We start from the raw sequence: 72089 nt of genomic DNA, 5'->3' as shown, positions 1-72089 counted from the left end.
GTCAGGCTGACACAGGAAAGAAAAGAAATGCTTTGAGATGGAAACTTAAATCCAAGCCCAAAGGAGACAGAGACCCTGTACACATAAGGTTAACACAGCAAGATGGGGCCAGGTGCCTCTGCCCATACGCAGCTTCTCTGTGGATGCAGACTCATTTATAACACCAGGTGAGGCAGTCCAGACCCATCTGCCAGGGACTACTCAGGAAACTGGAGTCCACCAGTGACCTAGCTGTCTCTGCATTTATGAGACTGTACACAATGTATAAGACTACAGCTGATTACAGTGCTTGAAATACGAAAAACAAGTCAAAATGCAAACTTACTGCAAGTGGCCTTTGTAGGATTTACTTGTTGTCCAGCAAGGAACTGTAGGAGCTTCCTAATGTCTATGTGCACTTCAGCCATTTCTTCTGAGTTTCTATCCTGAGAAGCATTTTCAGAAGCTAAAACGACAGGAACATTTTAAGACACAATTATCTTCCAGTCAAACAGGGAAGCGAGAGATTGCATGATGACTGTTTACATAAATAAATGGTTTACTTGACCACTGACTTGAGAACCTACAGAAACACTGCATAATATAAATGTGATCGCTCACCAAGCAAGCATTTACTAAGTATTGACTCTTCAAATTACTGTGCTATGGGAATTCCCTGGCAGTCCCGTGGTTAGGATTCAATGCTTTCACTGTTGACAGTCGGGGAACTAAGATCCCAAATGGATTGCAGTAGGGCCAAAAAACCATCCCCAAAACAAGACCATATACAGCTAAATCAAGCCCTCTCATTATAAAGTGGAATGAAAGGGAAGAAAACATCCTTTCAACTCTGGGAAGGTATCAAAGACCTTCTTTGTAATTTACTAAAATAAACAAAATGAGCAACACAAAAATAAGTCACTTCATATAACTACTGTCAAAGCCTTTATTAACATGGATTTCACTTTGCTCCAAGGCATGCCCTTCACTACAAAGTAAAATTCTCTAGCAATGCTAAGTTACAAAGTGTCTCTAATAAGCAAACTGGTAGTAAGTAATTTTAACTCTAAAAGTGGAAGGAGTCTTATCAGACCTACTTCAGAACACATGGGTGACTACATGGTTTTCACAGAGTGAGTACCTTCCCAGGGCCTCTGCATCGTTCCCTGTTGGACCTCCCTCCCACAGCCTGCCCACCACTGTGAGCTCTGCAGCAGATGACTCTAATCCCTGAGCCAAGCTACTCAACCAACCCAGTGTCCATTCCAGCACTGTTTACGACAGCCAAGACATGGAAGCAACCTAATGTCTAACAACAGAGGAGTGGATAAAGATGTGGTATGCTATTCAGCATAAAAAAGAATGAAACAATGTCATCTGTAATAACATGGATGGACCTAGAGATCATCAAACTAAGTCAGAGTAAGACAAATACCCTTGTATGTGGAGTCTAAAACACTGATACAAATGAGCTTATTTACAAAACAGAAACAGACTCACAGATTTAGAAAACAAACTTATGGTTATTGAAGAGGACAGGTGAGGGGGAAGGATAAATTAGAAGTTTAGGATCATTGTACAGAGATATATACACACACACACACATCACTATATATAAAATAAACAATGAGGACCTATTATACAAAACAGGGAACTATATTCAAGAGTCTGTAATAACTGATATGGAAAAGAATTTGAAAAAGAATAGATACATATATATGTATAATTGAATCACTGGGCCATACACCTGAAACCAACACAACATTGTAAAATCAACTATACTCCAATAATTTAAAAAAAAAAAATTACTTTTTTAACACACACACAAAAAAACAGGAGAAAATAAAAAGTGTCATCTATATTTCTGACTCCAACCAGGTGAGAAACTGTACTTTTTGGTAAAAGGCACAGCAAGTGAAGAGCTAGAAAGGCTTTTGGACCTTGTTGAGCCTAAGCCTAGGTTTTGCAGATGAGGAATAAGGAAGCCCTCAGGCCCACACTTCAGCTTCTCAAGTCCAGGAGGTTCACCTTCCCACCACACTGCAATAACAAGTTACCCAACCCCATTATGTGTTCCCTTCCTAAGCCTGAAACACAGTCAGCCGAAGTTCAATTCTTTTCCAACTAGAGACCTCAGTATGATATGTCATCTGAACAATTTATCACAGGCAAAATATAACCCACCAGGAAACTTACCTAATGGAGGATTTTCAAGATCTTTAAAGTGAGTTGTAACACACACTAGTTCAGTTTCTATTTTCAAGTTCAATTCTCCATTTAGGTTTGCTTCAATAATCTGCAAATTGAGTATTTTACAGTCTTAAGAAAAGTAAAAGGGAAAAAAAAAGTGGACATCAGCTTCCAAAGAACCAGGTGACAAAGTGATCCCACAAATCCCAGGACATTTCAGACAGCACCAAACCTCACATGGCATCAGCAATAGAGAGAAGACAAGGCTGAGCACAGGGCCTTAAAATTTCCAGAGATTTTAAGGATTTTAAGGCCTTAAAATCTCCACAGAGCGCAGCAGGAAGCTCTGCAAACGGGGGAGGCTGGGGGGCCTTGGCAGCAGCCCTGACAATGCAGACATTGTGCAACTCCTGTAAAACAGAGCAAGAATCAGAAGAGAATGTGAAGCGATAAGCTCGCTACCTGCCTTATTTCGACAAATGGACCAAACTATCTATTACAACTCAACATAACCAGAAAGGCCTCAGAATATAGGAGAATATAACCATTTATATAAAGAATAATCCCAGACATTGGGAAGTGAGATTTCCAAATTCAGAAAGACCCAGAGATGCCGTCAGGGCTCTGGACTCCACCAGGCTGTGGCGCCCTGTGGCTGCCGTGTTTTCTGCATTCAGAGGACAACTGGGCTTGGTGACTGGTCGCTGTGGCCCTCCCCACCCCAATAGTGCCCATGACTTCCCTCAGGTCAGAGGGGACCTTTCATTTTACGCTCTGCCCTCCACCAACCAACAGGGTCTCTAAACTACACAAAATCTAGAAATGAAGTTCAGAGAAAGAAACAGGTACCATGATACGGCTTAAGATTTTGGCCATTTGCCCAGGCACACTACATTTCGCCTTCTGACATTAATATCTGGCCATCTCTAAAGTCTGGCAGGTCTTTGGAAAGCCCAGGCAGCAGTGTGCAAGTCAACATTTTGTTCAACCAACAACACAAAACTGCCACCGAGCCACTGCAGACAAAGGTGGTCGCTTCACTAGGGAGCCACTGCAGAGGTACAGCAAAAGGGAAAAAGCCCCAGGATGAGTGGAGGACACCCTGTTCCACAGGGCTTGGCCACAACTAAACCTCAGATTTACTTAGGAGTACCACTTAGTATTTTTCATTCTTGCTCCTTAAAACTAGCGAACTCTATTTCTCATTCGAGCAACAAAACAAAAAAGATGTTTTCAACTTACTAAGGCTTTGACTTTACATAGGAAACAGCCTCTAAACATCCTTGTTGCATCATCCAGTATGCGTACCTCTGAATGGGAAGAATTCATCACCAACCTTATCCTTTCACTTCCCAGAAGTACATGATATTTCTAAGTCCACTCTATTATCTGGAAAAAATACCTGCCTAAAAAAAAATATGTAAAACAATCCTTGTGCATATTCTGGACTTGTGAATATACAGTGCACAGGGACTCTGTGAGGTTAACACATAACACAGATCCATCTATTTCAAATAAGCACACACTTAGTATCTGCCTGTAAAGGTTCACTGCTCTTGAAAAACGAGTTTTATTTCGAGAGAACAGCATGTATATTATCTATAGTGAAACAGATCACCAGCCTAGGTTGGATGCATGAGACAAGTGCTCGGGCCTGGTGCACTGGGCTGACCCAGAGGAATCAGGTGGAGAGGGAGGTGGGAGGGGGGATCGGGATGGGGAATACATGCAACTCCATGGCTGATTCATGTCAATGTATGACAAAACCCACTGCAATGATGTGAAGTAATTAGCCTCCAACTAATAAAAATAAAAAAAAATAAAAAAATAAAAATAAAAATAAACTTGTAAATGAAAAAAAAAATAAAGAACATAGATTAAAAAATTAGAACATTAAAAAAAAAAAAAAGGAGGTTTATAAAGGTTTATTCAGGAAAGCAGCTTGCAATGTCCTAGATTCACTCCAGACTTAAACACCTTTTTATGCTTTCTTCAAATTCCTAAAATCTGAGTAATCAAATGCTAGATCCATCTCTCCAAGCACAATGCCTGGTGCAGGGCAGCACTCAAACAAAATTTACTGAAGGAATTCACCAAGGACCCCCCAAACACGGCTCACCATGTTTATTTTGTGAGTGTCATCTATAGTATAACCCACATCAACATACTCTGCTGTCAAGGATATGGACGGGATCTGACTTCTCCCAGAGATTTCCTTAAAGATAACTACTGACCATTCATGGAATAGTGATGAGACACACTGGGAATCTAACATAAATTATCTCCACTGATAAAAAGTAACAGAGCCCCTGTGACTGTTATGCTGGATAACACTTCTCACCAGGGTGCACCACTTAGTGGGGGTCGGGGGTGGCTCCAAGCACTCAGCTCTGCCAGCGGATCATGATACCTCCTGCCCCAAGTCTGCTCCTGTGAAGCTGAGACAACATGTAAGGGGCAACACAGCACTGCTCTGACCACGGAGCACCACCACAGGAACAGCATCGCTGTGCGCTCGTCAGAAATCAGTCCCAGACCCCACTGCAGATCTCCTGGACCAGAACTTGCATTCTGTCTGAAGGAGATCCCAATGCTTAAAACCTGATGGAGACTCTTGGCAGTCAATGCCTGCTGCTTCTGCTCCTACCCGAGTCACACGCACGACCCACCCCCACTGGCCACGTCTCTCACTAAAGGAAGTAAGGAAGGTGCCTCAACAAGCGCTGCTGGGCCTCTGACTGGAGGAGATGCTTTCAATATGTTGAGTCGTACTCATTTTCCTTGATTCTCTCGCCTGTCATCTTCAGACACAGAGTTCTGGTTACTCAAGTTAATATTGTTATGCCCTTGGCTACTCCAGTTTTCCACACGCTTGATCACTTTCCATTTAGTATTTCATGGTGCAGTAGCCACTCCACAAAATCCTTGTTTTTAAACACTCCAGGGAAGAGAAAAACACACCTCTGATAAATTTTTTAAAAATTTCTGATGATTTAATCTAAGCTACTTTGACGACTGATTTCTACTGGACACAAAGAACAAATAACCGGGGCCTTGAATTAACTGTTCCGCCTTTTCTCTCCTGGGCCTCTCAAGGGCTCCAGGATATCCCCAAAAGAAGCCTCAGCCTGACAACTGGATCAACATCAGGACAGGCACAGGAGAACACTCATGTCTGCAAGGCACACACTGCTTCATGGGAAGTCACTGTAAATTAAAGTGAAATCTACAGAGTAAGTCATGAAAGGAAATTACTCCCAAGTGAGCACAACTTCAGAAATGAAACAGTCCATAAACATTTTCTAGGCTTCAGAAAACTTTGGTAATGCCAAAGATCTCCTGAAGCTAATTTCATTCCAGGTCTGTGCACTAATACCTATTATCCGCCTGCTGAGTGGCAACCCCACAGTGAGTGGCTGTCATGCAGGGATGGTTAAGACAGTTTCCCTTTTCAGGAAGCAGCCAGTTCAGGAGTGGTTCCCAGATGTTAGCAGGCGACTTATCACATAGCAGTGAACAGAACAGCTTGGCAGAGGAGGGGCTTACAATCCACGGCAGTGGGAGAGTCTAGAATTTCCATGAACAGTGAGAAGGGCTAAGTGCTTTCCAGGGGACGATGGGAAAGAAACAGCCAAGCGTGAAATGGCAGAGACAGGCTTGGAGAGCACCAGTGCTGTGGGACGGACAAGGGTCCAGAGCAGTTCTGCAGGCAGGGGACAGCCGTGTGGCAGGTAACCAGTCTGCAGACGCTAAAGAGCAAAAGTTTCATCAGGTGGACAGTCGTGTCTAAAACACTGAGGGACATAATCAAATGAGCTTTGGGGGTGACTGAAGAAGTCAGGAGAACCCCAGGAGTGAAGGACAATTCTTCAAAGCTTCCCACCACTGTCACTGGCACATTCAGCATTTCACTGACACTGAGTGTAAACGTCACAAAAGTAAACATGCCCCTCTACCTGGCCTAAAAGCTGCTTCTAGGAAGAGGAATGTGTCCTGGGGGATCGTTGTCTTGGACTCATAAAGACATCTGGCAAGTAGATAGGACATTCCACTCACTGCCAGCATCAGTGATCGTAAGAAAATATCTACACTATCGGATAAAATACATAATATGCTGTCCAAAACATATGCAAAGAAAGTTAGAACCACTGAACGTACTGTTAATATACTATAAATACTATAAATATGAAAGACTAAGCCAAATATCAGAGAGGAGATTTGAGAAGATCCAAAGCAGGTTTCACCTGTAAAACCACAGGCTATCAACAACAGGCCAAGCCCCCAGAGCCGGGAGGTGAAGGACACCCCACGCAGATACCACATGATGAATGGAGGGCATCAAGCCCCCACCAGACAAGGCTAGAGTGAGGACACGCAGCCAAAGTTACACACTTGGGAGCTCTTTTCAAAGAGGTCAGAACTTACAAGGTGATTGCTGATGTTTTTCATCTTCTCCACAACGCTCTTCATGGTCTTCAAGACTGGTAAATAAATACTAACCTAGAAAGCAAATGAGAAAGATCAGTAGTATTAACATATTAACATAGTCAAGTACTGACAAGTGCTCATTACCTATGTTTGGAATGTGTGTACTCTTAAAAGCTTTGCAATCTTATTTTTAAATTGCCTGAATAAAGTTCTTTCTTAAAAATATAAAAAACAAAAATAATTCTACAGTTTCACTAACTCACGCCTGCCTCCGGTGACCTCAGCGTCCATGTGGCCATTCTCTCATCCCAGGTCTGTAGCCCTGCTGCTGAGACGCTCCCACACACACCCAAGGGGAGTAAGACAGCACCAGTGAAGGCCATCCTCCAAAGGGGTTCACACCCACATTTGGGGCCAGTCTCTGTAACCATGCCCAGACTGGGTTACAACAGTGCTGGTACAATGCTGGCTTTTTCCCAGCGGAGACATCTACTCAAAGCCAAGTAAATATTCCTTATGCTATTTCATGGTCTCTTCTTCAATAAATATGAACAAGAGGCAAAGGACCCTTTGTCATCATCTTTCTTTCCAGTGGCTCTGGGATTCCTGTCAGGAGAACTAAAGCAGCCTCTCCTTCTGGCTATTACACACACCTTGGACATCACTCCCAATAAGACAAAGAAAAAAAACCACGTCTGTGAAACCCAAATTGGTGCCAGGGCCATTAGTTCTGACAGATGTGAAGGCCATCCAAAATGCTACTTCAGTTTTACTTAAGCGCCATTATAGGGCAAGACTTTCTCTCTCTTAATTGTAAAGAGTGTGGCCTTATATATAACACTACTTTAAGATGATTGATGCAAACAACTAAAAGAAAACATTCCAATTTTTTTGTTCCTGGGCTATCTTTTAAATATGATTATCTCTTTTCAGGTACTATACAACTTTCAAATAAAACCTACAGCAAGACTTTAAAGTCAGAGAATCCAAATCACACCATTTAAGACGTGGTGACGCCGGGCATCACTCACGTCAGCATCTGGGACCGTCGGCTCTTGTAAGTCCTTCCATAGTTTTCTAGGAATAACCTTCACAGGGATGTCATGTGTCACAACACGACTACTGTTTGACATGGATAACTGCCAAGAGAAGAATTAAAACACATCAATACTTAAAAAATAAAGAACTGAAAGACAAAAAATGTTGAAACCAAACCTAAGTGTTCTCAATTCAGTCACCAACGTCCATTCAATAAGTATTAACAGAGCTTAGACAAAGGAAGTTAAAGAAGCGAGTGATTAGGATGGTGGAGGAGTAGGACGTGGAGCTCACTCCTCCCACAAACACATCAAAAACATATCTAGACATGGAATGATTCTCACAAAACATCTACTGAAACATGGCAGAAGACCTCAGGCTTCAGAAAGGACAAGAACATCTTCATGTAACAAAAAAAAGACAAAAAGAACCAGAAAGGAATCAGGATGGGGCCTGCACCCCAGGGAGAGAGAGCTATGAAGGAAGAAAGGCTCCCACACTCTGAATGTCCCCTCACAGGAAGGCAGGGAGACCAGCAGGGACAGAGGGTGAGCTGTGGAGCCTTGGAGGAGAGTGCAGTTAAGCAGTTTACAGAGGGCAGAATGAAGAGAGCCCTGCAGACTGGTGATGCCACTTTCCCCACACTCCCAGCCTCAAGTACATGTCCAACCATCTGGGCAGAAACTGTGTGCTGATGCTCAAGTTTCGGAGATCAGACCTAAAGAGAGAACTGGAGGAGGCTGCCAGAAACCGCCTTCAGAGCTAGGAGTTTGAGATCAGCAGATGGAAACCATTACATGTAGAATGGATAAACAACAAGGTCCTACTGCATAGCACAGGGAACTATATTCAATATCCTGAGACAAACCAGAATGGAAAAGAATATTAAAATAAGAATGCTTATATATGTATAACTCAATCACTTTGCTGTACGGCATAAATTAACAATGCAACACTGTAAAACAACAATAAAAGTACAGTTGAGAATGCCTCCTCCATAAAAAGCATAAAACTGAATATAATACTCTCAGAAAAAATCAAGTACACAGAACGGATAAAGGAGAGGTTGCCAGGATAAGGGAAGGCTGGGAAGGAGGCAGCATTAGTGCTGGGCACTAGAGGAAGAAAAGGCTTCAACAAGGGAAAAGAACACAGACTCCAAGTAGAAGACCCAGCCTCACCAAAGCCTAGGAGTTGGTAAGAATGGGACACACATGGAGAACCACTCAGGGCAGATAAGTGGCTCTACAGTGGGTTGAGCCACACTTGAAGGGTTTTGGACAGCAGATGAAAAATGTCAACCTCATTCTGTAAGCAGTGAGACCCTGTGGGGTACATGTGTTCTGAAGAGACGCGAGCATTAAATTCAGTTGGTAGTAGGATGGAAGATAAATGTATTCCTTGAAAACCAAAGGTCATTTAAAGGTGTTAGCAGTAGAACTGAGGGGATAAGGGAGGGACACACAAACTTCGAAGGCAAAGATGGTTTTTAGACTAGATGACAATACCACTAAAAGAAATGGACATGCTGGGATATGCAGATCTGAGAAAAAAGATGCAGAAGTGTTATTTCATAGGAAGAGCAGCATCCTCGCTGAATATTATGAGATCACAATGCTATTTAAACATGAGGAGCACCCAACTCCAGTGAAAAAATAGTGATGTACCGATCTCTCATTTTAATAAAACCAATTAGCTTCTCCTGTAGAAAGCCAAGGCTTATATAAATACTTCTAATTCCTTCCGGGAAGTTTCAGAAATGGTAGCTTCCTACTCACCAGCTCTATAGAAATTGTAAGGCACGGAAAGTGTTTATTAGTCAACTTAATTTTCAAAGTTCTGGCATTCTGGGCAGTTTTCAAGGCTCGAGATAAATTTTCCGATGTGAGCTCTAAGTAAATCTCATTGTTTTCGGCGGAGACACCTTCCATTTGAAATTCGCTGAAGAAGTTCTCCTAAGGGAAGGAAAAGGGGGATGACATCTGTGCCCCTTCCAGTGGAATTCAGCGGGGGTGGGGGCAGAGGGGGCGGGCTGCAGGCCTCTCAGGAGCCTCCACTCACCTGTTCCAGCTCACACCACATGCTCACCCCTCCATTGGCAACTTTGTCAGAGAGGACGAAGTTCAACTTATCCGGGCTGATGCGCAGAGTGCAGGTTTTGGCAAGCTTGGCTATCATGTTACTAACTCCTATAGCGAAAGGTTCCAGTAAAGAATTAACTAAGAAGTACGTTAAGTATCCAAAACACCAATTTAGCGCGCAGAATTACCAGCTGCGCACAGTGAGCTTCCCAGTGGGAAAATCAACGTTTCTACTCCTACCTATCGGGAAACTTTTAATGCCGCTGGCGTCAAGCCGGCCTCCCAACAACCTGGAATAAGGAAACCGAGACTCGGAGGTTAAGTGGCGCCTACTGGCCGCTTTCTTCCCTCCCATGTCCACTCGGGGACGCCGAGTGCTGCAGGGGTCGAGGCAAGGAAAGACACGGCTGGGGCGGGGGGACGAGGGAGCCTGGCTGTAAAGGGCGGTCTGCGCCAGGTAAAGTTGTCCGTGAAGCCACTGGGCGGGTTAAGAAAAGTCACGCGAAAGTAATCAAAGTTCAGAAACAACCCTGGCACCTGCGCCCGCCTCAACCTTCTGCTCGCCAGTCTGTGCAGCGCGCCAGCCTCTTCGCGGGGCCCGGCCGCGCGCACCGCTCCGTGCAGGCCTCCCGCCCTGCTTTCTACCATCCTCCCAGCCGCCAGGGGTGACGCGGTCCCTACTCACGCGTGAAGTGGTTTAGACAGGCGGTATCCACGATCTTGGCCCGAAACTTCATGGCTGGACGTGACACGCGCGGGGAGCCCGCCCGCAGCGGACTCGGGAGAGTCCCGCCTTAATCAGCCCGGGGGAAACTCCACCGCGGTACTGGGTTCAGCCCCCTTGGGCCTGAGACGGCGCCCGCATAGAGTAGGCGGGCTTTTCGGGCGCACTCGAGATGACGCACTCTGCTGGAAGTGACGCGATTCTAAGCCGCAGGTACCGGAAGTGCCTCTGAGTTTTCACAGGTCGAGCTTTGTGTTAAGGAATTTCCAATTCTGTTTTAGAACATAGGAAATAAAATCAGTCTTGTTAGGTAGTTAGAATAGGAAAAAGGAGTCCAGAATGGCGGTGGCTAAAAGACAATGGTGGCTTAGAGGTTAAAGCGTCTGCCTGCAATGTGGGAGACTTGGGTTCGATCCCTGGGTCGGGAAGATCCCCTGGAAAAGGAAAGGGCAACCCGCCCCAGTGTTCTTGCCTGGAGAATCCCATGGACAGAGGAACCTGGTAGGCTACAGTCCACGGGGTCACAAAGAGTCGGACACGACTGAGCGACTTCACTTTCACAAGACAAGGAAGGGAAAAGCCTGGGAAAATAGAACCAAGGAAGGTCTGAGGACTTCGGGTAGAACAAACAGCACTCCTGGCTAGCCCAATTTACATCGGGAACTTCCCAGGGGAACGAAAAAACATATAAAAAGAGGAGCCAAAGGGCCTGGGGTCTCTCCCACGCACACGTGCTTGCTTGCTCTCTCTCTTCGCCTTTTGGGTTGGCATACCCTCACGCCTGGAGGATGTATTTTCCTTTTATTTTCTAAATAAAATTGATCTGTAACACTGACCTGTCTGAGAGCTATAACATGGTCTATATCTGAGAGCTGAGAGCTATAACATAGTCTGAGAGCTGTGGCACACTTTAACGTCTGTCGCTGCAAATTTTTGTTCTGACGAGACAGAACCGAGGAGATTACACTCCCCTGACAAGTCTCCTATTTATAAAGTGTTAAGTTATCACTTAAATACACACTGCTCTGTGGTAGGGGAGCTTTAGAACTGCCCATGGCTCAGATGTTCACACTGGTACCTCAGCACTGTAGCACCATGTTGGATTATGCTTTGAAAATTGTTTTAACAAACTGTGTTAAACACAGGATGTTTAAAGAACACTGTCAACTAAAAAAAGATGTACAACTTGAGAGTTGTGAGTTAAGTTTTATTTGGGGCAAAATGAGGACTGCAGCCCAGGAGGCAGCATCTCAGATACCTCTGAGAGACTACTCCAACGCAGCAGTGGGGGATATTAAGGTTTTGGTGAAGAGGGAGTTCAATACCATGAAGCACTCATCTTACAAAAGGTTTCTTGTTAGTCATGAGGATCTGCTATCACCATGAAGGGATTTAGTGCTTCTCTCGATATGAGGAGCTACAAGGATTGAGATCATAAAATCTGTTCCTAAAAACATCCAACTATCTAAAGACCTGTCCCATCAGTTTCCCTGGAGCACAGTGTGCCTCCCTCCACCCTGAACTCCCTCAGGGGTTCTTGAAGGTCAACAGCTATAGCAGCATGGGGTTCAATTTCCAGAGGCAGATGGCAAAAGCCTTTGTTGTTCAATGCTCTTAGTAAGTGCCAATTTGTAGCTGACAACATTGATAGTAATTCTGTAGTTTTTATTCAAAACGAACTTCACCAGAGTCTGTTAAGGTCTCCTAGCATAACTGATACAAATGGTGTAGCAGAATTCTGAAAAACAAAATGAGAAACAAAATAATTGTCTCCAAACTGATTTTTCAGAGACAAGATAATCCATGTTAAGAATGTTTTATTTTTTATGAGCTTTGCAAATAGAAACCTACAACCTTGTTTTTACCTTGACATGTAGAATCAAGAGATGAAAAATAATAACATTATTTTAAAAAGCACAAAATATAAAAACCACAAGCAGTTCTGCCTATTTTAAGACTATAACATAAAAGTAGGCTCCAATCTACATTGTTACAAGTATTTCCCAAACCAAATGTGATTAATGTCATATTTAAATTTTTTACTAAATAAACATGCTTTCTTTACTTCATAGGTTAATTTTAAAACAGATAAATCATTAAATGAGATTGTTGCTATGGATGTGCCATGTGCTTAGTAGCTCAGTAGTGTCCACCTCTGTGATGCCATGGACCTGCCAGACAAGAATACTGGAGTGGGTTGCCATGCCCTTCTCCAAGGGATCTTCCCAATCCAGGTATCGAACCCAGGTCTGCCTGCATTGCAGGTGGATTCTCTACCTACTGAGCCACCAGGGAAGCCCATGGAAGTCATGAATTATGATTAAATACTAAGTAAACTTTGTAATACGTTTCGCAGGTGGTGCTAGTAGTAAAGAATCCGCCAGCCAATGCAGGAGGTGTGAGAGGTACGGGTTGGATATCTGGGTGGGGAAGATCTCCTGGAGGAGGAAATGGCAACCCACTCCAGTGTTCTTGCCTGGAGAATCACATACAGAGAGGAGACTGGTGGGCTAGAGTCCATATAGGGTTGCAAAGAATGGGACACGACTGAAGCAACTTAGCACGCAGAACCACAAACTCTGTAAACAATATTTTATAATATACTGATACTTCAACATGCTTAATTTTTTGCCATTAGAAAGGTTTTTTAGGCGTAATAGCATCAATGGTGTTGGATGTTGCAGGGAAAACTGTCTAAGCATGGATGTATGAGTTTTTGTTCAAGAGGAAAAAAATTAAAGCTCTTTGGCAATATTAACCCCCCAAAACAAAGATTTTTATTTTAAACTTCCTAAGATACATGATTATACATTCTAAATAGGTAAGGGCCCAAATAATAAAGGGAATTCTGACCCAACAAATATAAAATTAAGCTGCAATGATCTTTTCCTGAAAGATGATAGGAATTGTGTTTTCTTGCAGTTTCCTTAAGTAGGTTTAAGAAATTAATAATCAATAATTTTGATATTGATAATTAAATATAGACACTACATCCCTACATTGCTTCCAAACAATTTGAAGGCAGGAATGAGGTCATTAGAGCTCTCTAGAAGCATGTGTTCAACTGAGTATTCTTTTTTTTTTTTAATGTATACCATACTTATCTGTTTCAAATAGTTAGCATATAACCACATGCAACAATACTGCTGTATTTTCAGTTATTTTATATTTAAGGGTCCAAAATATACTCACAAAATATTACTGTTTGTGAACGTCAACCAGTTTTTTATTTATATTCTATCAGAAACATGCCACTCTGGTCATACATGCTAAATGTATTCTGAAAATAACCAAAGATGACAATTCACAAGCAGAGTCTCACCCCCATATAGAAATTCTAATTGCCCTGAAAACCTGTAGGTTAAGTTCTCAGCCTTTGAAAATGAGCAAAAATGTTTCAGAGCAGTCACTGTAGCAATGTACTTGGGCTTTGTATTTACACATTGTTTTGTATATTTATACATATTTATAGCATTAGATTTGAGACCTAAAGGTGGCCACACATTAGTCAGTAAGTCCCATATCAAAAATAAAATGAAAAAGGAATTGAAGAGATTTTGTGATTCAAATAGCACAGACTTCAGAAACTGAATGCTTAGACATAACTCCAACATTTTTCTTTAACTAAGAGGTTATCACCATGGCTTTATGGCTGTCAAGCAGTAGTCTATATATCAGTGTGTTATTAATCAAAGAGTGCAGTCCCTACCACGAACTTGGATCAGATACCACAAGCATTAACTTTGCCTTTCCCCCAAAGAATCATTTTCTTTTGAAGAATTAGGCAGTTAAGGCAGATTTTAACAAAAACTTATCATATACTCAGCTTAAAAATGGAAGTTCCACCTAGTTACAATAATATATATACCTAAGTAACGTGTCATTTACCAGTTAGGCAAACATCTCTATCTTAAGGATAAAGTCGCTTTTGAAAAGTGATTCTTTATTTTCTCATTCAAAATATTAAAGAGTTATATTTGTAAGAATAACCTCCAGGTACCATGTTGGGAAAGGACCAACAGATTATACAGGTCTGGAAATTAGGAAAAAAGACTTCCCTGGAGCTCTGGGTTCGTGGCCAGTGTTTCTGAGTAAGAATCAGGAGAAAGGACAGTACAGTACCTTCATGATTTTTAGAAATTTCCTTCCAAGATGCATGGATCCTTGGGAGGAATCAAACCTTAAACCCCACTCAGCTACCATGTTAAACTTGTAGTTTCCAGCCTCAAAGGAATAGGACTTGGGGAAGAATGGAAAAGGAGAATGTACTGAGTATTCTAAGGCAATGTACATTTGTTGCAGGAAGGGGGTCCCTTCCAGCAACAAAGAAAGTGAGATGCATAAAAGTTAAATAATTTGCCTAAAGTCAAGAGGAAGTTAAGTGGTAGATCTTCCCAAAAGGTAGCTGTCACTCGTCAATTCTCCAGAATCAAGACAATCTCCAATTTTTGGAGTTCTGCCTCTAAGATCTTGAAAATGAAAGTGCTCAGTCATGTCCGACTCTTTGCAATCCCATCGACTGTAGCCCGGCCAGGTTCCTCTGTCCATGGGGCTTTTCCAGGCAAGGATACTGGAGTGGGTTGCCATTTCCTTCACTCTAAATGCTCAATGAAGCTATTCCTGAACTTGCAATGTCCTCGTACTGTCCTCTTGGCCCACTCAAATCTACCTAATTCGCCCCTTCTCTGAATATTTGTATCCTCCCTAAACAGCATAGTTCAACCTCCAATTGTAAACTAGTTATAATTAGCACATATTGTTCCATGCATCAGTCATGTTTCCATGACATGCATGTTTCCATGCATCAGTCATATCTCACCATAGTATTTCTCCAAATCTATGACTACAATTCAGCAAATTTAGATTAATGAAAAAACCATATACTAGTTTTCAGAGGGGACTGTCAAAAAATGACATTATCTATAATTGGGAAGTTGGCAAATATAGTTGGGAAGTACATTTATACTTGTAAACTATACTTGTAAAGTACATTTATACTTATTGAAAAGTGCAGAAAGAGAAGTAGGGAAACGTGGGTTGAATATGTCCCTCAAAAATTCAACTGCTGAGGTCCTGACTCCCCCAGCATACATTAGAATGTAATGTTACTTGGAGGTAAGGTCTTTACTCAAGTAATCAAGTTAAAAAGAGCTCATTAGTATTAGCCTTAATCCATATGGCTGTTTTTGTTAGGAAAAGGGAAAATCTGGAGGCAACCTCACACACAGAATGTGCCATGCAAAGATGACAGAAATTGGGGTGATGCTTCTACAGGCCAAGGAGTGCCAAAGGCTGCCAGCTAGCCACTACAAGCTAGGTGAGTGGCATGGAACCTATCCTCTCTCACAGCTTTCTGAAGGCATCAATCCTGTTGGCACCTTGATCTCCAACTTCTAGCTTCTAGAACTGTGAGACTATAAATTTCCGTTTTTTAAGTCCCCAGTTTGTGATGCTTTGTTATGGTAACTTTAGCAAAGTAATACAAGAAATAAGGGAAGAAGGTTTTCGATAAATCACACAGTGAGATGTCATATTTTAAAACTGTTAGGGGAGGACTTTTCTGGTGGCTCAGTGGTAAAGAATCCACCTGTCAATGCAGAAGACATGGGTTCAACCCCTACTCGGGGAAGATTTCACATGCCATGGAGCAACTAAGCCTGTGTGCCACAGCAACAGAAGCCACTGCAATGCGAAGCCCATGCACTGCAACTAGAGAGTAGCCCCCACTCGCCACAACTAGAGAAAAACCCACACAGCAATGAAGACCCAGCACGGCCAAAAATAAATAAAAATTTATATTTAAAAAACTGTTAGGGGAGTGAACAGGGGTACCTGTTTATTAAGGCCCAATAAAGCCTCGCTTCCCTGGTGGCTCAGATGGTAAAGAATCTGCCTGCAATGAAGGAGACCCAGCTTTGATCCCTGGATTGGGACGATTCCCTGGAGAGGGGATTGGCTTCCCACTCCAGTACGCTTGCCTGGAAAAGTCCATGGACAGAGGAAGCTAGCAAGTTACATACAGTCCAGAGGAGGCTGGCAAGCTACATATAGTCCATGGGGTCAGAAAGAGTCAGACATGACTGAATGATTAACACTTGAAAAAAAACAAACCTGTTAGGAAAGTGTAGTCTACTATCACATAGGATGACAACACTTGTTCCTGATCTTCGTTAATAAAGTTACTAGTGAAGAGGGGAGGAAGTCAGAAGGGTAGGGGATTTGTACAACACAATTGGCTTAAAGTACAATAATTAATTGAAGGCTTTTCCCCGGAATTGCTTTCAGGTGTTTTAAATCTGTCTTTCACCATGGATTTTTTTTTCCATTTATTTTTATTAGTTGGAGGCTAATTACTTTACAATATTGTAGTGGTTTTTGCCATACATTGACATGAATCAGCCGTGGATTTACATGTATTCCCCATCCCGATCCCCCCTCCCGCCTCTCTCCATCCCATCCCTCTGGGTCTTCCCAGTGCACCAGCCCTGAGCACTTGTCTCATGCATCCAACCTGGGCTGGTGATCTGTTTCACCCTAGATAATATACATGTTTCAATGCTATTCTCTCAGAACATCCCACCCTCGCCTTCTCCCACAGAGTCTAAAAGTCTGTTCTGTACATATCTGTGTCTCTTTTTCTGCTTTGCATATAGGGTTATCGTTACCATCTTTTAAAATTCCATATATATGCGTTAGTATACTGTATTGGTCTTTATCTTTCTGGCTTACTTCACTCTGCACCACGCATATGTTTAACCCAGTTTTTAAAGAGAAACGTGTATGTTAAACATTTGATGAATGTGTTACAAATTTGGCATTATGACATTAATGGGTCCCATCACTTCATGGCAAATAGATGAGGAAAAAGTAGAAATGGTGACAGATTTTATTTTCTTGGGCTCCAAATTCACTGCAGACAGTGACTGCAGCCATGAAATTAAAAGACACTTGCTCCTTGGAAGAAAAGCCATGACAAACCTAGACAGCGTATTAAAAAGCAGAGACATTACTTTGCTGACAAAGGTCCGTATAGTCGAAGCTATGGATTTTCCAGTAGTCACGTGTGGATATGAGAGTTGGAACACAAAAAAGGCTGAGCACCAAAGAACTGATGCTTTCTAACTGTGGTGCTAAAGAAGACTCTTGAGAGTCCCTTGGACAGTAAGGAGATCAAACCAGTCAACCCTAAAGGAAATCAATCCTGAATATTCACTGGAAGGACTGATGCTGAAGTTCCAAAACTTTGGCCACCTGATGTGAAGAGCCAACTCACTGGAAAAGACCCTGATGCTGGGAAAGACTGAAGGAAAGGAGAAGGGAGCGACAGAGAATGAGATGGCTGGATGGCATCACTGACTCAATGGACACGAGTTTGAGCAAATTCCGGGAGGTAGGGAAGGTAAGGAGGTTAGGTTAGGTAGGGAAGGTAAGGAAGTAAGGACAGGAAAGCCTGGCTGCAGTCCGTGGGGTCACAGTCAGACACAACTGAGCGAATGAACAACAAAGCATGTGAGTTTTCTGGCTCATGTTTTTACAGGAAAGGCGATGTGTGCTCAATAGTGTTCTTACAATTTCTCTTGACCCTGACAGTAGTACCAGTTCACAGAACGATTTATTTTTAAAACTGAGGCTCCATTATTACACAGTACTCTTATTTCCCCCCATTAGAACTTGGTAGACCAAGGACTTTTATGTATTCAGGGGGTTTTATTTACTCTGTCATATAATTGTGTTTCAAATCCATCCACAGCCCTAACCTTTTACTCAATGTCTGCTCCTGACAAAATATTTTCAGTCTCCCCAAATGTAGCAAACCATATACAAATAAAACTGATAGTATGTCTTAGCTTTATAATAGTATCCTTTTTCTTAAGAAAATTATACCATAGCCTTCCTAAAGCCTTTTATATAGAAATAATACCAATAACAATATTTGATAACAAATAAGAAAATGAAGGCACTGGTCAGAAGATACAATTTCAGAAAAATATATTGAAATATGTGTCAAGAACAAAGGAAGCTCTTGTCCTTTGCTTTCAACTTTCAATGTACTCAGTTTACAAAATAAATAGGAAAAAACTGCCTTGCCATATATTGCTCCAGAATTATTTATAAATTACATATCCTGTTCTTCAAATTCCAAGTATTTCAAAGGAAAGGACATGTTTCAGATAATAGTTATACTTCACATAGCTTGGTATCTGGGTACCCCAAAGGATTTGATTTCTATTATGAACACATTAATAATACACACAAAGGACATTATTTCCTCTGAAGTCTTCAAAGTACCCAACAATTATTAATTAAGCTACTATCATATAACAAGAAACAAAACTTTTAAAATTAGAAGTGCCTAAAATTAGTGGTTAGTTATGGTCCAAAAAGTAGTTGAAATTGCCACTGGCTTTTCATCCAGCTGAGGCACTGAGCCCAACTTTTACTCTACAAGAAAATACTCCAACTTTCCAACTACGTATTTTTCTCTTTTTTCTCCTTTTCTCATTCCGATCACTTACTTGATTTGGCTTTTCCTTCAGCTGGCTTGTGACACACATTCAAAACTAAAGAGATTCCTCTGATATGTTCCCTCTTTTGCCACTTCCAGTCACAAAACAGAAAACAAATCAAAAGCGTCTCTGAAATAGCTCTTCAAGAAAAAAAATGGATATTTTTCATTATTAAACTCTGCAGTAAAGACTGTACCATACTGTCTGCAAACATTTATCAACAATGTTTGTATCTTAATTCCCAAGGTATAAACTTTTGCAAGGCAAGCTATGTTTAATTATAAAATACTTTAGACTCATAAAAAGTTACAAAGCCAAAACAAAACACTCATGTACCTACTATCCAACTTAACAATTTGGTCTTCAAAAAAAATGCTGCCATATTTAAAAAATGCAAGTGTCTTTTGTATAACTTTTACTCTTTATATTATTGATCATTTTCATTGTTTTTTAAGCTACAGCTTGTAAGTATACTTATATGCTGTTGCTTTGAAACATTATTTTTAATGTACCTTAATGGTATATTGTCGTCACTTAGTCACTCAGTCGCATTCAACTCTTTTATGACCCTATGGCCTGTATCCCGCCAGGCTCCTCTGCCCACAGGATTTTCTGGGATTAGTGGAGTGGGTTGCCATTTTCTCCTCAGAGGATCTTCCTGACCCAGGGATCCAACCTGCGTCTCCTGCACTGCAAGAGGATTCTTTACCACCGAGCTGTCATGGAAGCCCCAAAGGTACATTACAAATTGTATTACAAATTTCTAGATGAAACTTACCTTTATTAACTGAAATCTTATCAGAACTTTGTAAACCTCAAGAAACTGGGAAGTACTCCATGTGCCTGTGTATATTTTTAGTAAGAAAAACAAATCTGTAGCTTTCATTAACTTTCTCCAAAGAATCTCTGACTTCTGTCCTCACAAAACAAATGAACACTGAGCTAAAAGAAAACATAACTTTATAAGAAAACTGGTTAAAAAAAATAAATAAATAAATAAATAAAAAATAAAAAATAAATAAAAAAAAAGAAAACTGGATAAAACCTGAAATAAAATACCCTTGACCCAATTTTTCCCATTATGAAAGATTTTTTCCCCCTGAATAATAAATGTTTATTACTTAAAAGAAAACAGTAATTTAACATAAAGGTCATTTTGCTATGATAAGAATATTATGGATATATATTATAAAAAGAACAACATAGTAAGTTTCTGAATTTTTTTCTTCCCATAGGTAAAAATCTTGCCAACCTCACAGTATAGTATACTTAATACTTGACAGTGTCTGGTGATATACATTTGTGATTCATGATGGTAAATCTATCTGGTGTAGTAAGCTCTGCATGAACTACTGGGACTTGGTAAAAATTTGTTATACATAGTGTATTGATACTCTGGCCATTCAGTACTATAGCAATTAAGGATCCAAAAAGTATTTATTTTGAAAGATGAAAATGAAAAAGTCTTGCTTAAGGACAAAATAAATGGCAGTTAAAATATTTATTTCAAAATAAATGTTTAAACTTATTTTTTATAAAATGAAAAAGGAATTCAGATTTTCTTCTTTAATTTAGAGTAAAAATCAACCATCAAAAAAAGGCATAGAGGGTACACTTTTGGTAGGAAAATAAAAATAATGGAACATTTTAGTGAGTTACATAAAATGTTTCAGTTAGTCGTAGAGTAGTAACCTAGGTAATAAAGACATAATAAGCTACAATTCCTCTTAGTCCTCAACACACATCTGCTACCCTTTGTTACAGCAAAAAGCAAGACTATGGTGTCAGAAATTCACCCGATGAAACTGTCCTCACACACTGCTACTTGTTTATACTTAGGAAATAAAAGAAGTAGAAAAAGTAGAAATAATAGAGAGAGAAAAATGAGACTCAAGTCATAAATGTAAAACATACCCAGTATGAAACCTGGACACTACGATCAGTAGAGATGTTCAAATTCCAAATGCCTTCCTCACTCTTTTACTTTTCTGTAAAATGCTCTAATCTCCAGCGGCTTCTGCTGCTGAATGTGAGATATTGAGGGCAGCCAGTCCTATCTATTCTCCTCAACACTGTACATGCAGTGCCCTGCACAGTGCCTGACACAAAGGAAAAACTCAATTAATACCATGCATGAAGACAAATACAAGAAAAGCCAGTGATCTGGGTACTGGGATGGGAGGTAGGAGTGGAGGATAGAAAAGAGAACAAATAAAAGTGAAATAACACTTGTAAGAAGACACTCACATTGTCATATCAGAAGAAATTTAAGTAGAATGATATGGACATTTTTATTTAATACTTGTTAAGGGTTCCCATTTTCTCATTTGAAAAGACCCTGATGTTGGAAAAGATTGAAGGAGGGAGGAGAGGTGGATGACAGAGGATGAGATGGTTGGATGGCATCGTGGACTCAATGGACATGAGTTTGAGTAAGCTCTAAGAGTTGGTGATGGACAGGGAGGCCTGGCATGCTGCAGTCCATGGGTCGCAAAGAGTCGGACATGACCGAGCAACTAAACTGAACTGAACTGAAGGTTTCCCTGGTGGCTCAAACGGTAAAGAATCTGCCTCCAATGCAGGAGACCCAGGTTCAATCCGTGGGTCAGGAAGATCTCCTGGAGAAGGGCATGGCAACCCACTCCAGTATTTTTGCCTGGAAAACCCCACAGACAGAAGAGTCTGGTGGGCTATAGTCCATGAAGTCGCGAAGAGTTGGACAAAACTGTGCAACTAACACTTTTACTTTTCAAGGCTTCACTTAGCGTTAAATTCCAAAACAATTTCTAACAGTTTAAGAGTAGCACTGAAGAATACTTTTCAGAATCTCTTTAACTTGCTATTATTTTATAAAAACAAACAAAAAACTTTGGAAAAGTTTATATAATGAACTCATTTAGGCAAAAAGACACATGCACTAAAAATATCCTGTAGGAACATGTGGTTTTCTCTAAGAACTGGAAAGCCTGATGCAAAAAGATTGGAACTTTTTTTTTTTTTACTATATATGCTTTTGCACTGTTTAAATTTTATTTTTTTTAAATATGTGTATTTTACAATAAAATATATTACAAGAAAATGTCTAATTGTAAGTATTTTTGAAAGTCAAGAAAAATTTAAAAATTAATCTCCTGAGAATATATTGATGATTGATAATATTCCTTAATACTGTACTTCCTATTTATTCTCCTTACTAAAATATGGAAGTAGACAGTGAAACAGACAGAAAATGAGATATACATTAGTGTGTTCCAAGGAGGAAAATAATATTCATACTTAAGAAAGAAAAAATTCCGAAAGCTAAAACTGCAAAGATCTATCTGCTGATTATCTTTATTATCAGTGAATATGCTCAAATTCAGGAGTTTGAGGTTTTTCAAAAAAAAGAGAACTATTACAAATTTAGGAGAACCAGGTAATGACAAACTCAAAAACAAACAAATAAAACCTAGTTGCTCGTAAGGAATCCTTTTTTATAACCTTAAAAATTATCTCACTAGAGACATACATATAGTATACTATAGGATGTTATTACAGGTGGATGACCATAATATTATAAACTGTCATTTTTAACTCTCGGTTATTTTTTTATCTGTTGATAAACTTAACTACAAAACATCTTTAAAAATATGGTTCTTGAATGATGGTATATACAGCAGGTTAGTAACAACCAACATTGTAAAAAATGTTTGTCAAAGAGCTTTCAAATGAACACAATTTCAGTATCACTTTTAATACATTTAAGTTATATCCATTCTAGGACTCGAAACAGCATTCTTTGATGGTGGCTCACTATAAGATACTGTATTAGAAATATGTAGATTAAGCAACTGTTTCTTATGATATGCATCATTTTCCTGGTTGGCGTGTTCATCCAGAGATTTCCTTATACAGTTCTTTAGTTCATCAATTCCTTCTCCAGTAATTGCAGAGATGGGGATGATTTGTTGGAATTCCACAGTCCTCTCTGGAATCATGCTTTTTTCAAATAAATGCAAAAATTCTGAAACAACACAAATATAATCTGATTTTCATTGTCTTTGAAAATAAGTCAACTATGCTAGAGGTTTCATTTGTGAAACAAAAACTTACCAGTTTTTCTTTTTTCCTTCTCTAATAAGCTCTTAGGACCTTTGGTTTTTACTAATGACAGTGGTAAGATTCTTGGCACATGAGTGGTGCTCAGTAAATATTTGTTACATGAATATATTTTAAACTGAATGAAGTATAAGTTCCCAAGTAATGGTAAACAGTGGTAAAAAATCTGCCTGCCAATGCAGAAGAGGCAGGAGACGCAAATTCACTGAGTTAGGAAGATTCCCTGAAGTAGGAAATGGCAACCTACTCTAGTATTCTTGCCTGGAAAAATTCTATGGACAGAGGAGTCTGGCGGATTATGGTCCATGGGATTACAAAGAACTGGACACGACTGAGCACACAACCCTCCAATCAAAAGATAAATCACACAAGATGATTTACTTACAGAAGCAATAAATTTTGTTTTGGGGCAGTTCAATAACGTAAGGCAACACAGACTCTCTGAGAGCTTTTCTATAAAAATAAAATCATTTGTGACTTGGGATATTCTAGTTTGCTTCAGCACACAGGTGGCCTTTAACTGTCCAAATTTAGAGACTTCTCATCACTGGTACTAGGAGCCATACTAAAATTGAGAACAATTCAAGGAGAGATCATTTTAGATGAATCCAATATTTCACCCCATTGGGGCTGACAACTGTTAGGTAACTTTTGCTTCTTCTCTGCTACCAAGGCAACAGAAGGGAGGATGGCATACTGATGGGATGGATCAACACTGATATCACCTGGAAAGGCTGGCTAAAAGAAATTGACCAAATCAATACAAAGCTTGGTTTCTGGGATTCATTTAGCCCCAAGGAAAAGAGAGGCTAATTTGGAAATTATCACTGAGTTGACTACATAGTTTTTTATTATAGGCCAAAATAGCCACAAACTCCTGAGTTACCCCCCACCCCGCCGGTACCTCTTCTGAAAATTCCCTTTTCTGCAAGATCAACCAGCAAACAGATCTAATGACCTCATAAAACAAATGACATAAAGGAATAAACACTTTATTATTTTTAAATATTTTGAGGAATATTTATAGCCCTAAAGTAACTTATTAACTCAAGGGCAGGCCCAATATATACATAAGGATTTTTAGGAGAAGAGAGAGGATCTTCTGGTGCTGTCTGATAGTCCTGGTACATTATAATTTATTTTCCTCAATTTTTATCTCAAGGATAAAAACAGGTTAAGTCTATTTAAAAAACATGTTAACCACTTACCTTCCATCCTACTTTTCTCATTTGTGCAAAAGGTCCTCTACTAGACTCAAAAAATGAAAGCATCATCTCTATACGGTAGAGTGTGCTCTGCAAAGGTCAATATTCAAAACTATGGAGAATCCCTTTAAATTCCTTTATACAAAGTGGTCCATTTAGGGACCAATTTCACACAAATCCTTTAGAAGTAACAGCATCTATTATTCTGTGCCACACATACAAACAACTCAAGTTCCTTTTAGAAGATTAATACTCTCCAAGATCTATAGACTTGGCACTGCAAAGATACATATCTCTTTAGAACTACTAGCCCTGTTTTTAAATTCATGATGTACTAGGGGAATGAAGTTTTAGAACTTGTGAAATAAGTTAAAAGTGAAAAGACTTCATAGGTATATGCTGACCTTTTCCTCTTCTGAACCAAATCCCATTAACTCTTTAAGAGCCCAGTTTAAGTTTTCTTGATGATGCCTGAACTTTTCAGCTCAAATTAATCTTTCTTACCTTCTATGTCTTATAACATATTGTCCATATGACATTTAAGTTTCATATGGTATGTGTTCTTTCTTCAAACACACTTTTTTTTTAAAAGAGGAACAGGTTTGTTTTTTTCCCCACTGATTATAGTACACCGAAGTCTCTGCAAATAGTAGGTATTCATTAGTTCAGTTCAGTTCAGTTGCTCAGTCGTTGTCTGACTCTTTGCGACCCTGTGAACCGCAGCACGCCAGGCCTCCCTGTCCATCCTCAACTTCCAGACTTTTCCCAAACTCATAATCCATTGAGTCGGTGATACCATCCAAACATCTCATCCTCTGTCGTCCCCTTCTCCTCTTGCCCTCAATCTTTCCCAGCATCAGGGTCTTTTCAAATGAGTTAGCTCTTCACATCAGGTGGACAAAGTATTGGAGTTTCAGCTTCAGCATCAGTCCTTCCAATGAACACCCAGGACTGATCTCCTTTAGGATGGACTGGTTGGATCTCCTTGCAGTCCAAGGGATTCTCAAGAGTCTTCTCCAACACCACAGTTCAAAAGCATCAATTCTTTGGTGCTCAGCTCTCTTTACAGTCCAACTCTCACATCCATACATGACTACTGGAAAAACCATAGCCTTGACTAGATGGACCTTTGCTGGCAAAGTAATGTCTCTGTTTTTTAATATGCTGCCTAGGTGGGTCATAACTTTCCCTTCAAGGAGTAAGCGTCCTTTAATTTCGTGGCTGCAATCAGCATCTGCAGTGATTTTGGAGCTCCCCAAAATAAAGTCTGCCACTGTTTCCCCATCTATTTCCCATGAAGTGATGGGACAGGATGCCATGATCTTAATTTTCTGAATGTTGAGCTTTAAGCCAACTTTTTCACTCCCTTCTTTCACTTTCATGAAGAGGCTCTTTAGTTCTTCTTCACTTTCTGCCATAAGGGTGGTGTCATCCACATATCTGAGGTTATTGATATTTCTCCCAGCAATCTTGATTCCAGCTTGTGTTTCCTCCAGCCCAGCATTTCTCATGATGTCCTCTGCATATAAGTTAAATAAGCAGGGTGACAATATACAGACTTGACATACTCCTTTTCCTATTTGGAACCAGTCTGTTGTTCCATGTCCAGTTCTAACTGTTGCTTCCTGACCTGGGTATAGATTTCTCAAGAGGCAGGTCAGGTGGTCTGGTATTCCCATCTCTTTCACAATTTTCCAGAGTTTATTGTGATCCACATAGTCAAAGGCTTTGGCACAGTCAATAAAGCAGAAACAGATATCCATTAAACTGGCACTAAATGAATGAACAGGTTTACCTTTAGGATTCTGGAGTTGGTTCATCAGTACATGGAATTTATCCTGTGCATCTGGCAAGTCCATTTTATTTACTGCTAGGAGTGCAGGTTTTGTCTGAAGTTCCTCTTTGTACAACTCTAACTCCTTTAAATCAAAAGAGAGAAACCAAATAACTGTATTAAAATATCTATATAAATGACCTATTTGGTAATGTCTTTTTTTTTCATTTATTTTCATTAGTTGGAGGCTAATTACTTTACAATATTGTAGTGGTTTCTGCCATACATTGACATGAATCAGCCTTGGATTTACCTGTGCTCCCCATCCCGATCCCCGCTCCCGGGTAATGTCTTTCTATACTTTATAGGCCTGGGTATTCTAGGGCCCATTCACACCTCTGAAATCAGTAAGTGATTTTGTGCCTAGAGACAAATACAGATACTGGATTTCTGTTAAGCACATAGATAAAATCCAGAACTAAATAATGACAATTAATCCTATGCCTGTATTATTCTTGGAAAAAGTAAGTATGCTTAGAAGTAAATCTTTGTGACCATGGATTAGGTAGTGAGTGGCTTCTTATATCTGACACTAAAAGTAGGAATAAAAGAAAGAATAGACAAAGGGGACTCCATCAATTTTAAATTCCATGCTTCAAAAGGCAACCTAGATGCCCATCAGCAGATGAATGGATAAGGAAGCTGTGGTACATATACACTATGGAATATTACTCAGCCGTTAAAAAGAATTCATTTGAATCAGTTCTAATGAGATGGATGAAACTGGAGCCCATTATACAGAGTGAAGTAAGTCAGAAAGATAAAGAACATTACAGTATACTAACACATATATACGGAATTTAGATAGATGGTGGCGATAACCCTATATGCAAAACAGAAAAAGAGACACAGAAATACAGAACAGACTTTTGAACTCTGGGGGAGAACATGAGGGTGGGATGTTTTGAAAGAACAGCATGTATATTATCTATGGTGAAACGGACCACCAGCCCAGGTGGGATACATGAGTCAAGTGCTCGGGCCTGGTGCACTGGGAGGACCCTGAGGAGTCGGGTGGGGAGGGAGGTGGGAGGGGGGATCGGGATGGGGAATACATGTAACTATATGGCTGATTCATGTCAATGTATGACAAAACCCAAAAAAAAAAAAAAAAAAAAAAGGCAACTGAAAGAAAGTTAAAAGACAACTGAAAGAATAGGAGAAAATATTTGCAAATCATGTAACCAATAAGGGACTTGTATCTAAATTATAAAAAACTCTTACAACTCAACAGTTAAAAGATAGCTCAATTTAAAAATGGGCAACCAATCTGAATAGACATTTCTCCAAAAACATACAAATGGCTAATAAGCACATAAAAAGATGCTCAACACCATTAGCCACGAGAGAAATGCAAATCATAACCACAATGAAATACTACTTCATTCCTACTAGGAAACTTAAAGTAAAAAAGGTAATAATGAATGTTGACATTAATGTGGAAAAGTTGGAACCTTCATACATTGCTAGTAAGATTATAAAGTAATTCAGTGCTGCAGTCACTTTGGAGAATAGTTTGGCAGTTCCTCAAAATGTTAGATTTACCTTATTATCCAGTAATTTCACCCCTAGATATACATATATACCCAAGAGAAAGGAAAACATACCCACACAAAAACCTGTACACAAACGTTCACAGCATTATCAATAATAGGCAAAAACATAGCTAGGAAATAGGATATAAAAGTCATTAAGGTAAAAGATATCATGTTACATTAGAGAGAAATCATATGGCTGGATAGAGAATGTACAGGGTGTTGCTTGGGGGAAGCGGGAGAGGGTGCAGCAACAATAGAGACACAGTGCTTGGGAGGAACCCAACTTTGCCTCATTTACCATGTTCAGGTTAGACTCCAACCTAACCCATTGCTATGGGGGGCCATCAGAGCAGGGAACAAACATCTGCTTGGTTCTTTAACAAAGATCACTCTAGCTGCCTACAAAAAGAAATGAGACTGGAGCAGGGAGACCAGATAGTAAGGGGCTGATGATTACAACAGTGCGGGTAAAGACAAATAGCTGCATTTCAGACAAATTTAGGGCATAAAACTGACAGGGCCTGACACAGGAGGTGACAAAGTCAGAATCACTACTACCCAGGTTTCTGGCTGACATATTCAATAATGTTCTGAGGGAGGCGGGAAAATTTTTTTTTAAAGTTCAGTTCTGTGTGCATGCTCTGCCACTTGTCATGTCCGAATCTTTGAGACTCCACAGACAGTTGCCCACCAGGTTCCTCTGCCTAGGGGATTCTCCAGACAAGAATACTAGAGTGTGTAACCATGGCCTCCTCCAGGGGATCTTCCTGACCCAGGGATCGAACCTCGGTCTCCTGCCTTGCAGGCAAATTCTTTACCACTGAGCGACCAGGGAAGCCCAAGTTCAGTTCCACACATATTAAATTTGAGAAGTTAATGGGACATCCAATCACAGATATATAATAGGCAGCTAATCTAAAGTACAGCCAAACTATCTGGGTATCAGAGTGCCTAAAAAGTCGACTGGGAAATAGTCTAAGAAATAGGAATTAAGTTAAGCAAGAGTCAGTCTAAGAATTTATATAATAGGGATTTGGAATCAAGGAAGGTTTTATTGATTACAACAGTTTGAGAAGTGGATGAATATCAAGGAACTGGAGACAGCAAGTTTAGATTATTCTTTAACTGCCACCAAAGTTTGAAAAAGTAGAGCTAGAAGGTATATTTATTCTAATTATCATATGTTATTTCATACAGTCCTATGTCCCTACATACTAGACCAGATAGAAAAACCTACTTTTGAAAGCAGTATTATGGTTTCAAAAGCAGTTCTGTAATGAGTATGGGAAGAAAGCTGAAATCCAGAAATATCAACCTGAAAAAAGAAAAGGAAAAAAGATTGCCTTTAATGAAAGAACGACAGCTATACAACTCTGTTTTGAATAGTTTCACTCTTTCAAGCTATAAATAATTTCTCAATCTATACTCTTTTGATAATTTAGTAATTTGAAATAAGAGAAATTGATATTTTAAGATCACTGTAATAATTCTTATAATATCACAATGATTAATGAGAAACTAGTACAGATAAAACAATTTATACTAATAAAGATAATCTCATGAAATAGGAAAGTAATGCTGTGTAATTTAGTAGTACATAGAAAATCCTAAGGAACTAAACCTGACAAATATGGCCAAACTTTCATCTGATACAGTAAATGTTGCCATTTCCATTTCCATCCCTATATTATAAATAAATCTGACTCCTATCCAAACAGATTTAGTGGATTAATATATGCTACTACTTTATCTTTAAATGTTACTATAAAAATGCCTAGGAAAACTAAATTCACTGATTCTCACATTCTTTTAAGCATTACATTGATAGGCGTATGACTTACAACAAAAAGCAGTTGCTTAGTTCTTTCTATATGCTTGAGGAATTTGTGGCCCATTCCTTTGTTCATATGTGCTCCTTCTATCAAACCAGGAAGATCAGCTACAGATATCTAATACAAAATGAAATGGTTTAATAATAAAAAATGAAAACTAATTACATCCAACAATTTTCATATTTCAATTATAAAGTTTCTTTTTTTTTTTTTTTTAAAAAAGAAGCTCCAGAAGTTTGTAAAGAAAACAAAGGTATTTCTGACTTTACATTTATGGTTAGATAAGGAGGGTTTTCTTCTTAACTCATGTCTTTATTTCTTGTTAATTTAGAATTAGAAGTCTCTACGGAAGAGGAAAAGGATACTGGAGATATAAAAGACGGATCCCTACTGAAAGCAAAAAGAAAGCATAAGAAAAAACATAAAGAGAGGCATAAGATGGGAGAAGAGGTTATTCCATTACGAGTGCTATTGAAGTAAGTCACGGGTGCAAATTACATTGTTGGCAACTGACACACTCCAATTTATAAAGTTTCTAATTTGTGATTACCACTGAATTACTGTATCTCTAATAAAGCCAAGATACTTTGATAACAAAATAAGTGTATTAAGAATCAAAATCCTTTGCTATCAGAAATTAGAGTCCCATTTTTACTTTAACAATCTAAGAATTCTAGGGCTTAGCTTAACATTTATTAATATAAATTCTCTTTAGAATTCCATAAATTATACTGTTCAATATGAACTTTTCAAAGAATTTCAAAGTTTTAAATTCTTAAAAGTAAACAAGGATATTAATTTAGCAGACATTGACTTAGGATGTAAGTACCGTAAAGTGTTTTCCTCTATATGTAAATGGTTGTTTGGTACCACTGGTCCTTTACTGTTCATATTCTACCAGGATATAACCATTCTTAAAAAGTAAAGGAAACAGTGTCCCTATACTCTATTTAGGACTATTAACCATTATTAGAGTCATTAACCATTATTCAACACTTGTGGTTTTCAAACTTCACCACACATCATAATCATCTAAGGAATTGCTATAAACTGCAGATCCTCAAGCCCTATCCCCAGGGATTTGGTTTCAAATCACTGGGGCCCAAACGTGATTTATCATTGTTGTTCTTAGGCTAGTCAGATGATTCTGATGTACAGTAAGGGATGAAAAACACTGCTCTACACACACTGCTTGTGTGGTTAAAATTTTCAGTTTTAAAGAAAGTTGTAGTTATGTGACAGAGCAAAGTACATATAGAGGTCTCATGTTCTGAAGTTTTCTTCAGAGGTTTTTTTATTGATTTCCCTTAAATTACCAATAATGTTTTCTAAATTCCTATTATCCTGCACTTATAATTTTACTTAATATTTAATCTTCTATGTAATTGTTAAAGCTTAAAAAATTTTTTTACTGTTATACTACTATTATTAGTGAATATACATCTTTGATATCTTTTGAATTATGTCACTGGATTATATGAAACTACACTGATACATCATCATTTCAAGTCCATATTTTACATTAGGGTTCATCACCTAGGTTTTATACATTCTATGGGTTTTGATAAATTTATAACATGTATCTATAATTACAATATCATACAGAATAGTTTCACTGCCCTTAAAAATCCTCTGTATGCTGCCTATTCAACCTTTCTACCTATTCAACTTTTCTTTCCTCCTAATCCTTGGTAACCACTGATCTTCTCTATTTCCACAGTTTTGCCTTTTTTCCAGAACATCATATAGTTGAAATCATACAGGATGTAGCTTTTACAGACTGGCTTCTTTCACTTAGTAATAAGCACTGGAGGTTCCTCTGTGTCCTTTCATGGCTTGATTATTTATTTTTTAGTGCTGAATGACATTCAATTTTCAATATGTACACAGCTTATTTATCCATTCATCTACTGAAAGACATCTTGGTTGCCTCCAAGTTTTGGCAATTATGAACAAAGCAGCTGTAAACATCTGTGTGTGGGCTTCTGAGTAGACCTATGTTTTCAATTATCTGGGTAAACACTAAGGAATGCAACTGCTGATCATACATTACATATTTTTAAATTTTTATTATTTTCCATTTTTTGTTTTTATTCTAATTACTCAAAAAAAAAACTAGAGTTCTTCCTTATCAAGGAAAAATAAATTTTAATAGCTTGCTAAGACCAAAATCCCATTCAATTAAAAAAAATTTTTTTAAACTGTAAAGTGGGATAAAATTACATCGATGAACTTTAGAATATGTTTTTAGGAAATGAAAATCAATAATCAAGTATGGCAATAAAATATGGAATTGCAGTGAGAACAAACAGATCAAGGAGACTAAGATACAATCAATGTTATAATTACAAACTGTATCCAAACTTTGGAAGAATTATTCTTATACAATATTTTACTCTGATAGTGCTCAGCAGAATTGATTTGATCATGATTTCAATTACCAAAACCAAAATTCTGCTACTTTTTCCAACACCACAGAAACTGTCGAATATTATAGTCTAAGCAATAAGGCAAGTACTTTCATTTCTAACCAAGAGTCTTATTTTAAAAACCGCCACCTACGGGACTTCTCTGGTGGTCCAGTGATTAAGACACTGCACTCCCAATGCAGGGGGCCCAGGTTCAATCCTTGGTCAGGGAAACAAATTCCCATATTCTGCAACTAAGGATGCCAGAGCAGCCAAATAATTAAATAAATATTTTTAAAAGAATAAAAGTTAAAAAAAAAATACCCACCTGTTTGAAATCACTATACATAATTTTTCCAAGTTCAGGCTTTATTGTTGTAACTAAAAGAAAAAAAGTAAATTAAAGCTAGAATAAAGCATTGTACTCTCAAAACTATCCTAGTGTTAGGTATAAAATAAATAATATTTCCCTTCTGTGAACAACCTAATTCAGATTATGTTCTTATTCGTTGAAATTAAAGGTATAATTATTTTGGAAAAGGACAAATACAGATTTTTATAATCTACAAAAGCATAGGCCTAATCTAATTAGTGGGCCTCAAAGTCCCTCTCAAACCTGAAGAGCATGGCAAAGGGTTGAGGGCAGGGGACAGAATTTAGGTTTCTGTCATTTGGGTTACATCTGAAATCTATTGGTCCTTTCTCATTCCGTTATCCTCAAACTTCATCAATCCAACAGCAGCCTCCTTCTAAAACTTTTTGCTTTTCTTCTTTCCTTCTCAAAGATCCCCTATTTTATAACAATAAATACTGGCCAAGAGATTTATAGCAGTTAGTACAAAATTAACTCTACTTTATCAGAGTCTAACCCTAGAATTGTTTGATTTTATTTTCCATGATTTTATTTTCAATAGTTTCCCTGATAGGTCAGCTGGTAAAGAATCTGCCTGAAATGCCGGAGACCCTGGTTTGATTCCTGGGTTGGGAAGATCCATTGGAGAAGGGATAGGCTACCCACTCCAGTATTCTTGTGCTTCCCTTGTGGCTCAGCTGTAATGAATCTTCCTGTGAAGTGGGAGCACTGGGTTAGGAAGATCCCCTGGAGAAGGGAAAGGATATACACTCCAGTATTCTGGCCTGGAAAATTCCATGAACTGTATACTCCATCAGGTTGCAAAGAGTCGGACACGACTGAGCGACTTTCACTTTCACTTTCCGTGTTAATGTCATTCTGTGCCATTTTGTTTAATGAAGGTAGAGATCCTCTTATATTCATTCACTTGCTTGCTAAGTCACTTCAGTCGTGTCCAACTCTTTGCGATGCTATGGACTATAGTCCACCCGGCTCCTGTCTGTGGGACTCTCCAGGCAAGAATACTGGAGTGGGTTGCCATGCCTGCCTCCAAGAGATCTTCCTGACACAGGGATCGAACCCACTTCTCCTGAGGCCTGTGCATTGCAGGCAGATTCTTTACAACTGAGTCACCCAGGAAGCCCATTCATTCACTACTTTTAGTCTAAGCTTCCATTATACCTTCTCTGCTACTGCAATAGCTAGTTCTACTAAGTTTTTTCCAGATCCACTTATGTCCCACATTAATCCATTTTGTACATTATATGCAAAGAGATATTTTTGAAAAGCAAATTAATCATTTTTATCCTTTGTTAAAAAGCTATAACCTCTTCTAAAGCTATAAAGATCAAATACAGCCTATATGGCCTATATCATAGATCTCCACCTACATCTCTAGCCTCAGCTTGATACCTTCATCCCCTTACAACATGTTCTTTAGACAAACAAATCTATGCCCTGCCACCATGAAGCCTGTGTGTACACACTATCTCCTTTGACTAAAAAGACTCTGACCTCCATTTTCTGTCACCAGTTAACTCATGTTTACTGTTCATATCTCAGCCCGACCATCACACTTCCCCAAAGAAATCTAAAGCAGTCAGCTACACTCTTTCAAAAAACTATATTATACCCTCTTATATTCATTAGTAACAGTATTCACTTCTGTTTACCTATCTTTATAACTCCAGAACATATTGTAGTTCCTGGAAATAAATACTTGCTTAATGAATAAAAGAACTGATCTCTGCCTTCCTAGCATTTATCAGTGTTTGATAAAGGGTAGGTACTCATAAAATAATAACTAAACCAAACAAATGATTATGCAACAGAGAAATAAATGCGACAAAGTATCTAAGAAGTACTAGGAACTTTGCTGAGAGCTATAGAGGTTTCAAAGATTAATGGGAAATCCATATATTCTGTCTGCCAAGAATTTTCAAACTAGGGCTACCCCAGTTATATTTTATTCATACTCAAAAAAAAAATTAGTCTTTAAAATATACCTCCACACCCTAAAAAAATTGTACTTACATGCATAATCTGCAATTGCAGGTTTTGCATGAGAAATCTTACTTAGCAAAGAGGATTTTCCAGCATTTGGGAACCTGAAACAAGAAAATAAATTCATATTAATATATCTTAACAAATAACAGCATTTTTAATACTTATCTCTGAATTCCTAACATTTCAAAAAACAGACTTCTTGAATATTGCTAGAATTAAAAGAATATAAATTTATAATCTTGAAAAACTTGAGGAACAAAATATAAAAAAGGTAAAGATAAATTTATGGTGAACACTGAAGATGTTTCTCTATTGACAATAAAGTAACGTTAAAAAAAAAAATCTGTAGAAAAACAAAAGAAACCTCTAGAAAAACAAAAAGAAATTAATAAAAATACCTGCAACTCAGTATCTCTAGCCAACACTGACAAAATATCTCTTATATTGTTCTGTGAATTTTTTTTAAAAAAACCATTTCATATGGACATTTAGCAAAGTAATGAACCTGATTTAGCTATCCTCTAGCTTCAACAAATATTAATACATTCTTAATAACTTTTTAAAAGTTGGTTTATTTAAATAAAAACCTAAATAAGGTCTGGGTATTACAACTGGTTGACATATCTTTTAAATTTCTCTTAGTACAGGCTCCCTTTCAAACTTGTCTCCCCTTTGCAATTTTATTTTTAAAGAAACTGGGTCATTTGTCCTGTAGTTTCTTTTCCAGTCTGTTTTTTTCTGCTGACATACATGATGCCCTTTAACATATTCCTATAAATTGGTAGATATCTGATTAGATTCAGCTTTGATTCCTTTTTTCACTAAAAGGCTACTTATAGTTGGTTGGCCTCCTTTTTAAACTGAATTATATAAGGTGAATGCATTTCAAGGGTATACTGTAATTTACTTACCTAATTTCATATTATTAGGCATTTAGGTGGCCTCAAATTTTTTACTGTTATAAATGACATTACAAAAAATGTGCATACAGCTAGAAAGAAATACAGCAACATTAAGTCACCTTAACATTAAGTGGTGCAATTAACAGATATCTCTTTTTTTCTTTCTGCAAATGAGCACTGATTTCTTGTCAAACTTTTTTTAAAAAAGAATTTAAACACTGATGTGAATATCCTTGAACCTTTACATATACTTTTATTCCTTGAGGTAAATTTCTAGAAAAAGAAATATTACATTAAAATATCTGGCTGTTTTAAAGGTTTTTATTTTATTGCTAAATATCCCTCAAGAAAAGCCCCCAATGGATGAAAGAAAGTACTAAGAATGGGGGCCACTTAAAAGGTAATTTCCTAAAATCATTCAGATATTTTCATTAAATTAATTCAACCAATGGGAATGTAAATTGTACAGTCACTACGAAAAACAGTATGGAGGTTCCTTAAAAAATTAAAAATAGAACTACCATATGATCCAGCAATTTCACTTCTGGATATTTATCAAAAAAATCCCAAAACACTAACTTGAAAAGATATACACACCCCTATGTTCACTGCAGCACTATACAATAACCAAGATGTGAATACAATCCAAGGTGTCCATTAACAGATGAAAGCATATAGAAAATGTGTGTAGGGGAAGGAGGGTGTAAGACGGGTAAAGGGTGTGAAAAAGTAAAGAATCCAATTGTAGGGAATTCCCTGGTCATCCCTTGGTTAGAACTCTGTGCTTTTCAATGCCAAGGGCCCAGGTTCAGTCCCAGGTTGGGGAACTATGATCCTGCAAGCTGTGTGGCGCAGCCAAAAAAAAAATCCAGTTGTAAAATAAGTAAGTCATGGAGATATAATGTACAGCGTGGTGATTATAATTAATAATCGGTAGTATTTAAAAGTTGCTAAGAGAGTAAATTTTTAAAATTCTCATCACAAGAAAAAAATTTTTTTAACTACACGTGGTGACAGATGCTAACTAGACTTACGGTGGTGATCAACATATACAAATACCAAACCATTACACTGTATACCTGAAACTAACGTTATGTGTCAAGTGTACCTCAATTTAGAAAATCATCCAACAAACACTGAGCATTGCCTTCGGTTAGGCAATATACTAGGCATGAGAAATACAGGAACCAACAGGAAAAATGTTATCCCTGTCTTCACAGCTTTCATTCAAATCATGATCTTTTCTCAAAACTGCCAAATTTTCATTTGGAATAATAGTGTAATATTCTACAAATATTAACTTGGAATTCTATAAAAAACTTTAAGCTGTTAATGAAGTTCTTTAAACAATCTTATTAAAATATTTCTATAATAAATTTAGGATAAAATTACACAAGATTGCCTGACTCATTTCCCCTGGAAAAACAGTATTTTCTTATATCCTATTATACCTAGGCTCTCGTAACTTTTTGTAAAGCAAATTGCAATCAGTTTTGCCATGACTGTCACTAGCTGGACTTGCTTAATTCTAATATCCCCATATTTTCATAACAATATTAAGCAGAGAAAAAGGCAACTATTTCCAAAGAGATCAAAATATAGGAAGAAAAAGGAAGCTAATGATTGAAGAACCAATAATAGATTTTTCTTGAAAGTTACCTAATGAAGATTTTACAGGCTGAGGTCCAACCCATGCAAAGATCAGATTTAACCACAGCAGTACAAGTATACTAGTTACATGATAACTTGCTTTCCAGGCTCAGTTCATTCCTGAAGCTGGCTTAAAGGTTAAGGGGTATCTGCTTATGCTGGTATTCACATTAGGTAACTTTTTAAGAATAATTACCTAATTAAAAGCACTAGCATACATGTTAAACATTGTGCTCTAGAATCATGATGCTTGATATTAACTAATGTGAAGTCCACTTCTGAAAAGCTTAGTTATTTCACTGTACGTGGTCTCTAATAAGTTGACAATATATGATGATGATAATGATAGCAGCTACCATTCACTCATTGAGCATTCATAAATCGAAGACATCTGTTATGCTGCAAATGCAATCTTACTCAGCAATAACATTTTTAAGCCAGGACTATTGCCATCCTCTATTAAAGAGAAAACAAAGGCTTAGAGATATTGTATTCAAGACCATCCAGCCGGCCTTCAGAATATTTGAGATTCTAACACAAACAGTCTCACTTGAGTCTCCCATCACCATCCCACTTTTATTCACTACTCAACCTTGGTATGTTCTTCTTAGGCTATAAGGGTATCTCTATGGAATTGGAAACATATTTTTCCAGAAAATGAGAAAGTGAATGGCTGGATTCTCAGTCTTATCCACAAAATTCTATTCAGTCCATAAAGTTCCTAAAAATATACACTGGGTTGGCCAAAAGTTCTTTTACAACATAACATCTTATGGAAAAACCCAAACAAACTTTTTGCCCAACCCAACAGTATTACAGAACTAATGACTCATTACCCTCATAACTATGTTTTATTGAAAAAATTAAATGTGAATAGCAAGCTTTAATGCCAAGATCTCATCTTTCTCTGTTACAACTTCAGCAGGTATGAGGCCTCTGTGAACCCTAAGCCCCTGCTGGTAAGATTTAGACAGGCACGGAAAGAGGTGAGGAGTTCAGAGTGAAGAGTGTGATAAAGCAGCAGCGAGATGTGAGAAGAGGAAGATGAAACGAGGTGAGAAACTACGGGAAGGCAAGGAATGGAAGTGGCAGTTGGAGCAGAGCAGCAGTTTCTGCTCCCTTCTCCTTAGGCCTTCCATCTGACTGTTGTGGACTGCTGCAGTGGCGCTTGGGAGCGGAAGACAGAGGGAGAGGAGACATGCAAAGCTGAGCATTTCCCATCTACCTTCTCCCTTGCTATCTCTCTCCCTCCAGCTGGTGCCAGCACTGCAAACCCTACAGCTAAATAGCACTGTTTGATGAAGGTGGAGGCTGAAAAACACTGTAAGATCTGCAGTCCTGAGAATGGACAGTTCCTAAACAGAGTGAAGGACAGGGGAATGGTCATTACAAGATCCAACGTGGTACTCAACAGTGTGTAAAGCTAATGGCTGAGATCAACTTGTACCAGTCTTTAGCCATCTGACTGATGATACTTCAATACCTCTATTAAAACTTGTAAGAATATCTTAGTCATTTTCCCCCTACTCTTTATTTCTACATACTTTTTAAAATGTGGTTTGTTTGGGTTTTTAATTTCATTCCGAATATCTGGTAACATTCTTTTACCCTCTTATACTACTGCATTTGACTGATTTTTCTGCAAAAAGATAGGACACTGAAAGATGAACTCCCCAGGTCAGTAGGTGCCCAATATGCTCCTGGAGATTAGTGCTAGTGCTAAGTCGCTCAGTCGTATCTGACTCTTTGTGACCCCTTGGACTGCAGCCAGCCAGGCCCCTCTGTCCATGGGATTCTCCAGGCAAGAGTACTGGAGTGGGTTGCCATTTCCTTCTCCAGGTGATCTTCCCAACTCAGGGATCGAACCCGTGTCTCTTTTGTCTCCTGCATTGGCAGGCAGGTTCTTTATCACTAGCGCCACCTGGGAAGCCCTGGTGGCTCAGATGGTAAAGCGTCTGCCTGCAATGCAGGAGACCCAGGTTCAATCCTTGGGTCAGGAAGATCCCCTGGAGAAGAAAATGGCAACCCACTTCAGTCCTCTTGCTTGGAGAATCCCATGGACTGAGGAGCCTGGCAGACTACAAGTCCATGGGGTCGCAGAATCGAACACGACTGAGCGACTTCACTGGAGATCAGTGAAGAAATAACTCCACAAAGAATGAAGAGATGGAGCCAAAGCAAAAACAACACCCAGTTGTGGATGTGACTGGTAATGGAGGCAAGGTCCGATGTTGTAAAGAGAAATATTGCATAGAAACCTGGAATGTTAGGTCCATGAATCACGGTTAATTGGAAGTGGTCAAACAGGAGATGGCAAGAGTGAACGTCGACATTTTAGGAACCAGCAAACTAAAATAGACTGGAATGGGTGAATTTAACTGAGATGACCATTATATCTACTACTGTGGGCAAGAATCCCTTAGAAGAAATGGAGTAGCCATCATAGTAAACAAAAGGGTCCGGAATGCAGTACCTGGATGCAATCTCAAAAACGACAGAATGATCTCTGTTTGTTTCCAAGGCAAACCACTCAATATCACAGTAATCTAAGTCTACACCCCGACCAGTAATGCTGAAGAAGCTGAAGTTGATCAGTTCTTTGAAGACCTATAAGACCTTCAAGAACCAACACCCAAAAAAGATCTCCTTTTCATTATAGTGGACTGGAATGCAAATTTAGGAAGCCAAGAAAACACCTGGAGTAACAGGCAAATTTGGCCTTGGAGTACAGAATGAAGCAGGGCAAAGGTTGATAAAGTTTTGCCAAGAGAACACAGTGGTCCTAGCAAACACCATCTTCCAACAACACAAGTGAAGACTCTACACATGGACACCACCAGATGGTCAACACTGAAATCAGATTGATTATATTCTTTGCAGCCAAAGGTGGAGAAGCTCTATACAGTCAGCAAAAACAAAACCGGGAGCTGACTGTGGCTCAGATCATGAACTCCTTATTGCCAAATTCAGACTTAAATTGAAGAAAGTAAGGGAAACCATTCAGATATGACGTAAATCAGATCCCTTACGATTATACAGTAGAAGTGAGAAACAGATTTAAGGGACTAGATCTGATACAGTGCTTGATGAACTATGGATAGGGATTCGTGACACTGTACATGAGACAGTGATCAAGACCATCCCCAAGAAAAAGAAATGCAAAAAAGCAAAATGGTTGTCTGAGGAGGCCTTACAGATGGCTGTGAAAAGAAGAGAAGCAAAAAACAAAGGAGAAAAGGAAAGATATACCCATTTGAATGCAGAGTTCCAAAGAATAGCAAGGAGAGATAAGAAAGCCTTCCTCAGTGATCAGTGTAAAGAAATAGAGGAAAACAACAGAATGGAAAGGACTAGAGATCTCGTCAAGAAGATTAGAGATACCAGGGGAGCATTTCATGCAAAGATGCCCACAATAAAGGACAGAAATGGTATGGACCTAACAGAAGCAGAAGATATTAAAAAGAGGTGGCAAGAATACACAGAATAACTGTACAAAAAAGATCTTCATGACCCAGATAATCATGATTGTGTGATCACTCACCTAGAGCCAGACATCCTGGAATGTGAAGTCAAATGGGCCTTAGGAAGCATCACCACAAACAAAGCTAGTGGAGGTGATGGAATTCCTGTTGAGCTATTTCAAATCCTGACAGATGACGCTGTGAAAGTGCTGCACTCAATATGCCAGCAAATTGGGAAAACACAGCAGTGGCCACAGGACTGGAAAAGGTCAGTTTTCATTCCAATCCCAAAGAAATGCAATGCCAAAGAATGCTCAAACTACCACACAATTGCACTCATCTCATACGTTAGCAAATTAATGCTCAAAATTCTCCAAGCCAGGCTTCAGCAATACTTCAGTGAACTGTGAACTTCCAGATATTCAAGCTGGTTTTAGAAAAGGCAGAGGAAGCAGAGATCAAATTGCCAATATCCGCTAGATCATCGAAAAAGCAAGAGAGTTCCAGAAAAACATCTATTTCTGCTTTACTGACTATGCTAAAGCCTTTGACTGTGTGGATCACAATAAACTCTGGAAAATTCTGAAAGAGATGGGAATACCAGACCACCTGACCTGCCTCTTGAGAAATCTGTATACACGTCAGGAAGCAACAGTTAGAACTGGACATGAAACAACAGACTGGTTCCAAATAGGAAAAGGAGAATGTCAAGGCTGTATATTGTTACCCTGTTTATTTAACTTACATGCAGAATACATCATGAGAAATGCTGGGCTGGATGAAACACAAGCTGGAATCAAGATTGCCGGGAGAAATATCAATAATCTCAGATATGCAGATGACATCACCCTTATGGCAGAAAGTGAAGAACTAAAGAGCTTCTTGATGAAAGTGAAAGAGGAGAGTGAAAAACTTGGCTTAAAGCTCAACATTCAGAAAACTAAGATCATGGCATCTGGTCCCATCACTTCATGACAAATAGGTGGGGAAACAGTGAAAACTGTCAGACTTTATTTTCGGGGGCTCCAAAATCACTGCAGATGGTGACTATAGCCATGAAATTAAAAGACGCTCACTTCTTGGAAGAAAAGTTATGACTTGGAAGAAAAGTTATGACCAACCTAGACAGCAAGGCTAGTCAAAGCTATGGCTTTTCCAGTGGTCATGTATGGATGTGAGAGTTGGACTATTACAAGAGCTGAGTGCTGAAGAACTGATGCTTTTAAACTGTAGTGTTGGGAGAAGACTTTTGAGAATCCCTTGGACAGCAAGGAGATTCAACCAGTCCATCCTAAAGGAAATCAGTCCTGAATATTGATTGGAAGGACTGATGTTGAAACTGAAACTCCAATACTTTGTCCACCTGATGTGAAGAACTGACTCATGTGAAAAGACCCCGATGCTGGGAAAGATTGAGGGCAGGAGGAGAAGGGGACGACAGAGGATGAGGTGGTCGGATGGCATCACCGACTCAATGGATATGAGTTTGAGTAAACTCTGGGAGTTGGTGATGGACAAGGAGGACTGGCGTGTGCAGTCCATGGGTTTGCAAAGAGATAGACACAACTGAGTGACTCAACTGAACTGAACTTGACAAATGAATAGTAACTATGATACTTTCTATGTTGGCAATATGAAAACTACTACATTTAGCAGCCTACTCTTAAAGTACACAAACATACAAATTCCACAAATAAGAAATAATGCAGCCCCCACATTACCATTTATATTTATTTCCTATTCATAAAGTATCTCTCAGAAAGTATAAAAATAAAAATATGAATGATACTTACCCCACCAGGCCTATATCAGCTATAAGTTTTAGATCAAGGTGAATTACTCGCTTCTGGCCTTTCAATGGTAAGAAATTTGTAAGTAATTTACCACCAAGACCTCCTTCAGCTACCAAAATTCTGTCTTTCTCTTTATTGAGTTCTCCTTAAAGAGAGAGATGAAGATATTTAAAGCAAAGGTTAATAAGTGGAGCTAATCACTAATGGCACTCTTCTTTCAGAAACAGAAGCCAGGAAAGTCTAATTTACAAATTTAAAGCACTTAATAACAGAATCAAGTTTCTATTATTGGAAAAACACCTTTGCTAGTGGATGGAAAAAGGCTAGTTATTTTTTTCAAAACCAAGTAAATATTCTTGTCCTTAAAATTATTTTAAATCTAGTGGCTAATTCTGAACAACTTTTATATAATGATTTAAAAAGCTGTTCTACAAACTAGCAACTAAAATACTTAACGTTTAAAAAAAAAAAATCCTGAAACTCGAGAGGTGCTATTCCTTGCAGCTCTCAATATTTGAAAATGTGCACATTTCTCACAATTTTATGGGCTTCCCAGGTGGTACAATGATATAGAATCAGCTTGCCAGTGCAGGAGATATAAGAGGCTTGGGTTAGATCCCTGGGTGGGGAAGATCCCCTGGAGAAGGAAATGGCAACCCACTCCAGTACTCGTGCCTGGGAAATACCACGGACAGAGGAGCCTGGCGGGCTACAGTCTATGGGGTCGCAAAAAGCTGGACACAACAAAGCAGAGAACAGCATCATCACGCACAACAGAAGAAGCTACAGTCCACTTACCTATAACTTTACCATTTTCATCAGTCACTGAAACACCCACAGGTACAGGAATTTCACAGTCTTTTCCTTTGGAGCCTTTCAGTGCACTAACTCTACAAAAGTTAAATTAACACAAAGAAAACCTGCCAGATTAAATGGTTGATGCTTCAAGCAAACTTAATGGTATACAAAGAAGATTAGCAACTAGTTCTTCTAATGCAGATGTTAAATGGTCAAATCATGAAGAAAAAATATTTATTTGCATTTTAGGCTATTATATCTCAATAAAAATATTAAGTGATGATTTAAGTTACCAAGCTAACTACCAAAAGTCATTTTAACTGATAATAAACTAAAATAATGTATATTTGAAAGAAAGAGATCATTGCAACAACACAAGTAAATGTGAAAAATTCATTGATGAATAACAAGGTATTTTTAAAAAATCCCCTCAAATGAGAGTACTTTAATTACAGGAGGCTCATACGGCTATTCTTAAATTGCTCAAGAGAGGACAAGGTGGTACAAACTTCTAACTAGTAATTCCACTTCTGGGAATTTATCTTAAAAAAAAAAAAATAAGTGAACAACCATGTAAACTATTATATGCACAAAGACATGTACTGCATTGTGATAGTAACAGGAAAAAAAATCAATAATTAAATAGATGAATGACAAAGTACTTTATGTTATTTCTAATACTATCGGACTATTCAGGCATTCTTAACAATTTTCTGGGATGGGAAAAAAAGTTAAAAGAAAAGGTTACTAAATTTTGTGTTCCTGTTTTTATATCCCCAAATATTATATATAGAGTTAATTTGCATAAAGACATAGAAAGTCTTAGAAAAGTCATGAAAAGGTTGATAATGGTTATTTCTGGTTAGAAGAACTGTAAGTACTTGACCTTTTAAAAAATCTATTTATTCCTAATTTCCCTGATTAGGTCAGAACTGCCATACCCATATTCATGAGCAGGCTCTCAATCATAACACTTGTCACAGTGATAATTTTCTATTGTCCATTTATTTGATAAATGTTTGCTCTCATACTAGACTACTGTTAGGTTCCAAGGCAGCAGGGAACACAACAGTTTAGATCATCATTTTATCCTAGACATCTAGTATAGTTACTGGCACAAAGTAGACACTCAAGTAACATTAGCTGATTGAACTGGATTGACAAAAATGAATGAATTTGAAATATATTAAAGAAAGATTTAAATAGAACATCTCTCTTGCTGGGATTATGATGCGATTTTTAAATGTAAAGACAAGACTCACTTTTCATTCCTATTTGTTACTGTTAGTGAATATTCTATTAAGATACTTTATTAAAAACATTTCCCACTTAAATTTCAAAATAATTTTATAAGCAGCTTTTAAAATAACTGAAATGGTATTTGATCATTTTCCTAGTTAAGCAAGCATACACCATTTACTGAGATTAGATTTCATGACGAACAAAAGCAGTCTTTCATAGACATTATTAGATATCTGCAATTAAAATCTTATTCAGCTACCAACACTTTGGAAGTGGTGCTTGAACCAAGACTTGGAAGGGGAGGAAGATTTGTCAGATAATGAAGGCAGGAAAGTGAAAGAAAAAATACACACACACACACACACAATTAGAAGGGAACTAGGCATTTGGTGAAATAAGTTATTTTGAGCATAAGCATAGTAGAAGTAGGGTGGAAGACACAGTAGGCCAGATCACAAAGAGCCTGATATGCTATGTTAATGAGTCTGAATATTATTTTAGAGTGATGGGGAACACGGAAGGATTTTAAATAGGCAAGTCACATTAATAAATTTGATGGTATAGAAAAAGCACTGGAGAGACAATTGGATAAAGAATGGATTGGAGGTGATGACTGAGACTGAAGACAGGAGACAACCTGGAGAATACCACAGGATTTTAGAAATGGTAAAGCTCTGAATCTTTCTAGTCTCATCTTCCACTACATTCTGTGTTTTCTGCATACCCAGCCACACTGGCCTTCTTTTAGTGTCTTCTGTTGGTATTTGTCTTCTATCTCTAGGTCTTTCACATTTTTCATGTTGTTAGCTTTCCTGTAATGCTTTTTCCTCCGCTTCATCCAGTTGGCTCTTATTAATCTTTTAGATTTAAGCCTTTACATTCTAAGAATTGTAACACATGAGCACGGTATATGTTCTTTTTAAATCTTTCTTAACATCTAATGTTATACACCATCTTTAGCTCACTACTGATCTAAACAGAATAAGTTTGGAATTATAGCAACCTTACTTTTCAAAAGAAATTATAAAATGGTGAAAATTTTTACTTTAAGATGTAAACTGCACGTTATTTCCCACCTGTAACATCAAAATCATACACCACCACTCTGATCTTTAAACTGATTACTAAATTCTAATATAGGGACCTCAAAATTTGCCCTATAAAGACTATTCATAAAACAAGACTGCTCAAAAGAAATTTAAGGGGTTTCTCCAACGATTTCTTTACAAGTAGAGGATGCTGCTGGATCTTTGCGGCAGGAATATTTGCTGTTGTGGTTGTGGCGGGGAGTTCCTCACTCTGTGTTGCAGGGTGTTTAGCCTGTGTACCGGCTCTTATCCTTTGCTTATACCCATCCCCCAAGCAAGTGCCACGTTCCATCCTCTACAATTGTGACAAATAAATATACCCAAACAGGGGCTTCCCTGGTGGCTCTGTGGTAAAGAATCTGCCTGCCAATGCAGGAGACATGGGTTCAATCCTTGATCCAGGAAGATTCCCCATGCCACGGAGCAGCTGAGCCCATGTTCCACAACTACTGAGCCTGTGCTCTAGAGCCTGGGAACCACAACTACTGAGTCGGCACGTTCCAGACCCCGTGCTCTGCAACAAGACAAGCAACTGCAATGAGAAGCCTGTGCACCTCAACTAGACAGTAGCCCCCACTCACTGCAACCAGAAAAAAGCCCATGCAGCAACCAAGGCCCAGCACAGCCATAGATAAATAAATAAAATTATTTTTTAAAATATATATACATATATATACACATACCCAAACACTTGCTTGGGAAGGGAAAAGAAAAAAGGAACAGAAAGCCTAAGCTTTATACAAACACCTTCTAAAGAATAACAGAATGATACAGGCCTGAGGAATCATAGTCTGCGTTTTGATGAAGGGTTTAAGAATTTTTTTCATTTTCTTTAAAATGAAAGAAAAAAATCCTCATATTTTAAAAACATAATATGTCCCACAGAAAATAACAGACAATAACAAAAAACAAAGGAAAGATCTTGCTTTCACAGAGAGAAAATCAAAACAGAGACAAAAGGAAAACATTCAAGAGATGTAGCAGCAAACAGTCTCTAAATCTTAAGCATTGCAGTTAGGTGGAGAAGCCAGTTAACATTTTCTACAGAGTTTACTAAAAGACTGTCAAAGATAATCTCAGAAGAAAACAGTGGAGATTCAGATCATTTTGTTTCTATAACGGAAGTGTGAAAGAATTATAAACATTGGAAGAAAAGGACAAAAGTTTAAAAATTTCAGAACCACCTTAATACTCTTTTATCTTAACTAGAGACAAAAATTGTAGATTTTTGCTCAGTTACAAATTCAGGCTATTATTTACTTCAAATTCCAAATAAACTTTTATCTATTAACTTTTTCTTCTAGGAAAAATTAATTTCATAAAATCAAAGTGAAAGTGAAGTCGCTCAGTCGTGTCCAACTCTTTGCAATCCCATGGACTGTAGCCTACCAGGCTCCTCTATCCATGGAATTTTCCAGGCAAGAGTACTGGAGTGGGTTGCCATTTCCTTCTTCAGGGGATCTTCCCAACCCAGGGATCGAACCCGGGTCTCCCTGTAGGCAGACTGTAGGCAGATGCTTTACCATCTGAGCCACCAGGAAAGACCAAGTCATTCAGTAAATACTTACCGACTGTTTGCTCCTTCTCCAGCCACAAATCGTTTCTGAGGATATTTATCCTTAAGTTGTTTTAAAGTCATTTTGTTATGGGCTACAACCCAGACATCACCACCTTTTCCACCTTCTCCACCTAAGCGAGGGTAGCCCATTCCACCACTTCCTCCCTTGGTGAAGAGTCTCAGGTTATCAATGAAGTTTCCATACTAATAGAGAAAGACAGAAAAAGAACATTTGTATACCAGACTCTTGAGAGTCCCTTGGACAGCAAGGAGATCCAACCAGTCCATCCTAAAGGAAATCAGTCCTGAATATTCATTGGAAGGACTGATGCTGAAACTGAAGCTCCAATACTTTGTCCACCTGATGCGAAGAACTGACTCATCTGAAAAGACCCCGATGCTGGGAAAGATTGAAGCCAGAAGAAGGGGACGACAGAGGATGAGATGGTTGGATGGCATCACCAACTCGATGGACATGAATTTGAGTAAACTTAGGGAGCTGATGATGGACAGGGAGGCCTGGTGTGCTTCAGTCCACGGGGTCGCGATGGGTTGGACACGACTGAGCGACCGAACTGAGCTGAACTGATACCACAAGTGCTTACCAATTTTGAACTCCTTTCTAGTTCTTTGATGTCACTAAAACTCCTAAAAATATAAAAGGTTTTTCTATATGCCACATTTACTGTTTTTGCTTAGTCTACCTCCTGTCTGATCTCACTTGCCCATATTAACTCTATGTTTTTCATTATCAATTGTTGTCCTTCCTAACCTGAAGGTCTGACATTGGCCCACTTTTCAATAGACTTTCTCCCCATACTTTCTCAGTCTGTACTAGTAACTATCACCCAGGTGAGATATTCTCTATTCCAATGAGTTGGACATCTCCACCAGATGTAAGCTTAATAGTCTAAAGCAACTGAAACAAGATCTGTAACTTATACTTGAAATCCCTCAAATATATATCTTAGGTACTGAAAGGATAACAGTCACCTTTCATGTTGTAAAACAAAATCAAACTTTTCCCTAGGTAAATTCTGTTCCTCCAATGTTTTCTCAAATAATGAAACTAAAGCTTCTCTACTCATTGAGGCTACATATGGGAATCTTTATACCTGTTTCTCTCCCTGAAGCTCTACTATTTTTCCTTTATGGCACAACCTCATGCCCTAGTATCTTGACCATTAACATTAGCTCCTAACTGGTCTTTCAGCATCTAGTCATTCCTTCCTCAATACATTTTCTGTCTCACTGCCAGAGCTATTTTTCTGAAAATTGATCTGATCTCTAAACATATTTCTTACTCAAAAACCATTCATGGTTTTCTGTTTACAAAATAAAGTCTAAAATTCTCTGTGCTACAGTTGAAGCTCTTAACCTACCCTTCCAGTTTCATTTCCATTCACTCAACCCCTCCTATAGCCTCCTCCTCTTTACTCTTTACTACACAATGTACTGTCACTTCTCTGACATTCTGCTCATGCTGTTTCATCTATTTACAATATCATTTTTTCTTTTCTATCATAAACCCATCCAAATGTCCTATTTTCTGATGTATTTCTTAATTTCTCAAATTAATATTTACCACTGGCTTAGCTGGGCACTCAGTAATTTTAATTATATATCTATTATTATATACATTGTGCAGTCACATTACTCTTTGTGACTCTATGAACTACAGCCCACCGGGCTCCTCTGTCTATGGGATTCACCAGGCAAGAACACTGGAGTAGGTTGCCATTCAGTTCAGTCGCTCAGTCGTGTCTGACTCTTTGCGACCCCATGAATCCATCAGGCCTCTAGAAAGCCTACACTGCATCTAGGGTTTATTTGTTTCCCTCACTAAATCAAAAACTTCCTACTGGTCAGATCCTGTGTCTTAGCCACCTGGACTATCAAAATTCCTTACAAAGTAATTTCTTAAATTCATAGTCTTCCCGTCTTTTAGTCATTTAGTATATAGTTTTAAGTATCAAAAACATCTGGGGACTTTTTTCAAAAATACATACACTTCACTGACCATTCCGATATACTTTGGAGAAGGGGATGAGACTAGGGTAAACCAGCACATTTATCAAAAGCTCCTTTGGTGATACTGGTAAATCTCAGTCTACACTTGAGATTGCAGTGTAAGTTTCCCAGCAAAGATTCAAAGAACAGGTTTTCATTTGAGTATGGAAATATAGTCATGAAACAGTAATAGTAAGGGTGGAAGGAATATATAAAACTGAACTTAAGAGCAAGCCAGAGCATTTTTCTCTGAGAGTTTAAGAACTTACTCTTTGGTTGAGTAGTGCTAGATCAGAAATGCATCACAGGTAAGTGAAGAGGTAGATTTCCCTTGCAAAAAAAAAAAAATGGGCTGGCAGTGACTGCTACAGCAGCAGTTACACAAGTAGCCTGTAATAATATAACCAGCAAAAAATGTAGTCGTTCTTTTTTTTTTTTTGCTTAAGGATTAGTTACCCTATATGCCCAAGTACTATGCTTCACAAGTCTCTCTTTTCTGACCACCTATTTTCTGGAAAATAGCTGAATAAAGTAAAACTTCACTAACCACAAATTTACTAATCATGCCTTTCCTCGGACAAAAATAAAACTCTTGTTTTTAAAGTTCCTTTCAATATGTGACATTTTTTACTGCTCTAGATTTATCATATTCAAAGATTTATAACCCAAACTTAAAAGGAATATCCCAATCTCGTCCTTAGTAATAATGATCAAACTATGATGTTTCAAAAAACATTGCTAGTAAGGATCTTAGAGTGGTTTTTAAATCTGAAAGCATCTGCGAGTTGTTTACAAAAACGATTCTAAAACCCACACTGCACAAAACTCTTAGTTTCTCGCAAGAAGGCAAGTCAGTTACCTATTTTCGTTTACCGATAAAAATCGTCTTTACAAAGTTAGCAATAACAATGCACTCAAAGAAAAAATATGTAAAAACAAGTTATGGATATTACTACTTAAAAGAAGGAAAATACATATTTGAGTCAAAAGTCAAACCCACACTCCACCTATACCACATAGCGTGCCTAAACGGCAAGCAAGTATCCCAGCCCTCCATCTCACGTGCACACTATCCCCTGAAAAATCTCAAACCCTGTTCCAAACAACCTTCCTAACAAAGATCGGTGATGACGCCCTTCTCATTACAGGCCAAGCCCGAGTTCTCCAGAGGCGAAAAGGACTAAGAAAAATAGCAAGAAAGAGGCCCCCAGGAAGAAACACCTGCGGAAGGAGGAAAGCGAAAAACCTGCACCCTCAGGTGGGGTTAAGGCACCTGGCCTCGCACATCAGGCTGAGGGGGGTACTAGTCACGGACCTTTCTGTACAACACGCAACTGCCGCGCACCATGCCTGCGAAGGGCGAGATTCCCTCCGGCGGAAGTTGTACGCACAGAAGTACGGCGCTGCCTTTTTACGTCACCGCCGACCACCGCAGCGGAGGTGGTAGGTGGCGTTTGGCTGCAGGCTGAATAAAACGCTGAGGAAAGGTCGAGAGGCAGTGTGACAGGGGACAGTCGGGTGCGACTGTCCTGGGTGCCTCAGGAATATTTTGAATATGATGGCACTGGAACCTGGGCTGCCTTGGAGGAGTTCTTATGCTGAGGAAACCGCAAGGTACCTCAGCCTTCCCTCTTGGCGAAGTAGAGTCGGGGGGCAGCGGGGGACTCCCACGGACGGTAAAGACTAACTCGTGAAAAACTCAGAAACTCAACTTGGGGAAAAAAGAAACGTTAATTCACTGACCAGCTGAGTAATGTCTAGTGAAAGCTTCCAGGAGCTGTTTTACAATTTGGGACCCGACGGTCAGGATCTGAGTTCTGTAAGAATTTCATTGCGTTCTGTGGGGAAGGAATCTTGCAACTGTTAGTAGCTTCTAGGTGTGTTATGCGCTTCAGTCTTGTCAGACTCTTTTCGACCCCATGGACTGTAGCCCGCCAGGCTCCTTCTGTCCATGGAATTCTCCAGGCAAGAATACTAGAGTGTGTTGCCGTTTCCTCCTCCAAGCTTCTAGGGGTCCAGTAGATATTATGGGTCATTATCCAACTGGTCTGAAGCGCGCCTCAGTCCGGGCAGGACCCGCGTAGCGGCGGGGTCGCAGGCCGCCCAGCCACCCCCTCTTCTGCCTCACGCGGGAAACTGACGTACACAGTCCTGCTGGGCGGCTCTGGATTACTCTCCCAGCCTTATCATCTTTCTGAACTTAAAACAATCCTCCCATTTCTGCCCCTAACTTATGACACGATGTAGAAACTATCCTTCTCTGTGTTGATTCTTTTCCTACTGCTGCACCTCTCTCTACTCCCCCATCAATAAAACCATGCTGCTGCTGCTAAGTCGCTGCAGTCGTGTCCGACTCCTAGCGACCCCATGGACTGCAGCCTACCAGGCTCTTCCGTCCATGGGATTCTCCAGGCAAGGGTACTGGAGTGGGTTGCCATTGCCTGCTCCGCAGTAAAACTATAATTGTCATTTAATTAATCAGGATATTAGGCTGAGAATTCCCTGGGTCCACTGGTGAGTAACGGCACACTTTGACTGCAGAAGACCCGGGTTCAATCCCGGGAGGGGGAAATAAGATCCCACAAGCCCAGCAGCACGGCCAAAAAATAAAGGAAGCCAGGTTGTTACTGCTTGTATGATTAATCTTAATAACGTTTGTGTCCTTTTCGATTTTATCCTCACTAGGTCTTATAATGTCAGAATTATGTTGAGCCCGATCTGTTTATTTTCTAAGGTTTATTTCCTATTTGAACACAAGCCCAAATTGTTTCCTTTGTCATAACATTTACATGGGAACATGATAACAGCAAATAAAAATAAATGAGAAATTGATATAAAAACATTTGGAAATACTGGGGAACATTAGGTACTATAAACAAACGAGAAAACATAATATTTTTCTTGAACAAAACACCACCAGAGCCTGAAATATTTATTACAGCTCTGGTTACTAGGTAGTGAAAGAAACATGAAATGTAAATTGCTCCCTTGAAATGTGCTGCTGAAATGAACATGAGTTGAAATGACCCAGGGTGTTATCCAGACCTGATGCAGAAGACATTACTAGCTGAAAGTATTCTGACTTCTGCCACTGAGTGGATAGAATGCCTTCCCCATGGTTGCTCAGGTTTCAGTTCAGTTGCTTAGTCGTGTCTGACTCTTTGTGACCCCGTGAATCGCAGCATGCCAGGCCTCCCTGTCCATCACCAACTCCCAGAGCCTACTCAAACTCCTGCCCATTGGGTCAGTGATGCCATCCAACCATCTCATCCTCTGTCGTCCTCTTCTCTTCCCGCCTTCAATCTTTCCCAGCATCAGGGTCTTTTCCAGTGAGTTGGTTCTTCCCATCAGGTGGCCAAAGTATTGGAGTTTCAGCTTCAGCATCAGTCCTTCCAATGAGTATTCAGGACTGATTTCCTTTAAATTTGACTGCTAGAGAATTTTGTGTAATAAGCATGATCTTCTCAAATGACCAATCAGTGTAAGGTACAATTTGACTTTTTTAATGTTATAAACTAGAGTTCTAATAAGTTCATAAGTGTTTTGTTTTAGAATAACTTAAGTTTACAAGAAAGTTACAAAGATAGCCCAAAGAGTTCCTGTATACTGTTTACTCAGCTTGATCTAAAGTTAACATCTTGTATAACCATATGTCAAAACTAGGAAACTAATTTTGGTACAATACTATTATACTATTACCAAACTATACACTTTATTTGATAACACTAGCTTTTCATTGATAACCTTTTTCTGTTCCAGGATCCAACCCTGAACACCACATTGTGTTTTATAAACACTTAAGTGGCACTGGTGGTAAAGAATCCTCCTGCCAATCCAGGAGACACAAGATACAGTTTTGATCCCTGGAAATGGCAGTCTACACCAGTATTTTTGCCTGGGAAATCCTATGGACAGAGGAGTCTAGCAGGCTACAGTCCATGAGATTGAAAAGAGTCAGACACGACTGAGCACACAGGCAAGTGTGGTGTATTACTTTAAGCATAAAATGACCAAATATAATTAAACAAACAGTCTAGTATTTTATAATGCTATTTTATAATCTTTGTCACTTCTCTCTGTTAATATAGTTACTCAAGAGGTAATATACCCCAGCATTTTCTGTGATATTAACTTTCTGATACTTTCATCTATAATTTTTGGAATGAATAGTATAGGTTAGCAAGATGTAATGATTAAATTGGGTTTGTTGCTATTGTTATTCAGTCACTATGTCGTGTCAGCCTCTTTGTGACCCCATGGACTGCAGCACACCAGGCTTCTCTGTCCTTCACTATCTCCCAGAGTTTGCTCAAAATCATGCCTATTGAGACAGTCATAGTATCCATCTCATCCTCTGTAGTCCCCTTGTTTTACTTTCAATTTTTCCCAGCATCAGGGTCTTTTCCAGTGAGTTGGCTCTTTGCAGCAGGTGGCCAAAGCTGTACTGGAGCTTTAGCTTCAGCTTCAGCATCAGTTCTTCCAATGAATATTCAGGGTCAATTTCCTTTAGGATTGACTGCTTTGATCTCTTCAGTGTCCAAGGGACTCCCAAGAGTCTTCTTCAGCACCATAATTCAAAAGCATCAATTCTTTTATGCTCAGCCTTCTTTCTTTATGGTCCAACTCTCACAACCATACATGACTATTAGAAAAACCATAACTTTGACTATACAGACCTTTGTTGGCAAAGTGATGTCTTTGCTTTTTATGCTGTCTAAGTTTGTCTTAACGTTCCTTCCAAGGAGCAATCTTCTAATTTCATGGCTGCAGTCACTATCTGCAGTTTTTTGGACCCCAAGAAAGTAAAATCTGACACTGCTTTGACTTTTTCCCCTTCTATTTGCCATGAAATGATGAGACTGGATGCCAAGATCTTGGTTTTTTGAACGTTGAGTTTTAAGCCAGCTTTTTCACTCTCCTCTTTCATCCTCATCAAAAGGCTCTTTAGTTCTTCATTTTCTGCCTTTAGAGTGGTATCATCTGCATGTCTGATGTTGTTGATATTTCTCCTGGCATTCTTAATTCCAGTTTGGGATTCATGGATGGGATTCCTCCATAGCATTTTGCATGACATAGTCTGCATAGAGGTTAAATAAATAGGGTGACAATATACAGCCCTGTGGTACTCCTTTCCCAATTTTTTTTTCCCAATTTTGAGTCAGTCAGTTGTTCCATGTAAGGTTCTGTTCCTTCTTGACCCACATACAGGTTTCTCAGGATATAGGAGACAGATAAGGTGGTTTGGTATTCCTGTCTCTAAGAGAATTTTCCAGTTTGTTGTCAGCTACACATCAAAGGCTTTTGCCTTATTAACAAAATGCTTCTTCTCCACAGCTCCTCTTCCAGAGCAACCACAAGGACAAAACGTTGAAATAATTGCTTGTTTTTAGTTCTTAACCCCCCTTTCCTGCATTCCTCGACTTCCTTTCTTTTAATCACCTCTTCTTACTACAGGTACTAAGAACCCTTCTACTTTCCTATCACAGTACCTATCAAAACTGGACCTCAGGCATGGCTTTGATGCCTGCATTTTACAAGCTGATGTGATTTTTAAGTCAGTGTATTGTTCTCGGGGCATTTACTTTTAGTTTTCATCTCTAATTGTGAAATGAACAAAAAAGCCCTAGCTTCTTCTAAAAAATTTCAAACTTTAGTGTGAGAGAGCCTTCCATGGGAGATATATGTGAAAGCAGTGGAGGCTTCTTGGTATCCTTTGTATAAGAGAAGGTAGCAGCTAGCATTGTTTCTATAAGATTCAGTCTAACCTTAATTTTTTTCTTGATTCTATAACCCAAGTTAGCAGGTTTCATGAGCTTTCATACCCAAAGAAAATAATGTAACATGAAGGTCCTGTTCACTGTAGTCCTTTATCTGTATGATCTCCAGAGAAGTTTTTTTTTCCCTCTTAAACATACAGATTTGATCATATCACTGAATTCAAGATCCCCTCATGAGCTCAGCATGACTGTTGTGTGCATGTTTCAAGATGGGAACAATTATAAATTTTCTTTCTTGGTCATTCCATCTCTATATCTATTGACACCTTGATCTTGAAAAGACTTTTTTAATGGGAATATGTTGCCATCTCCAACTATGTAGCTATCTACATGTAGTAGGTACAACATATACAGCATCAGTTGTAGATACTACATCTACAGCATCAGTCCTTCCAATGAATATTCAGGACTGATTTCCTTTAGGATGGACTGGTTTGATCTCCTGGCAGTCCAAGGGACTCTCAAGAGTCTTCTCCAACACCACAGTTCAAAAGCATCAATTCTTCGGTGCTCAGCTTTCTTTATGGTCCAACTCTCACATCCATACATGACAACTGGAAAGACCATAGCTTTGATTATATGTACCTTTGCCGGCAAAGTAATGTCTCTGCTTTTTAATACGCTGTCTAGGTTTGTCATAGCTTTTCTTCTAAGGAGCAAACGTCTTTTAATTTCATATAACAATTTTTAATTACATATAGCAATTTAATTTCCTAAAATAATTTTTAAGTACATATAACAATTACCAAGTTCCTAATTTGTCCCATACACTCAGCTATGTGCTAGAACATTGCCATGGTTACTGGAATAACTAAGCAAGAATAATTAAGCATAGTAGTTGTATTAATGAGAGCAAATTTTAGCGTTAGATACCTGAATTCATAGTGAGTAGAAAAAGCTTATTTCTATTGAACAGGATTTTGCTTTGCTTTTAATGCACCCTGTTTTTAATTTGGAGCTTCCCATGTGGCTCAGCTGGTAAAGAATCTGCCTGCAATGCAGGAGACCTGGGTTTGATCCCTGGGTTTTTAATTTGAAGGATATCACTGAAAGTTTATTTTCTTGGAAATATATATAGAGAGAAATCCTAAGAAATAGTTGAATCATGTTTTTAAGACCCCCATTGTCAACCATTTGTACTGGTGGAAAAAAGTGTTTTAAAGGGCTTCTGCTATAGTATAAGTCATTGATTGCTCTCTTTTTTTATACTTTCTTTTAATCATCTACAGGTATAAGAATGGCAGTGGCATTATCAGAAGGGCCTTTGATAATGATGCTTAATGCTTGTCCAAAACAAAAGTACTCATGCAGCAGGAAAGTTGGTAGTATGCTCAGAGTTCTCATTTATCTAAACCATTTCTTTCTTATTGATATTTCATAAAACAGTAACCACTTACTAAGAAATAGAGTTCTTAGATAATTTGAATAATAATTCTTTGTAACATTCTTTATTTGGAAATTTGAGACTACTAAAAATAACAGTGTCCTGCCAGTTGAAGGGTACATTGTAGTGCTAAACTTTGAGTTACTGTGCAAGATTTTTTTTTTATGCTGTCACTTGTAATATGTTTGGTGAGAATTCTTAGGATTAAAGTTTTGATTACAAATTGTTGTTTAAAAAATATAAGAGTTTGTAAATCATTGTCCTAGGCATGTGTGTTAGACTATCACTCTGTACATGATAAGCTACAACTTTGGAATGGAACAGCATTTGTACACATTGCACTCACTGTGTAGCCTACTTGGGCTTATGACAGAGAATGTACTCTGAGATGGTGCAGAACATATAGCTTATTGGAGGACATGGTTGTGTGAGCAGAAATAAAGTTTATTGAGGACTCATTTTGTTCAAGAGCTTTAAAATATATATAATGTTTTCAATCTTTCTTAAGAGTCATAGACACAAGTTTTAAAAAATTAAATCTGTGATAATTCCATTTGGCCTTTCAGTTCATTTATTCATTCAGTCTAGCTCTTGCAAGAACACTAAATCTTTCATTTGATTACTGCAGAGCTCCCAGATATTTTGGTATTAATTTCTTATATCTATTTATTTATCTCCCATTCACTCTTCAACCCACTAGAACTTTATTTCTGTTCCTACTATTTCATGAAAACACTAAGTCCTTTTCTCAAACTGTATTTTATTTGATTGGAAATATCCATTAGAAAGGATATTAGGTATATTATATATGCCCCGTTTTTGTTGACCAAACTGAGTGCTAATAAAGAAGAAAAAATGAAGATATCAAAAGGTAACATAATCCATAGAACCTTTTATTCTACATAATGCTTTTACATACTTCTTAGTGAGAAAGATTAAGCTCAAACCCTAGTATGTAACAATACTTAGGCCAGGGGAAATTGACAGTGTTTTGTAGTTATGCTAAGCATCACCCCTCCTACCCTTGACGTTACAGAATGCTGAAACAGTTTCTGATGAGTTAGAAGAACATGGCAGTAGTTGAATAAAGGAGAAGGCTGTTTCTAGAGAGAATAAAAGGTAAGTTGTTTATTCTAAGGAGCATTATATGATGGAGTTGGTATAAGGTTTATATGTGAATGATTTAGTTACTTTTACATTGAACAAGCCCTAGGCATAATGCCTAATAAATCATATATATTATATATATTGCTTCCCATTATCTCTCTAAATTTTTTCAATAGTGGAAGCTTTCTCCCACCACTGAGTTAGAATTTTAAAATTTCTATTCTTTCTTAGATAATCAGCATTCCTAAAAATATTTTAAGGCCTAAAACACTTGTCTGGATTTGATGGCTTAGACGGTAAAGAATCTGTCTGCGATGCACGAAACTGGGGTCTGATCCCTGGGTGGGGAAGATCCCCTGGAGGAGGAAATAGCAACCCACTCCAGTATTCTTGCCTCAAGAATCCTGTGGACAGAGGAGCCTGGCAGGCTACAGTCCATGGGGTTGCAAAGAGTCAGACATGACTGAGTGACTAACACACTTTCCTGTATAGTAATTGAAACTACGTTTAACTTACAGTAACATCTTTCCTCTCTCTCAGCTATTAATGAAATTAGTTGCCCTCTTGCTAACCTTGGCTTCAGACCTTTCCAGATTTGGTTGGAGCATGAAAGGGAGGAAGAAAAATATGGTAAGAAGGTAAGGAAATCCTTACTCAAACTTTGTTTGGTGGGCTAGATTTGAGGTTCTGGGATTGAGAAATATTTAGGGCTGACCCTTTCATGGATGGTTTTGTAGGTACTGGAAGAGTCCCATCACTGGGGCCTCTCACCTCTGATTTCCTAATGGATAGATCTCTATTTGAATGGTAGATTTAGGCTCTCTCTGCCCTTGCTCCCTCCAGAAATTGGGGGTCCACATAGATCCTATCCTTGTGAATTGAACCCCTTGATCCTTTTCTGTAGACTTATTGTACTGAATCCAAGATGAGGTTTTCCTCATATACTACCCACCTCCATGCCATGGGAAACCCTCATGTAGACTTTACCTGGTCACATTTGAGACTGCTGGCCAATCCCCAAACAGCAGAACCTCTCCCCCATTACTGCCAAAGCAGTTTTTCTGCAGTCATTTTGCCTCATCACTACAGAAGTAAGACAGTAAGTTTTCTTAGTAGGTTTCTCAGAGGCTCCTTTCAGTAGGCTTCCTGGAGACACATCCAAATGAGCGTGAGGGAACAGGCATAGCCTAATCCCTACACATCCGGGATGTAGAACCTGGAGGTTCAGGAATTTTGTGATCCTTTCCTTTAAAAATCTGAATTTGGTTCTGGCACCTGACTTAGCTATGAAGTATCTCTGTCCTCTTGATATCTCAGCTGTAACTTGTCATTCAATATCCTAAGATATTCCCTTTTTGAAAAATAAGAAACTTGGAGCTGGAATTGAATTTGACTAAGATGTTAACACATTATTTTCTGTTCTTTCTTGCATCTGTGTGTGATCTCAAACTTGTCATTTCTCTTCCTGGTTAATTAATACTTTAGTTACGGGGAACTGGAGAAGGAATTAATATGAATTTTTCTCTTTACAACCTTTCTATTATAATAACTGATACGTATTTGGGGATGACATTTCCCACCTCTTTTATTCTTTTTTTCCCTTTCTGGTATATAAAAGAAATAATAACAATAATCCTTCGAGTAAATCTTGGAGGACTGATCTTGGACTGTGAACACTCTCCTGTGTGCCATTCATTTCAAATTTGGACTTCTCTTTGCCTACTCTGTAAATTGCCTCTCCAACAGTTAGGAATGATTACATCTCTTCATTAAGGAAATCATCTTTCACATGAAATGTCATCTTGTTAATATTACCCATCTTGCCATGTAATATTTCTGACAAAAAATTCTCTCATAGATGAAAGGTAGTTTCTTCCTTTTAATCAAAGGAAAATGGTGTCTCATTAGCTAATAAGCACTCATTTTTGTTAAAAGACAATAAGATCCATGATGTGTAGAAATTACAGTTCACAGAGTAGAAAAATCAATAATATTTACATCAATTTTGTATTACTTTCTCCTAACACATTAAAGTATTGAGAGAAGAAAGCAAACAAAGATTACTTGTAAAACATTGCTGTGAGGCTATATAATAAAGTCTGTAGCGGAATTAGATAGGATATAAAATTGAGTGATCTTGACTCATTTAATTTATATAGGCACATAGGAATTACCACTAAGTCAGAGCTATATTATTATTATTTCTTGTACATATCAGAAAGGGAAAAAAGAATAAAAGAGGTGGGATATATCATCCCCAAATAAGTATCATTTTACTAACAACTGTAGCCCAAGTTTATGAAAATCACTATACTAGTACTAGTCATAATGTCTGAGAATTTCACATGTTATGGAGTGGTTAAGTTGTTGGAAACAGAAAGTTGAGTTCTTTGTTCTTTCTACCTTGTATATATGTACTTATATACTTTCTTTCTACCTTGTATATATGTACTTATATACTCAATGAAGTAAAATTAAAAAGAGAGCTGACTCTCAAGATGTATCCTTTCTTTATATATAAAATTCTTTGATAACAATTCAGTCTCTACTCCCTTCTCTGCTTTTACATAATCATAAACATAAAAGGAAGGAAAAAGAAAATCCAGAGGGTAAAGTGTTAGGAAGCACCTAACTTTGCTTTCCAGAGACAACTTCAAATTCACTTAAGAATTTGATGAATCTTGTGTATGCTCCCAACCCAAAGTCCCTGTGAATATATGTAGAAAAAATTTCATTCCATTTGAGGGCATTCAAGGTTCCTGCAAAATTCATCCATATAAGCACAAGGAGTTTATGAACCTCCACTTCCTACCAGTTCTATCAGGAATCTAGTTGATTCAGTTGGCTAAACCCCCTAAATACTTCCCAATTCCAATACCCTCTCACATCTTCACTCTTACCTTTATCCTTTGCCTGGACTGTAGTAGAAGCCTCCCAGTTGATTTACCTGCTTCTACCCTTGACCCCTTTGGTTCATGCTTCACCAGAGTAACCTGTTGGATCCTTTGAAAACATAAATCAGATAATTTTCTTTTCTAGCTTAAAATTCTCTGATATCTCCTCATTGCAATTAGAGTGAAATGCAAAACTATAAAGCCCCACATGACTTGGTCCCTGACAATTTTTTCATGACATTCTCTTGACACAACACACTACCCATATACCGGATTTAAGACCTTTCTGCTAGCTATTCCCTTTGCCTGACATGTCCTAACATAGCCAGCTCTTCTTATATTCTTGGCCAACTCTTTCTTTCTCTTTTTTAAAGATTTTTTTAAAAATGTGGACCATTTTTAAGGTCTTTGTTGGATTTTTTACAATATTGCTTCTGTTTTATGTTTTTGGTTTTTTGGCTGCAAAGCATGAGGGATCTCCCCAACCAGGGATAAAACCTGCACCCCCTGCATTGGCAAGTGAAGTCTTAGTCACTAGACCTCCAGGGAAGTCCCCTTAGCCAATTCTTTCATGTCATTATAGTCTCAGCTGAAATGTCATCTCTTCAGAAACATCTTCCAGACCACCACATCTAAGATTGTACCCACCTCTCAGTTATCTTCTGTTATTTTCATAACACTTGCCACTATCTAAAATGGTTCCTTTTCTTTATATATCTGTTTACTTGTTTACTATCTGTCTCCTACCTCTAGTGCTTTGTCTACATGTTTTCCACTACAGCTCCAAACCTAGCTCAGCATCTGGCAAGAAGTGAGTGTTCATTAGATACTTGTTGAGTAAAGTGCATGATGGTTTTCTTTTATTAAAAATTATGAAATTAGTTGATGTTGTCACAATTATACTCTGAGTTTTTATAACATATGCTTGTATAAATAATAGAATTTTAATTAACACTGAGTGTCATGCCAATGAATTCAAACTAGTGGTATTTACTAAATTTAAGGAAATTACCCAGTAACATCTGTCTTACTACCACAACTCAACTCAACTCTCATGCTAGTGAGACTCAATTCTAATAAATTCCTTTTATAGATTTTTTTTAACCTACAAAATGAGGATGATGGAGGAATTCTAACATGAGTTGCTCTTGTTAGATGATCCTTCTACATATGACATGGGTAAATTCTAAGTGAGGCATTGGAGAATGACCAAAAGTAAGTAGATTCTAGAGCGCAGTTGACTGTTTATAAGAAGGGTTGTACTCAGATCCCTTGTTTTCCAAACTAAGGACAAAATTCAGTCTGTTCCCTGCATTTTGGCTAAAATTCTGCTACAAAACTAGCTTTTGTGGCTTGAAGAGTAGAGGACTGAGTTTGGCATAACTGTAGTTGCTTGAAAGTAAAGGGAAAATCCAAAGGAGGAGGGATTCAGAGAAATGAATCCTTAAATCTTTTTAATGACTCTTCTGCCAATGCCTGAATCACGCCTGAACAGGACAAACTTTAAGCCGTCAGCCTTCCAAAATATAGCCCAATCCATCAATTGCATGCTAAACCAAACAAACATACCAAAAAACAAAACAAAACAAAATCACAACTAACATTCTTTGTGAGAGTATTACAAACTCCAGTCTGTTTGGAAAATATATGTTAAGGATATACCTAAAGTTGCTAAGATAATAACATGTTAAGGATACAACCTAAAATTACTTAATAAACCAAGAAACATGGAAATTGTGACTCATTTTTGAGACAAAAGACAAATCAACAAAGATCAACCCATAGATGCCGCATATGCAGAAACCAACAGACAATGATTTAAAGCAATTACTATAAAACATATTCAAGGACATAAAAGCAAATATGTGCATTATGAATGAGCTATAGAAAATCTAACAGAGAAATAGAAACTATAACAAAAGAAATGTAAATTCTAGAACTAAAAACTGTAATATCTGAAATAAAATTTACCAGATGTACTTAACAATAGAATGCAGGTGATGAAAGAATCATTAAAGCTGAAGATAGAAATTATTGGGAATTCCCTGGTGGTCCAGTGGTTAGAACTCTGGCCTTCCACTGCAGAAGGCATGGGTTCAATCCCTGGTCAGGGAACTAAAATCCTAGATGCCAGCCAGAAAAGAAAAAAGAAAAAAATTAAATTAATAGAAATTGTCTAACCTGAGGAACACAGAGGAAAAAAATAATGAAGTAAAAATGAATGAGCCTCAGGAACTATACTGAAACCTCTAAGATATGTGTAATTAGAACCCCAGAAGGAGATGAGAGAAAGGAATAATGGGCAGAAATAATATCTAAGGAAAATGTGGCTGAATATTTTCCAAATTTGGTGGAAGATATAAATTTACACATTCAAGAGCTTAACAAACCTCAGATGAGATAACAACAAAGAAAACCACACTGTTGTATAATAATTTGGCTGTTTTTTTGTCCCTAGTCCCTAGGAGACAGCCTCTAAATCTTTGTAATTTCTTGGAGTGATAGGAAAGTCTTTGTTACTCATGGTGGGCCTCTGGGCCCACACCTGAATTTATGCTAATAAGATGACTCAGAATGGGGGCTAGCCACATGAGAAAGACAAAGCATGGAATTACAGGGTTGGGGCTTTGAGTTAGGTGTTATAAGCCCAGCCTCTGAAGAGGGCAGGATTGGCTGGAGATTGAGTTCAAGCACATGGCCAATGATTCAATCAAAATATTCAAAATTAATTCAGTCAATCAAGCCTATGTAGTGAAACTCCAGTAAAAACTCTAGTCACTGAGGTGAGCCTGATTAGGTAATTACACAGTAATGTGCCTGGAAGTTCAGGCATTCTAAAGACACAAAAGCTTTGTGTGTTGGACCCCCAGACTTCACTCTATGGGTCTTTCTACTTGACTGGTCCTGATTTATATACTTTATGATAAAATTATAATTATAGGGTTCCATCCCTAGTTAGGGAATTAGATCCAGCATGCCTCAGCTAAGAGTTCATATGCTACAACTAAAGAGCCCACATGCCACAATGAAAAGTCCCGCATACTGCAACTTAGACCTGGTACAGTCAAATCAATAAAAAAATAATCCCATGGACAGAGGAGCCTGGTAGGCTACAGTTCATGGAGTCACAAAGAGTCGGATACGATTGAGCAACTGAACATGCAAGTACAAATTCTGTGAATCATTTTAGCTAACTATAATACTTGGGGGTGTACTGGAAACCCCTGTATTGGTAGTCAGTTGATCAGAAGCGTGGGTCACCTGAAAACTCTGGAATTTGCACCTGGCTTCTGATATGAGGGTAGGATTATGCTCCTAACTTGCCAAATGTGGCCTAAATCTAGGTAGTTAGCATTGTTGAGTCCTGCCCCCCAGACTACAGGTTTGAGGCATTGCCCCAAGGTCGCAGAAGGGAAACCCAGAACTAAGTTCACCTCTAAAACTGACTGAGTCCCTTTGTAACTGTTGCCAAAAGCCCTGTTGATCATCACTAACAAAATTCCTGGCTCCCAGTTAGACAAAGATGCCCACTACAGTAGACCCCTTACAGCACTCCAACCAGTCACCTAACACCAATCTTCCAACAGGAATTTTCTTTTTCTTGAGGCTATAAAAATTGACTATTAACTCTCGAAAATGCTTGACTCTCCCTGGTCTGTCAGGAGGTTGGCCTGCTGCACTTGCAGTACCCACTTTATTCTTTGTTCTTCATACACTCACTCTTTTCTGCAGTACTCTGTGTCTTGGAGCCTCCTTGGTGATGCAGACAGAAAAGAATCTGCCTGTAATTTAGGAGACCCAGGTTCCATCTTGGGTCGGGATGATCCCCCTGGAGAAGGGCATGGCAACTCTCTCCAGTATTCTTGCCTGGAGAATTGCATGGGCTGAGGAGCCTGGTGGGCTATAGTCCATAGGGTCACAGCTGGATATGACTGAGCAACTAAAACACACTGTGTCTGGGGATTCTTTTCCAATCTGTGCTCAGATTGCCCCAACAAGCATCAGAACTGCACTACGCACACCTAGGCACATTATTATCAAATTTGAGGGGAAAATGTTATTTTGAAAGGTGTCAGAGAAAAATGACACATTGCATTTGAATTTGATTTGAATTACTGACTACCAGAACACAGTGGAGCATCTTTAAAGTGCCGGAGGGGAAGGGAGAACAAGACTGCAACAAATCAGAATTCTATATCCAGTGAAAATTACCTTCCAAGAATGAAGGTGAAATAAAATATATTTTCAGAAAAAGAAAACTAAAAGAATATATTGACAGTGGGCATGCACTATAAGAAATAGTAAGGAAGTGCGTGCATGCATGCTAAATCTCTTCAGTCATGTCCAACTCTGTGCAACCCTATGGACTGTAGCCTGCTAAGCTCCTCTGCCCATGGGATTCTCCAGGCAAGAATACTGGAGAGGGTTGCCCTGCCCTTCTCGAGGGGATCTTCCCAACCCAGGGATCGAACCCAACTCTCTTACATTGCAGGTGGATTCTTTAACCATCTGAGCCACTAGGGAAGACCCACTAAAGGAAGTACTACAGGCTAAAGAGAAATAAAAAGAGATGCAAATTCAGATCTTGTTGTTGGGGGTAGGGATGAGAGCATTGAAGATTGTAGTATCTATCATGGAATTTTAATGTATGTAGATGCTATACATTTGACAACTTTAGCAAAAACAGGCAAGGGTGAGTGAATGAACTCCTGTCTTGAATGATTTCTGTATTTGACATGAATTGACTCAATTCACAGACTACTACCCTAAGTAGTCTGTGAAAAGTTAAGGATATATATTGTGATCCTTAAAACAACCACTAAAAATTAATGCAGAGAGGTAAAATAAGGATGCTGGAATACATGTTTATACATATGCTGTGTTAGATAAACCAAATATAAAGATAAACAAATCTAAGTCAAGCTTTTTATTTCTTGTACTTATTAAATGATGACAAATATTTCTGTTAGTGGTCTTTTTTGCCAAGGGTTAAGATTATATGATCTTTTTTTCAACTTCTCTCTTCAACTCTCTCTTTTTCTCCTGCCTCAGAGTCAGTGTTTTGTTCATCTTTTTATCCTATGTTCTTGAAAAAAAAATTGCCTATTTTCCCTTCAATTTGTCAGCAGTCAGCTAGTGCTTGTTTTCTCTGCAGGGTACTTATTTGTTTCAGCTTCATTTCCTGCTGTCTTTCTTCCTAAGGTCATTGAATCACATTTTGATAAATACATTGTTATTAAGGTTTACTAGAGGCCATTACATTGGTAGATGTTTTAAATTAACGTCTTTCATTATAATGAGTCAGAAAGCCAGTGAATTGAAAAATTACTCTTTGTGTGGGTATTCAACATTAGTTAGTCAACGTGTCCTTGCTGTGTGTGGAGTGCTCTTCTGAATTCTGTGGGAGTGTGATTATGGCAGTATTTCCTGGAGATAAAGCTATATAAAGAAGAAATAGGGTAAACAGAAGTGTCAGATAAGTCATCATAAGGTAGGAAGCATGGGGGCAAATGAATAGGCTACTGGCCTGACTAACCCAGGAAATTTTCACAGGCAATACTAGAATTCTGAAAGACTTGGGTGTGCCTTGTGGAAAGTTGACAGAACTCCCTAAGTGGAGTGAATATCATGGATATGAAGGAGAAATCAGCTAAAAAATATTTATTGAGTGCTGATTGCATCATATGCCAGTCACCAGAAGAACATGAAATATAGTATTTTTAGTATTTAGATAGTATTTAATATTTCCTAAAGATAGTAGGAAAGATTACATGTTCTCATGGGGGGAAAAGACAATATATATAGTCATAGATGCCAAGTACAAATAGATACCAAATATTGTAGTGAAAAATTGGTGCTTAATTTCAGAAGGAAGGCTGAGTTAAATGGATGGGGCTTTGAAGTGGGATCAGGCCTAACATAACAGAGAAAGGGAGAGATAGAATATAACTTGAATGATGAAGTCTGGGGACAACGGGCATATGCTGGAATAAGAGGATCATGATAAGATGGTGATGAATATGTTGCTGCTGGTGATGCATGTTGGTAAACATGATACCTGGCATGGAAAGTTGCATATTATTCAGGGTTTGTTTTAGACAAAATTATAATTAGATGGATTAGTTGACTTGACTTTATAAATAACAAGTTGTTAAATCTAAGCTTCTACATGAATTTATCATGGCTATGTTTAAATAAATTGTGCACTTTTGAGTTTCATCACTCCTTCTGTTTGCCACATGAAAAATATTATTTTCTAGACCAGTTCTCCAAGTGGAGACCTATCTAGAGTTCCGATTCTTCAGCTATATCCTCTGTCTTAGTCCATTCAGGATAACATAACAAAATACCACAAACCAGCTAGTTTATAAACAACAAAAATTCATTTTTCACAGTTCTGATGGCTAGAAGCCCAAGATCAGGGTACCAGCATGGTTGGGTTTTAGTGAAGGCTCTTTTCTGGGTTGCCTTCTTCTGTGTCCTCACCTGATAGAAGGGGCCAGGTTCCCTCTGGAGCCTCTTTTAAAGGCTGTGTTTGTCACTCAGTCATATGTAACTATTTGTGACCCTGTGGACTATAGCCTGCCAGGATCCTCTGTCCATGGAATTCTTCAGGCAAGAATACTGGAATGGGTTATCATTTCCTTCTCCAGGGGATCTTCCCCACCCAGGGATCAAACCTGGGTCCCCTGCATTGCAGGCGGATTCCTTACCATATGAGCCACCAGGGAAGCCCCTCTTATAAGGCACTGGTCCCATAAACACTTTCCATGGGGCTCCATGTCCTAATACCATCACCTCTGGGGATTAGAATTTCAACATAAATTTTGGAGGGGCACAAACATTCACACTATAGCATCCTCCTTTCGGTTCTGTCACGTCATACCACCTGGAGCTTATATGGATTGATTGTTCTATCTCTTCCTTCACTGATTCCATTTGAAGTTCATGGACCCCTAAGTTTGGGCATAGTCTTCTATCTTCATCTCAACTTTATCAGTATATACTTTAATGGGAGCAATAATTTTCTATCAAAACAGAGATCTCTCAACTTAATTTTATTTCTAGCTGATTTTAGATACTCCAGAAGATCCAGAATCAATTCTAATGCAACACATCCTGGATCAAGTTTAACCTCCCCGCTAATCTTCCTTTCTGTTTTTCATATTGTTATTGTCACCCTCCAAAAGCAGGCATACCGAAAACATTAGTTCTCTTTTCTTTCTATGTCATATCAATGTGACTAGTTACTAAGCTTTGTCTTTATGTATTTGAACTATATAATCTTGTCACTGTTCTAGAAGTTTTAACATGCATTATTTGACAGAAAAGAATATGCCTAACACATTTGTTGGGAACCATAATCATTTAAGAGATTAAGGAAATTCCCTTCTAAGTTTACTAAGAATATTTGTGTTTGTTTGTTTTTTGTTTTAATCTTGAATGGGTGTTGAATTTTATCAAGTGGTTTCTCCCTTCAGTTTGTTTATGTGGTGAATCCACTAATTGATTTTCATGTGTTGATCTTTCATTAGTTAGGATAATCCCAGCTTGATGCTGATGTGTATTTTCCTAGATCCTGCTGAATTTGGTTCGATAATATTTTGTGTAGGATTTTTCACCTATCGTATTTTAGTGAGATGGTCTTGTGACTTTACTACTCTTTTTCACATTGTTCTTGTTTCTGGGTCTCAGGGCTGCGGAGGTGAGCAAGGTGAGGGCGGGGCCGTGAGAGCAGCCACCCACTCTCTGCCGGCTCTCGGTCTCTAGAAAAGGCGCGTGGTTCGGTCTGCAGGGCTGACTGCGGAGCCCCCAGCGGCAGCAGCAGGTTCCGCAGCGCCGCTGTCAGGGAGCCTGAGCCACTTGGCACCGCAGCACGGTGCCGCCTAGAAGGCTCCGCAGGGCGAGTTCAGAGTGCCCGGTGAGCGCTCGCGGCAGGTCCCAGAGCACCGCTTTTGCCTGTCACCTGCCTGCAGGGGGTGGGCTTGGCTGGGCAGGGGATGGGAGTCCCCTCTGAGACCTCTTGTCCCCCCCCCAAGCAGGAGCCACCCTCGTACCTCGAGGAAGCACAGCGAACGAACGCAGGAGATCGCACCAGGACGTCTGTCTCTGCCGCCTACGAGAGGTACCATTCCCCGCCGGCTCCCTCTGCGCGCAGGTGACCCGACCCGGGAGGAGAGCACTGGATCGGGAAAGTAACCTGAAATTCTCCGGGAAGAAAATTCTCTGGTCCCACTCAGTCCCTTTGTGCCATAAACTGGTCACTGTCAGCTTTACTTGGGAAATCTGCACAATTTGGGGGAAATCGTGTTAGCTGTGTTTGGGAAATCTGCACAATTTTCCACAGTGTGAAACGACCAGAATAACCTAAATTTAAATTTGTTTCCTTCGATTTGTCTCTTTCACCTAACTTTATTTCTTTTGGCGGGGAGGCGGGATGCTGGAGGGGCGGGGGGACTTCAGGACCGCGGTATACAGGGAAGAATATGAGTCCCATCTCCTGGATCTGTCCTGGACACTCCACTCCTGGCTGTAAAGGTTGTGTCAGGGACATTTCCAGTGCCAGCCTGGAATGATTAACTGTATGGCCATTCAAAGCGAATTTAGACATTGACTTCATCTATATGCTTCAGGCCCATTTACTGAGCAGTCAGTTTTTAGAGAAACTGGTGCACAGAATCATGAGAAAATATCAGAATTTTTCTTGAATTTCTTGAATGACATTTCTTGAATGTCATTTGTGTTGCAACATGTCATATTAGCTTCTATCATCTTTATTGTCTTCAGACTCCTGAACAACTTGAGAAAAGCCAGGGATCCACTAGATATCAGTGCATAACGTATTTTTTAATGAATATTCAAAAGTTCATCAGTAACTTTGAAACCTAAAATGGTGCTTGAGCGTTCAACACTTGATAGATTGAAAAACGCCAGTGAAACACAACCACACACTCTTTTTCTTATGGTTACACATAAAATGGGCTGCATTTTGATCCTCTTGATTGAGATGTATGGTGGTAAGAGTCTTGGATAGGGAGACAGAAGACCTAAGAACTTGCTGAGCCATATCAAGAGAATTTTTCTAACCTGTAAAAGGAAAAGGTTGGAGCACATGCTCCAAAGATCTTTGATTAAATGACTCTCATCACAACTTCATAAATATGTGTTGGATTTCAGTGACTCCTGAAGACTTTATCAGAATGTTGGTAAAGTTGTTACTCTAGTAGCCTTTTGAGGGGAGGTCTGAAAGTCAGCAACTTAAAGGAAAACCAGCAAATACATAGTAGGCAATTTTGATTTGATGAAAACCAAATATATAAGTATTTATAATTTTTAGGTTTAAACAGATCATAAAGTAATTGAATAATTTTCTTTTTAAGCTAAAAACATATTTCTTCTTTTTTTTTCTGTACAGAATATGGATTTTGCCACAAGATGGTTCTACCTGCCTTTGGGTTGCATGTTGCTGATCCATCTGACTCATGCTGACTTTGAATTTCAAAAGGGTGTACTTGCCAGCAACAACCCAGGGATCATGGAAGACATTGATCCCCAGTGCTGGAATACGTGCTCTTTGACATTGATAGAGCTCAAGGAACTCAAGATAGAGCACAATGTGGATGCTTTCTGGAATTTCATGTTGTTCCTGCAAAAATCCCAGTGGCCTAGACATTATAATGTCTTCTTAAGCATAGCTCAGGATTTCTGGGACATGTATGTAGACTGCTTGCTTTCAAGATCTCATGGAATGGGCAGAAGACAGTTGATGTCTCCCAGGTATAATTTTCTACAGAAGATAAGAGAATTTAAATGTGTACTGAGATAATAGCAGTTTGGTTTTTTTTAAAATTCAACATTTAATCTTTCTGATTTTTAAAGTTTATCTAATAAGCTAGCAAATTTGCCGTATTTTTCCTAATATGATCAGCTTTGATTTTCATTTTTGCTGATTTTATATTGTTTAGAAGTCATGGGAGCTCTGATGTGCAAATACTTGATTCTAAATGATCTTGGAATATAATATATTTTGGTAATCATTAAATAAATATCATCTTATTTTTTCCCATGAATAGTTCTGAAGAAAGTCATTTAGCCCTGTAATTATTCATATTACATTTGTTAAAAAAAAATTTAAACATCAACATGTGTTTAGACTTCTGAAATTAATTTTTTCAGTAGGGTTGCTTAAAGGGAGGGAAACTTAAGAATCATATTAAAATAAGTGTTAACAATTTTTCCTCTCTGACTTTACAGGACTGGATTTTATAAAACGTGAGTTTTACATTTAAGAGAACACGGAAAAATACCTCAAGCAGGATGACACCAACCTGAAAATTTAACCCTGTGTCAGTATTTATGAGCTCAAATATTTCGTACAGCATTTATCAAAATTATTATTTCCAGTTCTTTCATATTGATGAAGGTTGTATTTTTGTTGATGTGTAATTGTTAGAATCATCATTTCTATATTTTTGGATAATTTGTCAATAATTTTTTATTTAGAAGGCATCTTTGTAAAGCATCTTTTTTTAAAAAGAAAACATCACTTAAATGCAAATACAATATATATATTTTAATACAATGATCAGTGGAGTAAAATAATAACCAATTTTATCTGGTGTTATATATAATATTGACCTTAAAACTGTGCCAAAACTAATGCCAATATTATCCTAAAAAGTAATATTTAATCTTGATGCAGTGTACTCTGTGGCTTCTGATATATGTGTCTCATCACCAAGCTATCTTATATATTATTTTTTATCCATTAAGGACTAAAATTTCATTTTATGTTCTCATTTTTATTGTCCTCATTTTAAAAAAGAATAACGAACAGAAAAGTAGTAAGAAACTTCATTTTAGTAAAGTGCAAATTAAAGTGAAAGTCACTCAGTCATGTCCAGCTCCACTCAGTCATGTCCAACTCTGTGATCCCATGGACTCGATAGTTCATGAAATTCTGCAGACCAGAATATTGGAGTGGGTAGTCTTTCCCTTCTCCAGGGGATTTTCCCAACCAACCCAGGGATCAAACCCAGGTCTCCTGCAATTTCAGGCAGATTCTTTACCAGTTGAGCCACAAGGGAAGCCCAGGAATACTGGAGTGGGTAGCCTGTCCCTTCCCCAGCAGATCTTCCCAACCCAGGAATCAAACCGGGGTTTCCTGTGTTGCAGGTGGATTCTTTACCAACTGAGCTAACAGGGAAGCCCTTTAGTAAAATGTAATTGGATAGAATTTTTGTCTCTAGAAGACAAAAATTGTTTTTATATTTCCTTTTATATAACACATTTTATTCTAAAAAGGATGTGGAATTTAAAGAAATATACCAAACAATAGAATAACATGAATTAGATTAAGAGATTGGGATGAGAAATAGGAAGCAAATAATATGCAGTTAAAGTTTTAGATCAAAGCTTTTAAATGTATGTCATAAAGTTCTATACCTTTGATAAAGGGTAGCCATGAATTTAGTCTGAATTTCCAATGTGAATCGGGGCTCATGAACAGTTTCAAGATTCATAGTGGGGACCAAGCAAGATGTTTGGGAGCCTAGCTTTTCCTAGGTCTGAGGATCAATAGAAGTCTGTCTGTCCCATAGGTTTTTTATAATGACTGCCATGGGTTAAAGCATTGTGTTTTCAAGTATCCCAACAATGACAGATAGCCTTCAATGTAACTTGATGCCAGCACACCCAAACACAATTAAATACAAACAATTTCAAAAGCATCAAAAATAATATGAATTGTCTGATGGTTTGATTTGATCCAAGAATAAATTTTGAATTAGGGGGCCTGACATTCTTTGAGTTGTGGACCACTTTGAAATTCTGATGAAATTATAGACCCTTTACTAGGGGTTTTATATATATACACTCATACTTTGTACATAATTTCAGGGGTCCCATGAGTCCTAGGTCAAGAAACTCCAGTATTAAGGAATGAATGGACTGCGTAGCTTTCAGGTATTTTTTTTACAAGTAGCATTTCATATAAATAAGTTTTGTATAATAACTGGTTACAGATAATATGAGGTTTTAAGTTTAATATTATAAATTTCTAGATTGAGAATATTTGATCTTGCCAATTACAGATAGATCCCTAAGCTCAGAAAAGCAACTAGTTGGAGGGTAGACCATATGTTCTCTTATAAAAATGACTAAATACCCATGAAGCTGATTAATTCATTTCCTTTTATAGAGGCA

General features: G+C 38.5%; 3 protein-coding genes and 1 non-coding gene across 11 annotated transcripts in view; 2 read left to right on the top strand and 2 right to left on the bottom strand.

Annotated features, from left to right (window-relative positions):
- HUS1 (HUS1 checkpoint clamp component) overlaps positions 1 to 10619 on the bottom strand; it is a 12552-nt gene extending 1933 nt beyond the window's left edge. Inside the window, exons 1-7 of the mRNA XM_065939867.1 lie at positions 10402 to 10619; positions 9697 to 9824; positions 9414 to 9590; positions 7629 to 7736; positions 6595 to 6669; positions 2176 to 2275; positions 326 to 445 (exon numbers count right to left, since the gene is read on the bottom strand). Coding sequence (XP_065795939.1) covers positions 326 to 445; positions 2176 to 2275; positions 6595 to 6669; positions 7629 to 7736; positions 9414 to 9590; positions 9697 to 9824; positions 10402 to 10453 — 760 coding nt within the window. The 5' untranslated portion in view covers positions 10454 to 10619. The remainder of the gene's footprint in view (positions 1 to 325; positions 446 to 2175; positions 2276 to 6594; positions 6670 to 7628; positions 7737 to 9413; positions 9591 to 9696; positions 9825 to 10401) is intronic.
- Positions 10620 to 22254: 11635 nt separating this feature from the next.
- Positions 22255 to 50159, bottom strand: GTPBP10 (GTP binding protein 10). The gene is made up of 10 exons (XM_065939866.1): positions 50039 to 50159; positions 46724 to 46917; positions 42826 to 42917; positions 42028 to 42172; positions 34249 to 34322; positions 32191 to 32243; positions 29464 to 29571; positions 28860 to 28937; positions 26046 to 26169; positions 22255 to 22950 (listed from the first exon to the last, which is right to left on the bottom strand). Exons 1-10 carry the CDS (start codon positions 50069 to 50071, stop codon positions 22688 to 22690), a joined length of 1164 nt encoding a protein of 387 aa, XP_065795938.1. The 5' UTR covers positions 50072 to 50159; the 3' UTR covers positions 22255 to 22687.
- On the top strand, positions 32023 to 32095 carry TRNAG-CCC (transfer RNA glycine (anticodon CCC)). Its single transcript has one exon. It is a non-coding gene; the product is annotated as a tRNA-Gly (tRNA).
- Positions 50155 to 70129, top strand: FAM237B (family with sequence similarity 237 member B). Of its 8 annotated transcripts, none has more exons than XM_065939871.1 (5): positions 50155 to 50337; positions 56921 to 57003; positions 57575 to 57629; positions 67928 to 68010; positions 69301 to 70129. In XM_065939871.1, exon 5 carries the CDS (start codon positions 69304 to 69306, stop codon positions 69709 to 69711), a length of 408 nt encoding a protein of 135 aa, XP_065795943.1. In that variant the 5' UTR covers positions 50155 to 50337; positions 56921 to 57003; positions 57575 to 57629; positions 67928 to 68010; positions 69301 to 69303; the 3' UTR covers positions 69712 to 70129. The 8 variants fall into 8 exon arrangements, with proteins under 8 accessions (XP_065795943.1, XP_065795942.1, XP_065795946.1 ...); XM_065939870.1 differs by having other exon boundaries at positions 57532 to 57629; XM_065939874.1 differs by lacking the exon at positions 56921 to 57003 and having other exon boundaries at positions 57532 to 57629.
- Positions 70130 to 72089: the final 1960 nt, after the last annotated feature.

The sequence above is a fragment of the Muntiacus reevesi genome, chromosome 6 (assembly GCF_963930625.1).
Source record: "Muntiacus reevesi chromosome 6, mMunRee1.1, whole genome shotgun sequence".
Taxonomy (NCBI): Eukaryota; Metazoa; Chordata; class Mammalia; order Artiodactyla; family Cervidae; genus Muntiacus; species Muntiacus reevesi.
The sequence above is the reverse complement of the archived record's forward strand: the minus strand, read 5'-3'. Positions and strand labels throughout refer to the sequence as shown.

What these genes read in the sequence shown, in the direction of transcription:
- GTPBP10 (XM_065939866.1), bottom strand. Translation starts at nt 50,071, where the DNA reads ATGGTGCGCGGCAGTTGCGTGTTGTACAGAAAG. An exon ending in TGTATAGTGATTTCAAACAG is followed by an intron (nt 29,572 to 32,190) that starts GTGGGTATTTTT and finishes ATTTTGTATTAG; the next exon opens with ATATCTGTAGCTGATCTTCC. An exon ending in CCATAATACTGCTTTCAAAA is followed by an intron (nt 26,170 to 28,859) that starts GTAGGTTTTTCT and finishes TTTGATTTAAAG; the next exon opens with GAGTTAGAGTTGTACAAAGA.
- FAM237B (XM_065939868.1), top strand. An exon ending in CCGGCTCCCTCTGCGCGCAG is followed by an intron (nt 68,044 to 69,300) that starts GTGACCCGACCC and finishes TTTTCTGTACAG; the next exon opens with AATATGGATTTTGCCACAAG.